Source organism: Nicotiana tomentosiformis, chromosome 12 (genome assembly GCF_000390325.3).
Source record: "Nicotiana tomentosiformis chromosome 12, ASM39032v3, whole genome shotgun sequence".
Taxonomy (NCBI): domain Eukaryota; kingdom Viridiplantae; phylum Streptophyta; class Magnoliopsida; order Solanales; family Solanaceae; genus Nicotiana; species Nicotiana tomentosiformis.
This window is the reverse complement of record NC_090823.1, coordinates 53,193,462-53,254,999: the sequence shown is the minus strand read 5'-3', so window position 1 is coordinate 53,254,999 and position 61,538 is coordinate 53,193,462. Positions and strand designations below refer to the sequence as shown.

General features: G+C 36.9%; 2 protein-coding genes and 1 long non-coding RNA gene across 3 annotated transcripts; 1 reads left to right on the top strand and 2 right to left on the bottom strand.

Moving 5' to 3' along the window:
• Nucleotides 1-1,723: 1,723 nt before the first annotated feature.
• On the top strand, nt 1,724-5,575 carry LOC138903593 (uncharacterized). The gene is made up of 3 exons (XR_011412896.1): nt 1,724-1,950; nt 3,429-3,522; nt 5,334-5,575. It is a non-coding gene; the product is annotated as an uncharacterized lncRNA (long non-coding RNA).
• An 18,206-nt stretch (nt 5,576-23,781) lies between these two features.
• On the bottom strand, nt 23,782-24,090 carry LOC138902648 (uncharacterized mitochondrial protein AtMg00860-like). The gene has a single exon (XM_070190533.1). The coding sequence runs from the start codon at nt 24,088-24,090 to the stop codon at nt 23,782-23,784; it is 309 nt and encodes a 102-aa protein (XP_070046634.1).
• Nucleotides 24,091-36,413: 12,323 nt separating this feature from the next.
• On the bottom strand, nt 36,414-37,115 carry LOC104089291 (glutaredoxin-C1-like). The gene has a single exon (XM_009594149.4). It carries the CDS (start codon nt 37,022-37,024, stop codon nt 36,626-36,628), a length of 399 nt encoding a protein of 132 aa, XP_009592444.1. The 5' UTR covers nt 37,025-37,115; the 3' UTR covers nt 36,414-36,625.
• Between the last annotated feature and the right edge of the window lie 24,423 nt (nt 37,116-61,538).

Below are 61,538 nucleotides of genomic sequence, written 5' to 3'. Positions count from 1 at the left end.
AAATACATATTAAGGAAGAACGGAGAGAAAGCTCTTGTGATTCTTTGCTTCCAAGTATTCCCGTAGCCTTCTTGCCTCTCCATTAATGTTTCCCTTTAAAAAATAGGTTTAGAACTCTTTTTATTGATGTTGAGGGCGTTTAGGATCGAAACTACCAAGTCCTAGCCGAAAAAGGAAATGTTTCCAGCTTCGGTGTTTTGAATCGCACCCGGCGCAAAGCTGGGCGCCCAACTCTATGTAGTGTTGTCTTTTGCATTTTGACCTATGCCTGACTCAAACCTGGATGCCAAAAAAATCATACTCCTTTAAATTCTTCTATTTTAGCTTTAATTTATGCACAATTCTTCCACATCACCTCTGATTGAGCCCTACACATAAAAACACCATGATTAAGCTTGAGTTACTAATATTCGCACTACATTTAACAAGGTCGAGGTATAATACAAGGCAATTTACATGAAAAAATACAGATTTTTAGCCAAACATCACCACCCTACACTTAAGCTCTTGCTCGTCCTCGAGCAACCTAGCACTTTGCTTCCCCAACAACACCACACAAGACATCATATAATGGAGGAACATTTAGCAATTAAAACGCTACACCTGATAGCATCGTAGGAAGCTCGAATCTATTCAAGGACAAGGATGAAGCTTTGGAATCTCAAAGAGGGCCTTTAACAAGATGTCAAGCTAAAGAGTTGCAAAACAAGGTCATTAGACTTCAAGTACAAATAAAGAAGTTGTTAATTGGGAGGAAGAGCTCAAGGATAAAGGATATGAATTGGCTAGGAATTACAATTGTTTTATGGCCCAAATTTATGTCCAAGAAGAGGAGGATTGGATCCCAAGAGACATCCTTTGAAGAAGGTCAGTCCACTTTTGGACCAATTTGGCACCTAAAATATGTCCAATCTTACAACCCATGAAGTCCTATATAAAGCCACATTTTTATAACATAAAAAGGACTTACTTAATGTCCAAAAATGGTATATAAGCGTGCTAGATGTTGAGTGCAAGTTGGTGCCATGTTGCTTCAAATTTCCTTCAAGATTTTCATGATTTCTAAGATTTTCAAGATTCTATCCAAGATTGGTTTGGGACTTATTTCCATATATTTTGGGACTATATTTATTGTTTTCCTAGTTAGTTAAGGTTATGTTTTTCTTTTCCTAAGATTATTGGAATTACTTTCCAAGAATGACTTGGTTTTTGCTTCCTAGTATTTTCATTTTCATAAGGTAGTTGGACTTGTTGTCCAAAGTTGTTTAAGACTTTATTTTCTTATTTTTTTTAGCCTTCCTTAATTTCGTGACCCCTCCTACCTATAAAGGGGGTTTCTTCTTTGTTTTTAGACTTAAATTATTATAAACTATTATCAATAAAAATTGTGAGATTTTTCTTGCACTCTTGTGTGTGGCTACTCTTGGATTCACTACTAGAAATTGGAGCTATGGCAACGCTTTTTATTGCTATGGATTAGTAACCGTTGCAATAGATGGTGTATTGTTACGATTTTAACCGTTACAAAAAATTATTGGAACTACCGGGACACTTAGCAACCGAACCGTTCCGATAGAGGTATCTATGGTAACGGTTATATCTATTGTTACGGTCATTAATTCCCTCCTTATTTTTCACCCAAATTTTCTATACCCGCTAAAATTAAAGGGGCCCACAATCTGATTTTCAATTTTTATTTTTTAGCTTTTATATCTAATAAAATACTAAACCCCTAATTTTAGTTTTTATATCGGAAATAACGAGGAGATACAAAGGCGATTTCGGACTCGATCTCCTCCAGGCAATTTCGGACTCGATCCAAGCTCATCCATCAACAGTTTCTCCAAATCTGAAAATCGTTAATTGGAAGGCTTAATTTCGGACTCCAGGCTCAACAACAGAGGCGGCGTGCTAATTAATCCTTTAGAGTTTCTTCAAATCTGAAAATCGGTAAACAACTCTCTCCTTTCGAGTTTTGATTTCTAATTTCTTGTTCTTTGTTGCAATTAAGTATGCATAATGGCCATCGCAAATCTAATTTGATATCTTAACTCGTGTGGGTGTTGAAGGCTTAATTTTTAGCAGTTTTTTTAATTTGTTTTTGTTTAAATTTCTGGGTTGTGTTTTTGTTTAAATTTTGGTGTTTCTGTAAGTTTCCTTCACATTATTTTGATAGTGAATGAAAAGGGCTTGTTGTTTAAATGGATGATATAAGCCGCGTGCAACTGAAAATGATTAGAACTTGTGTTCGTTGAAATCAAGCTGTCGAAGAGATGGAGTTGGTTACAGTGAGTTTATGCAAGCAGTGTCATCCATTTGTTAATTGGAAGTCATCCACATTCTTAAAGGCCTCTGAAAAATGGCACTTCTTTCTAAAGGGACTGAGAATAGTCATTCTCCCCGTGAGGTATTGCATTTCGTCAATAGAGACAGATAGTTTCATCTCGGGGAGAATTTGGATTGTTTATTCTCTTGATTAGCCTTACATCTCTCTGTAATTAGCTAATAACTCATTAAGATCCTTAAGCTGATCTCTTAGCTTTCCTTATTAACACCTGATCATTAAGCTATGGTCCCTTAGTAAATTGATCATCTTTCTCCTCCGACTTGGTTTCGCTGAGCTCTCCTGATATATGATCCTAAAATCCAAATAAAACTATATGAGTTGAGTTGCTGGTCAAATTGCTAGTCAATCCACATGATGGCAAGAAGAGAAATAGTGAGCAGTAACAAGTAAACAACTTTTTCTTAAAATGGTGAACAAGACAAGACAGAGAAGCTGATTCTTTCTCCAATTTCTTTAGTAGTAACAACTATACCTAATATAAGGGAAGCATAACTGAAAGGGATATGCCCATAGATTACACAAAGCAGACTTAGAAACATGTAGAAAAATAGGAAGTGGACTCATCAAGCTACTCTCTTAAGAAAAGAGAAAAAGTTTAAACTGGAAAATTACAGAGAACAACAGAAACATTTTAACAGTAGGCCGGCACTGCTTTGTTTCTTTCTTCATGGGTATCTCTCTATTTGTGGTCCTACTTTACATATGTATATAAAAAAAGTGAAAAGTTTCAGTTGCAATCTTGATATCTGTATCTCTAGTATTTTTTAGATGTAATAAATGCATATGGGTTTGTTCTATATGTGTGTTAATTACATGCTTTATACATGTATAATGCCATCAGTTTTCTCATACTATCATATTCTTGCGACTAAACTGCACAATGTAGCTAGTTGTAGGGAGGTGTGCTAGGATGAAATAGCTGTGTGCGACGTCTCTTATTGGTTACATTAGTTGATTATTTGTTCTGCTAGACATTTTAAACATCTTTTGAGGTGTAATATCTTATTCTAATAGAAGTTCCCTGAAAAGCAATTATATGTCATCAATTTTTTCCTAACACTTTGTATCGTGATTAATCCAGGCAGCTGTGACTTCAGCTGGGCTTTACTATTGGAGTGCTAAATTATCTGGAAATTACTTCGGCCCATTTGCTTCTTGGATTACTGGGACTAGGGGTGAGCAATGACTTGTTAGTCTCAAATTTTGGTCATATTCTTGGGTTCATTAACATTGTTTTTGGTTGTGCAAGAATCCTTGTTGATATTTGTTGATACCTGCAGCAATTCAGCCATTGTCTGATGACTCTGCTACTCTTCTTTTTGACTGATTCATTCATCTCTTTTTGTCATATCATTTCTGCCATCTTGGAAAATCCCATTTGGCATTTTGATTTAAAATATTATCATGTTGCTCTCACAAATAATATTGACATACCTTTCACTTACTATAAGCTTACTGCAGCCCATGTATTTTCATTAATTGCTTTGAACTCTTCTTCTCTGCCCTGTTTTCCTCTATATTCTTGGTCTTCTCCTTGTTTCACACTTACTGATTCACTCACTGAAAGTGACAATCAGTAGAGAGATGGAATAGGGGTATAAATAAAAGTGAGAACAGTTGTAAATGTAATGTGATTTATAAGCAGATCCCTGTGAATTCTTGAATCATTTGTCGAAAATTTATAGTGTCAGTTGTTAGAACAGTTGTTGGCGCCCGCCTCGATGCCTTGCTTCGTTTCTTTGGATTTTTTCCCACATTAGGCTGATGAACAATGCTTGATTTTATTGGTATTGAATTATAGTTTGGAACTTGAGTATTAGTACCCAAAATCGCATGATTAGTAGCACTTGTTGATGAGGAATTTAAGTTTCCAAAGTTGTTAAAATTGTTATCGGATCCCAATGATTTAGGCCAGAGAAGATCATTGTTGTAAAGAGAATTTGCTGAATCTTGGAAATTGGAGTTGAAATTTTGTGAGTCATGAGGAGGATCAAAGAGAGTGGGTTGGTGAGAAAGAAATTGTGGGAGTGGATTTGATGAGATTGAACCAAAATGAGCTGAAGAATTCAAGAAAGTTGAGATTGAGCCCCCATGTGAATCATACTCTTCATCACCACCACCACTTGAAGATTGCACACTGCCACTATTTCCAGAATCCATCACTCCTATTAGGAACAAAAAAAAAGGAAAGAGATAGTGATAGTTGAGAAGTTTGGAGAAAGAGGGATTCTGTCATTTTTCAATAAACTTGTGTTCTTGGAGGCGTTCTAAATATATATATGTGCTTAAACTGATTTTTGCTCATTTGGGTGTCATATAATTGTGTCTTTTTTCAATAAAGTTGTGATCTTGGAGGTGTTCCAAAAATATATATGTGTGCTTAAACTGATTATTGATTGTTCAGTTGGTGGTCATTTACGAAAATTACCACAACTTCCAAATGCTGAAAACGTGCAAATATGGTGAAATCATAAACTGTTGCATGCTCAATTGAGGTGTCCTGTGCTTCAAATTGCCCACGGATGTCACAGAAGTCTATCACTTGGAGTAGAAATCTTACTCTCATGATTTTACTTTCTAGGGTGGAGTTATATCAGTTTTGTGTGTGTATATTTGTGCTTAAACTGATTTTTGATTGTTTGGATGTCATATAATTGTGTATTTTTCAGTAAACCTGTAATCTTGGAGGTGTTGTAAATGTTTGGAAATATTACTCTGTTGATTTTAGCTTCTGGGATGGAGTTATATCAGAGGGGTGTGTGTGTATGTGCATTAACTGATCTTATGGTTATTTGGGCGTGGAAATATTGTGTCCTTTTCAATAAAGCTTGAAGGTGTTTGTAAATGTTTAGGAATCTTACTCTGTTGATTTCAGCTTCTGGGATGAAGTTATATTAGATTGTTTGTGTGTGTATATACAATATAAAGCTGTGATCTTTCTAATACTTTTCTCAGGGATAATGACTTTATTTATACTCTTTTGTAGGTGGAGTAGATGAAGAAATGGAAGACGGAGGCAGTGATGAAGATACTTAAGAGAATTTTGAATTGTTGATTGTTGTAGATGCATGTGGCGGTTTCTAGGAATGTTTGTTATCAAAACATTTTAAAACTTTTAACTCTTGAAATATCAAATGTATGTACTTGGTAATATTTTATCTATGGATTTATTATTAGCTTGTTGGACAATTTGGATTATGAATAGTTTTATTTTATTATTTATATAAATTTTAGTGTTTTATAGTTTATTGTATATATATGTAAATCTTTATTTACAACAGGGGGCAATATGTTCAATTCAATTAAACTGCTACAATAGCTGACATAACAGTTTCCATAGGACATGCAAATCGTTCCAAAATAATCTAAAAACCGTTGCAATAGGTAGTTCAACCGTTGCAATATCTTAAAGAAATCGTTGCCATTTCTATAATAGCCGTAACGGTTTAATAGATATAGTTACGATTAATGACCGTTGCATTTAACGTTATGATAACGGAAATTAACCGTTGCAGTAGATAAGAATAATCGTTCCAGCAGGAAGAGCGAAAACCGTTGCGATAGACTATACTATAGCAACGGTTATCTGAACCGTTCCAAAACCCGTTCCATAAGCTCTATAGGCACGCCAGCTTGTGGAACGGGCGCTGAACCGTTGCAATACATCTATGGCAACAGTTTACCTATCTGTTGCAACGGTTTTCCATGCGTAGCCATAGGTAAATTTTCCAGTAGTGATTTATTCTTCAACCTTCAAGACTCAACTTAAGGCGGTAAGATGAATTCTTAGAAATCATAGATCACTTCTAGGTATTCAAGAAAGGTGATAAGTTTAGGCTTATTGTTCTTGTTATTCTAAAGGGTCGGGTTTCACAATTTATCTCTTGTTTTTAATTCTCTATCAAAGGCGATTAGTTCTTCGTTAGCTAATTGTTGTTTTTAGGATTCAACTTCAAGAATAGACTTCTTAAATTCAAGAAACTCTATCTTGAATTCAATCTATCTTTAATTTCCTGTCTTCTTTTTTTTCTCTACTTTGTTTTAGCTTCCACACGTTTCTTGATTTTCTTTAGTAATATTTGAATCCCCTATCGTATTGTTATCAACACCTATGACCATGGTTGATACCGACAATTAAGCCATTGCAAATGCATTCAAGCAATTCCTAACTTTCACATTCCAAAATATAATTGAACAATTCAAAACACTCAAAAAATATGCCACCCAACATCAAAGACCGACTCGTTGTCAATAAGCACTTTCGACTTGCACACTCACCCAAATAAGAGAAGTTTAATAATGTTAGCTATCCGTCATGGAATCACGTACCCTCTCCAAAGAGCAAGAGAATATGTAGTCCACACATTCAAATATAAGTCAAAGATACATTCAAATGTAAGTCAAGGACATTATGAACAAAAATCAATCGCTCACTCTCACAAGAAAATCCATGTGCATCTGGAGGTCATACCATAGGCTTGTCCGTAGTGTATGTCTCTACTAATCTAAGCTTTCAAAGTCTGAGATCAATTAGGTCTTTATGGGTTATAATGTATGCTAAGGGGTAGGTATGATAAATTCTTGGGTATAGTGACTAACCCTCCTAAGCACTTCAATCACTACACTTAACTTTCAAATACACTCTTTATGGCTTAATTAAGCACTGCACGAAACAATATACAATTTGGCTATTCTTTATTAAGCATAACTATACATTCACTAGCCCGGATTAAGAGTAATAGGAGGTGTATTCTCTCTCTCTCTCTCTCTCTCTCTCTCTCTCTATATATATATATATATATATATATGTATATATATATATATCTTTTTGGCCTTTCTATAGTTCCACTCAAAAGCTACCCCACTCTCACCTTACTTTCTTAGCAACTTAAGTGTTTACGGAAGTAAAGGTTCAAAAAAATTTAATTAAGAACAAAATGGGAATCCACTTGTAATGTGGGTGCCAAAGAAAAGGCTTATAGGCTCAAATAGGTTATCTAAGGATAATTTTATTTATGGTGGCATACTAGCTCAATGGACAATCAAAGAAATGCCTACATCATCTCCTAGACTCACAAAGCTCACTTAATTTGCTTCAACTAACGCATAGGGCAAGTTCTAGACTAACACAGGATAGCACAGATTACAATCAAGACCTCACATCACACAATGCACATGACCCCAGTCGGGATGATTCTATTACAACTCTCGAGTTAAAGCCAGTAATCACATAGTTAAGAAATATTAAGCAATAAGCACTACATGAACAATGAGTTAAGAAACTGAGAGAAGGTGTTAAAGACAGGCTATTCAATCTTTTTACGGCATCAAATTTCATCAAAACATGCCGTGATGATAATTTGTATGATAAGGCATATCTATGCTAGCATCAAACAGGTCAAAAGGCATATAGGAGCACTCAAGTTTTCTTCTCTCGATTTCCTATAAATAAAAATATACGGTTCAAGTTACATACCTTGAAAAAGAACTGATGCCCAAAGAAAAACCAAGGGGGTTATTATCTACCTACGACTATCTAAAAATAAAGTATTTATTTGGATTTTTTCAGTGGATCTTAATCCCTCAAGAAATCTATCCACGAGATCCATTGTCGGAAAAAGTCTAATTTTTTTTTTATCCTTAAATATTTTTTCTTCAGTTAAACTAACACAAATAAAATATCAAAATTGCCCAGACAATCTCCTCCCCCTACACTTAAAATTGTGCATCGTCCTCAATGCACACCACAAATGATAAGAGGATAAAAAACTCGTTGGAAGGCCAAAGGCTGAAGCACTAGCAGTTCATGGGGTACTCAGACTTCTCCCAAACATAGTCCTTTATACAGGTACCTTACACTTAGTTCCATTCATCTAGCTTACTTTTATTTCCTTCCAATGGCTTAACGTCCCATGCTCCTAGAAAATAAAAAAATGGCACTAGCAAAAATAACACAAGAAGAAAAACTAATTTAGAAAAAAAAAAAAAAAGCAATAAAATTGGGTTGCCTGCCAATAAGCGCCTAATTTAACGTTGCGGCACGACGTGAACTACTTTTTGCCTCAACTTCGAACTTATAAATTTGGATCCTAAGTTTTGATTCTGCTCTATGATCATGCTCTTGGGGAGATACAGATGGTTGCGAGCCAAATATTAAATAATTCTTTATGCACTTTTTGGCTTTCAGCTGAGGAGTGTCACCTTGCCTAGATGTCTTCGAGAACTTCAGAATATAAGGCTTATCTACCTCTTCCCTTGACTCCTTTGTATGCTAATAAGGATCCATTCCCATTTCACCATCAGAACACAAGGTAGAAAAGTGTTTGAAATGAGGCATGACATGCTCAAATACATGAACAGCAAGACGTCCAACATCCTTGATGAGTGGTGATTTTACCATTTATTTTAGTCTCTTTTCTTTAGTTTTTGCATCCGTTAATTTTAATATGAGGTTGTTTATAGTGTGTATTGCTAGTTTTTCAGGTAAATGATGCCATGAAGAGAGTTGAATTCAATTGAAGTTGAATTGAGCAAAAAAGAGTAAAAAAAGTGCAAATTCCTTCGGTGATTCCTCATCTACGGAACACTGTGCGCTTATGTGAACTCGCATCTGCGAGTGGAAGGCCGCATCTGTGGAAATCTCAATCTCCAGCTGGGATCGTATCTGCGGTCGATAATCCGCATTTGCAGAATCGTTTCCGCAGCGACATGTTCCGCATCTGCGGAGAAGGAGACTCCCCACAGGTTTCGCAGCTGCGTATGAAAGTGTGCTTTTGTGGAGTTGCACCTGCGATGGCTTATTTCGCAGGTGCGGCCAATGGGCATCAAACATGGGCAACTTGGGCATTTCACATTATCTCCATTCCAAACCCACAAATACATGACCTAGATTATTGGAAACAGATCTTTGGCACATCTTTGGCCAGTATCTGCACATCTTTAACATCTCTTGAGAGAGAATACAAGTTTTGGAGCTAGGGTTCTTGAACACACACTTGGGTCTTGATGATTTGAAGCTTTTGGTTGAGAATTTCTTACCCATTTATGTTCCTTTCTCCATTTCCTTGCTTTATATTAAATATCTAAGTGTGCAGTATCTTTTTCAATACTTAAATCTTGTTTATGGGAATATTCATATTTAAAGAGTATATTAAATATCTTGTTGTGCTTATGTATTAAACGATTTTTATTTATTAAGAAGTGAATTGTTGTTTTTTTAATTATTCTTATTCTTTAATATTTTCAAAGGGATCAGCTAACCCTAGGACTCGCCCATTCACTTCGAATTAATTTTGGGAAAGATAATTTGAGATTGGGAAAGATTAATAAACAAGAACTTGAGGCATTAACCCTCACTTTATAGATTCTATCTAGGGATAGGATTGAACTACTTGTAGCCATATTCGGGTGTGCTTAATCTCTTAATTGTTTTGGGAATAATTGAATTAGGAAGTCTTGTTAGTCTTCGGAAGAAGCTAATGTAGAATTATTACCCGAGGCTAATTAACATAAACTCGCTCATATTTGTAAAATCGTAAAATACATTGGATCGTTACTTAAGTGTAACTCCCATTGCATCCATGCTTGTAGCCATTGATTATTTTACTTTCTTTCTAGGTTAGTTTATATTTTCGCATTTAGACATAAATATTTTCTCAAAACCCTTTTAAGTATTTGTTCAGCATAATAATTGATAATTCTCTTACACGCCTAATCGCCTATATATTATTCTCTGTGGGATTCGACCCCGACTCATAGTTCGGTATATTATATTGCATGCAATCGTGTCCATTTACTTTTCAGTAGTGGATTTGGACGTCATCAAAATTCTTTTTAAAAAAAACAAAAAGTATAAAGTAAAAATAAAAATAAAAATATATGAAATCTTGAGAAAATTAGAGAGGTACTTGAAGGTAGTTCTATGTTGGTAACTAGATGTCAATAAGGACTATGTGGTTTACAAAGAAGCAAAGTGCAAAAAGAAAAGATAAATGTGAGTAGCGTTCAAGGAGGGTGTAGTCACTTGTATCCCAAATGCTTATCCTACCCTTCCCTAAGCCTATATTACAAGCTTAAAAAGTCCTTATGGGATCTCCAATCGAATGTTCTTGAATAGGCGGCGAATTAAAATAAGGGCAAGCTTATGGCATGATATTTTGTAACACTTGAAATTCTTTGTTGAGAGTAAGTGTCTTTGTGCATTTGTCCCTTGTGTTGTTATTGTAAATATGGTAATTTTGGGACTTTCATTCTTGTGAGGGTACATGGATTATTATGGATTGGTGACATTGATAGATTCCGAATTGAGTAAATTAAGCATATGTAGTAGACTAGTGCTTTTGAGTCACTTCTTGAGGCTTGGTTGTTGTCACTTGAATATTTTGAAACACCATTGCATTCTTTAGATTGTTTTAAATTAGGGAGTTATTTGTTTGAGATTCACATACTTGACCCTAATTATTAGTACCAACCAAAGCCATAAGTGTTATGCTTAATTGGAAAATATGATTTGGAAATGATAGCGATACTAATTGTGCTTTAAATAGTAGAGCCTCATTGAATTTATGGTTTTGATTTGTTTGAGGACAAGCAAAAGCTTAAAGTTGGGGGTGTTGATGAGTGGTGATTTTACCATTTATTTTAGTCTCTTTTCTTTTGGTTTTGCCTTTGTTAATTATAATATGAGGTTGTTTATGGTATGTATTGTTTCAGGTAAATGATGCCACGAAGAGTGTTGAATTCAATTGAAGTGGAATTGTGCAAAAAAGAGTAAAAAAAGTGCAAATTCCTTCAGAGTTTCCGCATCTGCGGAACACTGTACGCTTATGCGACCTCGCATCTGCGAGTGGAAGGTCGCATCTGTGGAAATGTCAATCTCCAGCTGGGATTGCATCTGCGGTCGATAATCTACATTTGTAGAATCGCTTCTGCGGCGACATGTTCCGCATCTACGGAGAAGGAGACTCCCCACTGGTTTCGTAGCTGCGTATGAAAGTCCGCTTTTGTGGAGTTGCACTTGCAATGGTTTATTCCGCAGGTGCGGCTAACAGGCATCAGACCTGGGCAACTTGGGCATTTCACATTATCTCCATTCCAAACCCATAAATACACGACCGAGCTTATTGGAAAATGATCTCTGGCACATCTTTGGCCAGTATCTGCATATCTTTAACATCTCTTGAGAGAGAACACAAGTTTTGGATCTAGGGTTCTAGCACACACACTTGGGTCTTGATGATTTGAAGCTTTTGGTTGAGAATTTCTTATCCATTTATGTTCATTCCTTCATTTTCTTGCTTTGTATTGAATATCTAAGTGTGTAGTATTTTTTTCAACACTTAAATCTTGTTTATGGGAATATTCACATTTAAAGTTTGGATTAAATATCTTGTTATGGTTATGTATTAAACGATTTTTATTTATTATGAAGTGAATTATTGTTTCTTTAATTATTCTTGCTCTTTAATGTTTCCAAAGGGATCAACTAACCCTAAGACTCGCCCATTAACTTCGAATTAATTTTGGGAAAGATAATTTGGGGTTGAAAAAGATTAATTAATAAGAACTTGAGGCATTAACCCTCACTTTATAGATTCTACCTAGGGATAGGATTGAACTACTTGTAGCTATATTCGGGTGTACTTAATCTCTTAATTGTTTTAGGAATAATTCAATTAGGAAGTCTTCTTAGTCTTTGGAAGAAGCTAATATAGATTTATTACCCTAGGCTAATTAACATAAACTCGCTCATATTTGTAAAATCGTAAAATACATTGGATCGTTACTTGAGTATAATTCCCATTGCATCCATGCTTGTAGCCATTGATCATTTTACTTGGTTTCTAGGTTAGTTTATATTTTCGCTTTTAGACATAAATATTTTCTCAAAATCCTTTTATGTGTTTGGCTTAGCATAATAAGTGATAATTCTCTTACACGCCTAATCGCTTACATATTGTTCTTTGTGGGATTCGACCCCGACTCATAATTGGGTATATTATATTGCATGCAACCGTGTCCATTTACTTTTCAGTAGTGGATTTGGACGTCATCAAAATTTAAAAAAATAAGTAAAGAAAAAAAGAAAAGAAAAAATAAGTATAAAATAAAAATAAAAATATATGGAGTCTTGAGAAAATTAGAGAGGTACTTTAAGGTAGTTCTATGTTGGTAACTAGATGTCAATAAGGGCTATGTGGTTTAAAAAGAAGCAAAGTACAAACAAAAAAGATAAATGTGAGTAGTGTTCAAGGAGGGTGTAGTCACTTGTATCCCAAATGCTTATCCTACCCTTCCCTAAGCCTATATTACAAGCTTAAAAAGTCCTTATGGGATCTCCAACCGAATGCTCTTGAATAGGCGGCGAATTAAAATAAGGGCAAGCTTATGGCATGATATTTTGTAACACTTGAAATTCTTTGTTGAGAGTGAGTGTCTTTGTGCATTTGTCCCTTGTGTTGTTATTGTAAATATGGTGATTTTGGGACTTTCTTTCTTATGAGGGCACATGGATTATTATGGATTGGTGACATTGATAGATTCCGAATTGAATAAATGGAGCATATGTAGTAGACTAGTGCTTTTGAGTTACTTCTTGAGGCTTGGTTGTTGTCACTTGTTTATTTTGAAACACCATTGCATTCTTGAGATTATTTTAAACGAGGGAGTTATTTGGTTGAGATTCACATGCTTGACCCTAATTATTAGTACCAACCAAAGCCATAAGTGTTATGCTTAATTAGAAAATGTGATTTGGAAATGATAGCGATGCTAATTGTGTTTTAAATGGTAGAGCCTTATTGAATTTTCGGTTTTGATTTGCTTGAGGACAAGCAAAAGCTTTAAGTTGGGGGTGTTGATGAGTTGTGATTTTACCATTTATTTTAGTCTCTTCTCTTTAGTTTTTTCATCCGTTAATTATAATATGAGGTCGTTTATGGTGTGTATTGCTAGATTTTCAGGTAAATGATGCCATGAAGAGAGTTGAATGCAATTGAAGTGGAATTGAGAAAAAAAGTGCAAATTCCTTCAGTGATTCCGCATTTGCGGAACACTATGCGCTTATGCGACCTCTCATCTGCGAGTGGAAGGCCGCATCTGCGAAAATGTCAATCTCCAGTTGGGATCGCATCTGCGGTCGATAATCCGCATTTGCAGAATCGCTTTTGCGGCGACATGTTCCGTATCTGCGGAGAAGGAGACTCCCCACAGGATTCGCAACTGCGTAAGAAAGTCCGCTTTTGTGGAGTTGCACCTACGATGGTTTATTCCGCAGGTGCGGCCAACGGGCATTAGACCTGGGCAACTTGGGCATTTAACATTATCTCCATTGCAAACCCACAAATACATGACCTAACTTATTGGAAACAGATTTTTGGCACATCTTTGGCCAGTATCTGCACATCTTTAACATCTCTTGAGAGAGAACACAAGTTTTGGAGCTGGGTTCTTGCACACACACTTGAGTCTTGATGATTTGAAGCTTTTGGTTGATAATTTCTTACCCATTTATGTTTATTTCTTTATTTCCTTGCTTTGTATTGAATATCTAAATGTGTAGTATTATTTTCAACATTTAAATCTTGTTTATGGGAATATTCATATTTAAAGAGTGGATTAAATATCTTGTTGTGCTTATGTATTAAACGATTTTTATTTATTATGAAGTGAATTATTGTTTCTTTAATTATTCTTGTTCTTTAATGTTTCCAAAGGGATCAGCTAACCCTAGGACTCGCCCATTCACTTCGAATTAATTTTGGGAAAGATAATTTGGGGTTAGAAAAAATTAATTAACAAGAACTTGAGGCATTAACCCTCACTTTATAGATTCTACCTAGGGATATGATTGAACTACTTGTAGTGATATTCGGGTATGCTTAATCTCTTAATTGTTTTAGGAATAATTCAATTAGGAAGTCTTGTTAGTCTTCAGAAGAAGCTAATATAGAATTATTACCCGAGACTAATTAACATAAACTCACTCATATTTGTAAAATCGTGTAATACATTAGATCGTTACTTGAGTGCAATTCCCATTGCATCCATGCTTGTAGCCATTGATTATTCTTTCTAGGTTAGTTTATATTTTTGCATTTAGACATTAATATTTTCTCAAAATCCTTTTAAGTGTTTGGCTTAGCATAATAAGTGATAATTCTCTTACACGCCTAATCGCCTATATATTGTTCTCTATGGGATTTAACCCCGACTCATAGTTGGATATATTATATTGCATGCAACCGTGTCCATTTACTTTTCAGTAGTGGATTTGGACGTCATCAAAATTTAAAAAAATAAGTAAAGAAAAAGAAAAGAAAAAAGAAGTATAAAATAAAAATAAAAATATATGGAATCTTGAGAAAATTAGAGAGGTACTTGAAGGTAGTTCTATGTTGGTAACTATATGTCAATAAGGGCTATGTGGTTTAAAAAGAAGCAAAGTGCAAAAAGAAAAGACAAATGTGAGTAGCGTTCAAGGAGGGTGTAGTCACTTGTATCCCAAATACTTATCCTACCCTTCCCTAAGCCTATATTACAAGCTTAAAAAGTCCTTATGGGATCTCCAACCGAATGTTCTTGAATACGCGGCGAATTAAAATAAGGGCAAGCTTATGGCATGATATTTTGTAACACTTGAAATTCTTTGTTGAGAGTGAGTGTCTTTGTGCATTTGTCCCTTGTGTTGTTATTGTAAATATGGTAACTTTGGCACTTTCTTTCTTGTGAGGGCACATGGATTATTATGGATTGGTGACATTGATAGATTCCGAATTGAGTAAATGGAGCATATATAGTAGACTAGTGCTTTTGAGTTACTTCTTGAGGCTTGGTTGTTGTCACTTGTTTATTTTGAAACACCATTGCATTCTTGAGATTATTTTAAACGAGGGAGTTATTTGGTTGAGATTCATATGCTTGACTCTAATTATTAGTACCAACCAAAGCCATAAGTGTTATGCTTAATTGGAAACTGTGATTTGGAAATGATAGCGATGCTAATTGTGTTTTAAATGGTAGAGCCTTATTGAATTTTCGGTTTTGATTTGCTTGAGGACAAGCAAAAGCTTTAAGTTTGGGGTGTTGATGAGTTATAATTTTACCATTTATTTTAGTCTCTTCTCTTTAGTTTTTACATCCGTTAATTATAATATGAGGTTGTTTATGGTGTGTATTGCTAGATTTTCAGGTAAATGATGCCATGAAGAGAGTTGAATTCAATTGAAGTGGAATTGAGAAAAAAAGAGTAAAAAAGGTGAAAATTCCTTTAGTGATTCCGCATCTGCGGAACACTGTGCGCTTATGCGACCTCGCATCTGCGAGTGGAAGGCCGCATCTGGGGAAATGTCAATCTCCAGATGGGATCGCATCTGCGGTCGATAATCCGCATTTGCGAAATCACTTCTGCGGCGACATGTTCCGCATCTGCGGAGAAAGAGACTCCCCACAGGTTTCGTAGCTGCGTATGAAAGTCCGCTTTTGAGGAGTCGCACCCGCGATGGTTTATTCCGCAGGTGCGGCCAACAGGCATTAGACCTGGGCAACTTGGGCATTTCACATTTTCTTCATTCCAAACCCACAAATACACGACCTAGTTTATTGGAGACAGATCTTTGGCCAGTCTCTGCACATCTTTAACATCTCTTGAGAGAGAACACAAGTTTTGAAGTTGGGGTTCTTGCACACACATTTGGGTCTTGAAGATTTCAAGCTTTTGGTTAAGAATTTCTTACACATTTATGTTCATTTCTTCATTTTCTTGCTTTGTATTGATTATCTAAGTGTGTAGTATTTTTTCCAACACTTAAATCTTATTTATGGGAATATTCATATTTAAAGTGTGGATTAAATATCTTGCTGTGCTTATGTATTAAACGATTTTTATTTATTATGAAGTGAATTATTGTTTCTTTAATTATTCTTGTTCTTTAATATTTTCAAAGGGATTAGCTAACCCTAGAACTCGCCCATTCATTTCGAATTAATTTTGGAAAAGATAATTTAGGATTGGGAAAGATTAATTTACAAGAACTTGAGGCGTTAACCCTCACTTTATAGATTCTACCTAGGGATAGGATTAAACTACTTGTAGCCATATTAGGGTGTGCTTAATCTCTTAATTATTTTAGGGATAATTGAATTAGGAAGTCTTGTTAGTCTTCGGAAGAAGCTAATATAGAATTATTACCCGAGGCTAGTTAACATAAACTCGCTCATATTTGTAAAATCGTGAAATACATTGGATCGTTACTTGAGTGTAATTCCCATTGCATCCATGCTTGTAGCCATTGATCATTTTACTTGCTTTCTAGGTTAGTTTATATTTTCGCATTTAGACATAAATATTTTCTCAAAACCCTTTTAAGTATTTGTTCAGCATAATAAGTGATAATTCTCTTACACGCCTAATCGCCTATATATTATTCTCTGTGGGATTCGACCCCGACTCATAGTTCGGTATATTATATTGCATGCAACCGTGTCCATTTACTTTTTAGTAGTGGATTTGGACATCATCAATCCTCTGTACCAATGACACTAGAGTCAACTAAATATGTATATTCAATGTCCTTGGTTGACTCTAGTATCACTTCTACAACATCGACATCATCAAATTCTAGTTGGTTAGGTTGTTGTTGTTCTACTCTAAACTCCTCCATTAGCACATCAATTTCCGCCTCTTATTCATGCTTTTTTTGGCTACTATCCACAATATTAGCTTGTTGAGCATTTAAAGCCTCAACCAATTGACTCACTTGAGCCTCCAAGTGCGAATAACCTCCTCTTGCCTTTGGATAATAGCCTCCTGCCTTTGTATTTGTAAATGTTTCTCATTATTTTGTTCTAGGAGGCACATTAACATGTCCTTGATTTCCTTTAGGCCAGCATCCTCAGGTTCTTTGTTCCTATTAATTTCACAACAAAAAGTAGAACCATCATAATAAGGGGTTGGGGGGAGGATAAGAAGTATAAGCACAACAATAAAAGTGACCATCTTGATCACCACACACATCACACATATTTCACACATAGGATTGAGTTGGTGCACATAAATCGCTCCCGAAAAATTTTGATAATTTTGGCACGGGTGTCCACAATAAGCTTTAGGAAGATCAAAAGTAGAACCACCAACATCCAAACTCCCATAATTCCAAGATGCCATGTTTCTCATTTTACAAATAAAATAAAATAAATAAAATAAAATAAAATTAATGTCCAATCTTAAACCCTAGCAATATTTACACCTACAACTACACCGTTAGTTCTCCGGCAATAGCATCAAAATTGGATCGCATCCAACTCTATTCCTAAAAAGGATAAGCAGTCGCTAAAATATAATCTGGTCTTAGAGTCTGGAGTCAAATCTCAGAGGGACCTAAGGCTTGGCTACAACAATTAAATATCGCTAAGAAATACAAGTTCAAATAATATTTTAGTTATAAATATTGTGAATTTTTTTCTAACTAATTAACTTACAAATATTAAAGTAGTAAAACTATCAAATCTTCACCACGACTGCTTGATGCAACCCTTCTTCTCTTGTAAAATCATTAATCTCCTCCATGATAATGTAAGGCCCCGTTGAACAATGCACGGGAATGAAAAGGAAACTTTTTGGCGGAAAATTATAATTTTGCGGTCCATTATGCGACCGCAGAATCGCTCTGCGGGTCGCATAATGGCCGCAAAAGTGAGCAGTAGAAAGGCCAGTCTGGGAAAAATTATGCGGTCGACTGTGCGACCGCATAACTGTTATGCGGTGCATTATATCGCATAACAGTTATGCGGACCGCATAGTGACCGCATACATAGACAATTGTTTTTGGTCATTTGGTCTGTATTTATGCGACCATTTTGCGGTCCGCATACCCGTTATGCGGTCGCATATGCGACCGCAGAACCATTCCAGAAACATGGAAGGGCTACTCTAGGGAGATGGATCCATATCCACACGCTGCGCGAAAAAAATCTCATGCCATATCAATATCGATATTACAATAACTGCACGATAGAAACCTCATACCATCATAATATCAATCCGCTCATAATGTCCTAATGTGCCATAGCCATATCAACCCAAATTAAGATCTCCACTTGAAGAATATATGTATATACTCACGAAATAATCAATAAGATGTACAATGACATAATAAATAAAGATACATCTCCGTTGCCTGCCTTAAAGGCTTATTATTGGTAGCTCTTAGGTATGTTCATGATATAAAGTATGACTATGGCTAAACCAAGTACATCAACATCTCAAGAATAGACTATCATGCAAAATAAAGATATGATAAGGCTAAACATGAACTCTAGCATGAATAAATAGGTTCACATAGTGATATAATCAATTAAAGCATAAGTAAAAAAGAACACACAACCAAACAAAGCGTAAAGAAGTCTAAAGTCTAGCCCAAGCACGAATAAACCAAGACAGCCACGTATAAGCTCCTAATTAGGAAGAAAGATTAAGGGAATTAATTAATGAATCAAGTTATCAATATATTTTCAAATCATGGCCTAAGGATAAGTCACAGAATAATGGCATATACCAATAGTAAATATTAGTATGAGCTAAGGTAGGATAAATTACACATACTGGCATGAACAAAGGATCCTTAAAAGTTCACATAGAAGTTAAGCTCTCGAAGCTCAATTTCCACACAACAAACATTCAGGAACTTGAAATTTTATGTGAAGACTCTATTATCCCTTTGCTTCACAACCTTCATGCCTAACTCTTTAATAGTTGCATATTGGGCACCCATAATCTATTAATTCCTTATTACATATTTATTATGTTTGGTGCTTCAACCTTCTAATATTGATTTCTAAGAATGTTATCCAATTCCAGGTTGCCACTTCTCCACTCTCTTCTTCCAACCTAAAATTACCAATATATATACATTCAACATAATCAGAGGATTCCACATACTTTCATTTTTTTTTTCATACCAATTTTTTTTAGTACCATTATATTTCTGTACTATAAATGCCTTCAGTAAATCCAAATATCAATTAGTCAATAATTCCCTACAGGAGAAACTTAAACAAAACGAATACAGGGGAGAAAACTTACCACAAGTCCATAAGAAATACAACAAATTCCATAAAGGAAATGGAGTAAAAGAGAGCATTATTTTTAATGAGGTAGTAGAGAAATATTGAGAAAAACTCATACTAGATGGCCAGAAACAAAGAGCAACATATAGAGTTGAGTAAGAAGATAATAATACTAGCAACTTTAAAGTTGGATTAGGAGGGTGTTTGGGCTAAGCTTATAAGTTGGTCAAACTAGCTTATAAGCATTTTTACTTATCTATGCATTTGGTAAAATTAAGAGCCCATTTGGATTAGCTGATTATAAATAGCTAATAAGTTTGAAGTGCTGAAAAGCATTTTAAGTGTTGAAACTGATTTTTAAAATAAGCATTTACGTGTTTGGATAGACGTGCTGAAAATGATAATAAGCAGTTGATATGTTTGGTAAAAAAAGTGCTGATAAGCTTTTCTCTTGTTAAAATGACTAAATTACCCTTAAAATTTTTACAAAAATTATGAATTAAAAAGTTTCTTTGTAGAGAAAATGATAAACAACGAATATGGAATGAAGAGAAAATTAAAAAAATTATTTTTGGAAAAATATATTGTAAATTAAAAAATATTATTAAGGATAAACTAGTAAAAGTCTTGGTCAAACTAAAAGTGCTTATAAGCTGAAAAGTCATAAGTTGGGGGTGATCAGCTCATGGCTTATGGTTGATTTTAACTTATAAGCACTTGGCTTATAAACACTTTGGATGTTTACCAAACACATAAAAAAGTCAAAACGTGCTTATAAGCCAATTTAACCAGCTTATAAGATTAGTCAAACACCCTCTAAAAGTGCTCATAAGAAGTGTTTATAAGCTAAAATAAGACAAAAGTCATAAGTTGGTCATCCCCAACTTATGATTTTTCAGCTTATGCGCACTTTTAGTTTGACCAAATTTTTTATTTTTCTATCCCTAATATTGTTCTATAGTCCTCGAAATACCCTTACTAGAATAAACCTCTAACCCACTCCATGACTTTACCCCCTCTCCTCTTCACGACTTCTTTTGAAACTCCAATATTGTGCCACCATCAAGAGCAATCAGGAATCTCTTCCGCTATGAAAAGTATTTCTCTGTTGTAAATCGCTCTTCATTTCCTTTACTTGCTAAAATTCGTATTTGTAAGAATGAACGTGAGTTTTGTATATACTGATCGATTGTGGTCTCTCCCTCTGGGGGTAATACCTGTGATCATTTAAATTCACTAATCACTAAAGAAAGGCCACTGCAATGATTTAAAAAGAAAGGTTTGTCTGGGTATTATCATCACTAATTGGAATCCTTCAAAGAGACTTTTTGCCTTTATCTTCGATATGTTACTGGCAGGTTGGGGTTGTGTACTACTAGGTACAATATGTTCTTTCACTAAAAGCGTTGGTCAAATTATTACTCTCTTCGTTTCAATTTATGTGAAAATATTTACTTTTTAATCCGTGCCAAAAAGAATTGCTTCTTTCCTTATTTGAAAACAATTTACCTTTATGCAATGATTTATAACCACAAATAATATATATGCCTCATTTTACACCACAAGTTCAAAAGTCTTCTCGCTTTTCTTAAGCCCCTTGCCCAGTCAAATGGGCTCAAATAAATTGAAACAGATAGAGTAATATTTATCTTAGCTTATAATCAAAATTTTAGTTATTATTACCATAAAGCTTATCATAAAATAAATTATATTTATAAAAAATGACCTTATCTAATTATTTTGCATTAAAAATAAAATGAGACACTTTTTTGTATTTGAATCAATTTGGAATTTAGAATCCGATAAAATAATTTCCTTATTAGTATAAGTAATATTAAGGACATTTAAGTCATTCTAACAGAAAAATTGCTTATCGACATTTTTTTACCAAATATTTAAATTGTTTACTATAAATTTCAGTACTTTTGTCCAAACACGTAACTGTTTAATTTTTAAATAAGTTTCAGCACTCTTTTCAATACTTAATACTTATCGGCTACTTTAAATCAGCTAAGCCAAACGGGCTCTAGGTTTTTTCTAATACATCTCCGACCTCATTTTCTCCTTATACAAACAAAATCAACTTTCTAAATCTCAAATATGAGACAAATGCACAATAAAGATACATTAGGAAACGATCAAAGAGACTTACAACAATACAGATCTGGAGAATTAAGAGTTATTCCTTGCTGCTTTCTCCATCAAGCTAAGGTGATATTTTGTGGCAACTAGTAAACCCAACTCCTCAATATGACAGTAACCAACTCAATTACTGATCTAGGTAGCAAACTCAATACTCAATAATGGAATTACAATGGGAATTACTGAGACAAATTAGTATCTAAAGATATAGACCATAAGGGAGATGAGAAGAACAGATACAGAAGGGGGATGAGAGGAAATCAGAGATCACTCATGATTTAAGTCTATCTTATTTCAACTACTACTTTCTTATTTATAGTTGTTGCTCTTCTAGAATTTGCTCCTGCTCACGCGTTCTCTAACCTAGCTGCCAAACAAAATCAGTTAGAACTTTTAGCGTTTTGCGAATTCTCGTGTTGCGCCTCATGTTTCCAGTTCTTGAGGATCCATGACGTGGCTGCTGACTAGGATAGCTGATTGGGCGTCGGAAGTGTTCATAACATTACCTCCATCCCCGAAAAGAACCTTGTCCTCAAGGTTCGGATTATCCTGTGATGGGGTAGTATCGCGTAAATGCTGTGACGTGACCTGTTGATCTGGGGATCCCACACATCTCTTAAGCACTGAAATAGGAAACACAGGATGAATCTGTGCAGCTGCCGGCAATTCCAACTTGTACGCAACAGGTCCAATTTGTTTCAAAACCTTAAAGGGCCCAAAGTATTTGCGTTCCAGCTTGTGCGACTTCTGAAGATGCAGTGAATGCTGACGGTATGGCTGAAGCTTAACATAACCCCAATCCCCGACTTGCAATGTGACCTCAGTCCTCTTGCGATCAGCAAACTTTTTCATACGATGTTGGGCCTGTAACAAATTCCCCTTAAGCTTCTCCAGAACCTCATCTCTGTGAAGGAAGTATGCCTCAACAAGCTCATGAGAACTGCTATGTTGAGTATAGTGAGCGAGAGTTGGAGATTCACGACCATATAGCACTTGAAAAGGTGACATCCCCACTGAAGTTTGGATTGAAGTGTTATACCAGTATTCTGCCCAATGTAGCGTGCCTACGCAATCCTTTGGAGAATCAGCCACATAACATCGAAGGTATTGTTCTACACATTTATTGAGAGCCTCAGACTGCCCATCCGTTTGAGGATGATAGGTTGTACTCATAGCCAAAGTAGTACCCTGAAGACGATGGCGCTCTTGCCAGAAAGAGTGCAAGAAACGAGGATCACGATCTGTGACGATGGATATAGGAGGGCCATGTAACTTAAGAATATTAGCAACAAATGCTTCTGCTACAGTGATGGCAGAAAACATGGCTGGTAAGGGAATGAAGTGGGCGTACTTGGAGAGTCTATCAACCACAGTCATGATAGTGGTCTTGCCTCGTGATGGAGAAAGACAAGTGATAAAATCCATTGTGATCTCTTCGAATACCTGCTCCAGAATAGATAATGGTTGAAGCAACCCGGCGGGATGATGGTGAACATCCTTCATCTGCTGGCAGGTGGGGGAAGAAGATATGAAGGTCTTGACATCATGACGCATATTTTTCCAGAAGAAGTTCGAGGACAGCCAGTGGAAGGTGCGCGCAATGCCGGAATGCCCTCCTCCCCCCCTCCTCCCCCCCCCAAGGGTGAGGAATGGAACTCCTGAAGCAAATGGAGTCGCAACAGAGAATCTGAAGGGAGCACAATGCGACCCTTAAAAAAAAGCATCTCATCTCGGAGCTGATAGTCAGGAAATGTATTAGGATCATTTTGCAACCCTTGGTGGATAGCAAGTAATTCAGGATGGATCTTGTTCAACTCCTTCAGTTGCTCAAACAAACGAAATGACTGACTAGATAAGCCCATGAATGAGGCAGTAGGTAATCGAGATAGAGCATCAGCTGCGAGATTATGTTTTCCTGGCCTATACACGATATCAAAATCGAAACCCACTAATTTTCCCAACCATTTCTATTGCTCCGGAGTTTGTATAACCTGGTTAGTAAGATTCTTTAACGCTTGCTGATCAGTGATGATTGTAAAACGACGTCCGAGTAGGTATTGACGCCACTTCCCAATTTCTTGGGTGATAGCAAACATTTCACAAGCATAAGTAGACACCTGCTGCATCCTAGGGCATAGCTTTTGGCTGTAGTAGGAAACTGGATGACCCTTCTGCGACAATACCGCTCCGATGCCGGTCCCAGAAGCATCTGTTTCAACTTGGAAGGGTTAAGCGAAATCAGGAAGTGCCAACACTAGTGTGGAGCTAAGAAATTGCTTCAAATTCTCGAAGGCCTTCCAAGAATATGAGTCATGCCGAAGAAGATCAGTCAAAGGACTGGCAATCATGGCGATGTGACGAATGAACCGCCGATAATATCCAGTGAGCCCAAGAAAACTGCGTACTTCCCTCACGTTCCACGGTGCTGGCCATTGTTGTACAATAGCAACTTTAGCAGGGTCCACCGATAGGCCTTGCTGTGACAGAACATGGCCCAAATAATCCACTCTTTCCTGGCCAAACGTACATTTGGACATTTTGGCAACCAACTGATGTTATCGTAACAAATTGAGCACCTTAGTCAGATGCTCCATGTGCAGGTCCCAGGTTGGGATATAAACTAAGATGTCATCAAAGAAGAAAAGCACAAAGAGGCGCAAGTAAGGTCGAAAGACCGAGTTCATAGTAGCCTGGAATATTGAGGGAGCATTGGATAGCCCAAAGGGCATCACCAAGAGCTCGTAGTGTCCCTCATGAGTGCGAAAAGCAGTCTTCTCAATGTCTTCAGGCCTAACTCTGATATGATGATAGCCGGATAATAAATCGAGCTTCGAGAAGTACTTTGCCCCATGTAGTTCATCAAACAACTCATCAATCGTTGGAATGGGAAAACGATATCTTATCGTTATAGCATTGAGTGCTCGGTAGTCCACACAAAAATGGCACTAGCCATCTTTCTTTTGAACAAGAAGGACAGGGGGTGAAAAAGGGCTGGTGCTAGGTCGTATAATGCCTTCAGCAAGCATCTCATTGACCAATTTCTCCATGACTTGCTTCTAAAAATAAGGGTATCTGTAAGGCTTTACATTGACAGGGCCCGCTGCAGGTGCTAAATATATGGCGTGGTCCTGTGATCGAGCTGGAGGAAGGCCATGCGGTTTGGTAAAAAAATCTGTATAAGAGTCCAATAACTCGGACAAAGCTGGTGGTGTGTCAAAAGGGGTTGGGGGATAATCACCAAGCATTTCCAAGAGATAATAAGTGGCAACAGCATCAGTAGCACATATGCTCTCGGAGAAATCATTTGCAAAATATTTATCTAGACCTCCTACTTGAGATTGTATAAATTTTCAAGTCTTTTCTACTCTTTTGTATTTTTTATTTTTGAGTAACCCTATACCTATTTTTTAGTTGATTTTTTAAAAACAATTCTAACAAATAAGAACAAGTCAAAGTATCAACATAAATTAAATGAAAAATAACTAAAAGTTAGAATAATAGAACCTGAATGTAGATGTTGATAATTTACTGCTTCAAAATCCTAGAATGAACGAAAATAAATATGCTTTTACTTTTTTTCAATGGCACTTCCTGCCTTGGTCTTTGACAGAATTATAGTTTTATTGGAAGAATGAAAAAAAGAAGTAAAACATTACGATTCTTGTGAGGAAAAAAAGCATGCGCATAATTTGGGTATCATGCCACCAATATATGTCAAAACAAAATAACCCAAAAAAAGATCTACATTCATAAGTAAGCTAAGGTTCTTAAATTCTTACCTTTTTTCCTTCATAAGCCACGTTAGTTATAAACCCAAAAATTTTCTTCCTTTTTTTTAATCAAAATTTTGTACTTCCTATATTAGTTCCCTACTATAGTAACTGTAAAAAACTTAGTAGATAATATTGACCAAGGACAAGAAGGAAAGAAGAACAACTTATCGAAAAGCCTCGGCCCGACTGGATGCAAATCATTAAGACCGGTCATTTCCTAAGGTTCCACAGTACCTCCAAACACGTGCACTCATGGCTGGAAGTTTGGAATTTGCAGAAAATAATTGCCCAGAAAGAAGAGAATATGAAGGTATTTTCTGTGTTTGAAAACTTCACAAAACAGCTCCTAATATATCTCTAGAGTCGTTACAAGAAGGAGAATTAAATTGGGGGTTATGAAAATAAAAGAGCTATTATAAAATTCAAGTAGGGGTTACAAGAATTCAAGTAGCAGTTACAATAATTTAAAGCATAGTTATTACAAGTAATAAATCAGACGTTACATAATTGAATTCAAAGAGAATGAATTTAGACATATTCTGGTAAGCATGTATTTGTACACTTTTCTGCTAACCTCAAAAAAAGAAAAAATAATTTTTTAGCAAAACCAAATTTGAATTAGGCCTCACGAATATCTCGCCCGGGGGAGGGGGGGGAGGGGGGAAGGGGCAAATCGATCTGTTTTGCCTTCAGGACCAATTTCTCATGTGCACAAGGCCACTCCCTTTTACTAGTTATTTACAAGTCCAACAAAGAGCAATTCAATATAAAGAGAAGAAAGAGACTTTCTACTACAGATGAGGGATATTTTGTCTTTCACAAAAGACAAAAAAGTAAAGAAGGAAAAGAGACCACAAGAAAATCTTTGACTTTGCATTCCCAAGTATAAATAATACCAACAATCCCTCACTAATGCAAAGACAAAATTAGAATAAGAATAATTTTGGGCAAAAGAAGGAACATATACTTAAGTGTAAATATCTTTCAATTTGAATTGACACGTAGTGAAATGAGACAACAACTAACATCAACAAAGTGAAGTACTCTTGAACTGAATGGACATGAGTTGAGACCCCCACAACACATACTATATCCTTAATTTTATGCGAACTCCGTGATACTAACAAAATACTTTTATGGTCATGCACATACCTTGGGTCTCATGAGTGCTCTAGAAAGACATCCCAAGTCTTTCATAAAAGGAGACCGCACCTTTACACTCATGTAGGTGATTCCATCAAGTCTATCTACACATAGACTATCTTAAGGCTATGGAATCATTAAGAGCAAAATAAACTCAACCTTATAAAGCACTACCACACGCCATAGGGATAGGAAATGTAGTGCATATTGAGGTCTCATATGGCTTCGTTTGACTACAAACGGGTATCATCATACTTCTTCAATCCATGGGTTTTAGCCCCATCCCCTTCGACGTTTCAAGGATAACTCTCTTTGCCAAATTCTTGGATAAAGGATTCGCCAAATTTCTTTCGGATCTTACATATTCCGAGAAAATAACATCATATTTTAACAATTATTTTACCGCACCATATTTAATACGAATATGTCTTCTTTTTCTATTGTACACACTATTTTTGACAATTCCAATTGCCACCTGTGAGTCACAATATAGAGAAACTGGTGAAGCTTGTCTTTCCCACAAAGGCACGTCTGTCAATAAGATTCTCAATCACTCGGCTTCTTGCCCTGCCAACTCAAGAACAATGAATTCGGACTCCATAGTAGATCGTGCTATACAAGTTTGTTTTGAAAACTTCTATGAAATAGCACCTGCACCCAAAATAAACACATAGTCACTAGTGGAGCTAACTTCATCATTGTCAGTAACCCAGTTTGCATTCCAAAATCCTTTTAAAACAGTAAAAAAATTATTAAAATACAAACACCAATCTATAGTACTTCTCAAATACCTTAGCAAACGATGAAGAGCATTCCAGTGTTCACTACTTGGGTTGTGAGTATAGCTACTCAATCTACTAATAGCATAAGCAATATCAGGTCGTATATAATTCATGAGAAACACTACACTACCAATTATCTTAGCATATTCAGTTTGAGAAATACTAGGTTCATTATTCTTTCTCAAGTGAATGCACGATCATAAGGAGTTCTCATAGGTTCTACATCAAAACAATTAAACATTTTCAATATTTTTTCAATATAATGAGACTGAGATAATGAAAAACCATTAGAAGTTATCTTGGTTTTAATCTCTAAAATCATATCTGCTTCTCCAAGATCTTTCATTTCAAATTTAGAAGACAAAAAATTCTTAGTCTCATCAACAACAATCACATTAGGGCCAAATATTAATATTTCATCCACATACAGACATATAATCACACAATCTGATCCTATCATCTTGGAATAAACACAAGTATCAGATGCATTAACAATAAAATCATTATCAACTAATGTGCTATTAAACTTTTCATACTATTGCTTAGGTGTCTGCTTTAGACCATACATAGGCTTTCTCAATTTGCATACTTTATTCTCCTATCCTTTGATCACAAACCCCTCAAGTTGAGTGGTCTAAATCACCATTTAGGAAAGTAGTTTTAATATCCATTTGATGTATCACTAAATGATGAATAGCGGCTAAAGCAACAAGAGTTCTAATCGCCGCTATCTTAGTTATAGAAGAATAAGTGTCAAAGTAATCATGGCCTTTCTTTTTGGTTAAAACCCCGAATAATAAGTCTAGCCTTATATTTTTCAATTGTACCATCAGGTCACAATTTCTTCTTAAATACCCACTTGCTACTTATGGCTTTACAACCATTAGGCAAATCAGACAAGTCCCAATTATGATTAGACATTATAGAGTCTAATTCACATATAATGGCCTCTTTCCAAAAATTAACATATATTGACCTCATTGCTTCATTATAAGTCTCAGGGTCTTCTTCTATTAAATAGATTGATACTAATTCATCATTCAAAATATCAAGATCAATATTTTCAGTCAAGAAAGTGGTGATAAAGTCAGGACTAAAGTTAACTTCAATTCTACGTCTCTTACTCTTTCTAAGATCATTTTCATGCTCATTAGTAGTAACACTAGAAGAAGGCACAATATGAGAATTAACAAACATAGATGTAGAAGCATTATTAGGTAAATCACTTGGCACATTATTTATTAATGGAAAAACATGCTAAAAAAATTCAGCATCTCTAGATTCACAAATAGAACTATCATTCAAAGACATCAATCTATACGCAACACTATTTTGAGCATAACTAATAAAAATAGCATCAAAAGTCTTGGGTCCAACAGTTACTTGTTTAAAATTAGGTAGACCAACCTTAGCAAAACACCCTCACACTTGCAGAATTTTCAAGTTAGGGGCAAACCCTTTCCATAACTCATACGGAGTTTTATCTAACTTCTTATGTGAGATATTATTAAGAACATATCATGCAGATAAAACAGCTTTTCCCCACATATTATTAGATAAACCTGAACTCAAAAGCATAGAATTCATCATTTTCTTAAGGATTCTATTTTTTCCTCTGGCTACATCATTTTGTTGGGGAGTATATGGAGCACTAACCTCATGTATAATACCATTTTTCTCACAAAAGGCTTCTAGAGTATTAGTACTATATTCACCACCCCTATCAGACCTAAGTCTCTTGATTTTTCTGTCTAATTAATTTTCTACTTCTACCTTGTATTTCAAAAACATGCTTTCAGCCTCATCTCTTTGACTTAAGAAGATATACCTTAGTGTACCTAGAAAATTCATCTGATGTAGTATTTCTTTCCATCCTTACTAATAGTATTCGTAAAATCTGCTAAGTCCGAATATACTAGTTCAAGCAATTTCGTCTTTCTACTAGTTACATTCTGAAAAGTCTTTTTGGTATGTTTTGCCTCTACACAAACAGGACACTTAGAAAAATTATCAACTTTAACTGCAGGAATTAACTCTATTTTCCTAAGTCTTTTAATAGAAGCAATATTAACATGACCTAGTTTATCATACCACAAATCAATGGACTCAGCAATATAAGCAGAATTGAAAGTACTTGCATTATTAGTAATCTCTTAAGCGATGTTCAGTACAAATAAACCCCCACTAAGGTAACTCTTCCCAACAAAGTCTCCCCCGCTAGAAATAACAACTTTATCAGCTTCAAAAGCAAGTTGAAGACCTGCTTTGTTGAGAAGCGCACCAGAAACTAAGTTTCTACGAAAGGAGGATACGTACAGAACATTATTCAAGGCTAAGGTTTTTTCAGAAGTTAACTTAACCAGAATATTTCCTTTGCCCATAACTACAGCTGTAGTGGAGTTACCCATGTAGATACACTCGCCATCAGCAGATTCCTCAAAGTCGTAAAATAGCTCCTTGTTGGCGCAAAGGTGCCTTGAAGCGTTTGTGTCCAGTATCTAGTCAGTCTTGTTAGCCACCATGTTTGCCTCAATGACCACAGCAGTAATGACATCACCACCCTCAGTAAGGTTAGCTTGGACTGGAGCTTTTCCTCCATGCTTTGAGCTTTGTCCTTGTCTCTGGTTGCACTAGAAAGCCTTGTGACCAATTTTGCCGCAGACATAGCAAGGTCCTTTCGACTTTTGAATATGGCCCTCCGGCTTATTGAAGTAATTCTGCTTCTTCACATGTCCTTTCTTTTGGCCTTTCTTCTATTTTTCTTTAAATCTATATTTCACAAAAGTACTAGAAGATTCCACAAGGGTAGTTTTAGAAGAATTAAGAGAGAGAAATTTCATCTTATCCTTAAGACGTTCAACTTCCTCATCTTTGAGACGGTTTGCTTCCTCAGTCCTCATGTGGCCGATTAGTTCTTAAAGAGTTAAATTTTTACTTCTTGTGTTTCAGTTGATTCTTGTAATCACTCCAGGAAGGTGAAAAATTTTCAAGCAGAGCATTAGCCTGAAGAATCTCACACATCTCCATGCCTTCATTCAAAACATCACCAGTCAAGTTCTCATACTCGTGAACTTGATCCATGATCAGCTTATCATCAACGATTTGAAATTTGATTCACTTTCCAACCACATACTTTTTTTCCCGCGTCATCTGCACCATATTTCTTCTCCAAACTGTCCCATATGATTTTTGCAGATTTATAATTTATAAACAAATCAAAGAGAGGGTTAGTCATATGGTTAAGCAGATGCCCTCGAACAATTTTATTATCCTTTTCAAATTTCAAGTTTCCATCTAAAGGTTCAAGCTTTGACAGATTAGGAAGTATTTTGTTCAAAAAGATAGTCATTAAAGCGGTTTAGGTCTGACTTGGTACAAATCGTTAAGATCGGTCGCTCCCCAAGATTCCACATCACCTCCAAACACGTGCACTCGTGGCTGAAAGTTTGGAATTTGCAGAAAATAATTGCCCAGAAAGAAGAGAAGATGAAGGTATTTTTCTGTGTTTGAAAACTTCACAAAACAGCTCCTAATATAGATAGATAAGATGCTAGAGTTGTTACAAGAAGGAGATAAAATTGGGGATCATGAAAATAAATGAGATATTACAGAATTCAAGTAGGGGTTACAACAATTTAAAGCATAGCTGTTACAAAGAGAATGAATTTAGTATTTGGACACTTTTCTGGTAAGTTCAAAAAATGAAGAAATAATTTTTTAGCAAAACCATATTTGGATTAGGCCTCACGTATATCTCGCGCGCAGGGGGGTTGGGGGACAAATCGACCTGTTTTGCCTTCACGACCAATTTCTCATGTGCGCGTCCCTTTACTGGCTCTTTACAAGCCCAACAAAGAGCAATTCAATATAAAGAGAAGAAAGAGACTTTCCACTACCGATGAGGGATATTGTCTTTCACAAAAGACAAAGAAGTAAAAGAAGAAAAAGAGACTACAAGAAAATTTTTAATTTTGCATTATCAAGTATAAATAAGTGCAATCTACGCTAAATGCCCATAAAACCTAAATTTATTACCATTCTTTACCCATTTTTAAAATAATTACAAAACATACCCACCTCACTCAAATTTATTACCCGGTCGTCTACCATAACTCTAGTCCTTCAGTCACAAGAGACTCCTAAAACCAAACTGACAAATTTTCCTAGTTATTCTTTGGTTAATCAACCAAAAATAAAGTAACTTTTTTTAAATTCTAATTTTTTTGCAAGATTGTTGATTATGGAAATAGCTAATTTTTTTCTTTATTTCTCTCCCTCTTTCTTTCGGTTTCAGTTTTAAATTTATTATTGAATTAGCTACTAATTTATTTAGTATTTGGATTAGCTAAGCACATAATTCAATTATGGCAAAATTTCAAACTAAAAAAAAAAGAATGTAAACTCCATCTGCATAAGTTTAAAATTTCAGGTATGAATTTTCATGTGGGTTTTGAACTGTTTATTGCTGGAATTTAGTGGGTATTATTTTATGATGTGTAGATTATGGTGTTAATGATGATTTTTGAAGAATTAATTGTGACAAATATTAATCTGCCATTGGAGGACCTTGATGCTTGAAACTTATAAATTGGGTTTGTTGAGTTTGTGGTTATTTTGATCCGATTCTGACAGGGTATGTTCAAAATATTAATTGGAGGATGTGGCTATATTCAGAGTCAATTTGATGGAGATTTTAGAGTAGATTTTTAAATTTTGGGTTGAAATTGAGTTGAACTAGCAAAGAAGACAGATTTGTGCTGTATAACAAAATGGTATATTATATACTATATTGGTATACAATAATTAATTCAAGAGTATATAATTAACTACAATAGTATACTACTAATTTTTTTTAAGGAATGAACCAATACTCTATATAACAAAATAACATATTATATACCATTTTAGTTAATTCAATAGTGTATAATTTATTGCGTTGAACTGGCAAAGAAGAATTTGTATTGTATACCAAAATGATATACTATATACCATTTTGGTATAAAGATCATTCCAATGATATACTATTATAGTATACTATATAATGTAACGGTATACTCTTACAATTAGGTCCTTTTAGAATTTTTTGAAATTTTTATTGACAACTGATATTATTTCAGTTTAATAATTGAATTAAAAAAATCTTTTTTAAACTCTTTGCGTATAATTGTATACCTTGTTGGTATAGCTATATACTATACTGGTATCATATGTTAATTGAAATATTTTTTGGTTGTATTAGCTACATTTAATTGGTACACTATTTGATTTTTCGTTAGTAATAGTAGAATAGTACAAGATCTTAAATTTTTTAAATTATCCTTTATGCATGTGTATTATGTAATCATTTTAATTTTTTCTTTATGCGTTTGTTTTATATAATAGTATTATAGTTTAATATCTTGAAAGACATTATTATATTAATATGGGTACACTATTTTTTGATTTTTCTCTTTATGCATGTGTATTATGTAATAGTATTATAGTCATATATAGTTGCCTGAAATTAATTAGCAGAACTGTATACCCTATTGGTATAATTATATGTCATATTGGTATCATATGGTAGTTGGAATATTTTTTGGTTATTTTAGCTGTATTTTTAAGTGAATTCTATTTTGAAATAATTTATATGATCATGTTTTGCTATGTTGGATTTTTTTGTACCTGTGGACAGATTTTGTGTATTATATAATAGTTTTTATATTTATATGCAGTTGTTGGAACAACTCCGTACAACTATATACCCTATTAGTATAGCTATATACAATATTGGTATCATATGCTTGTTGAATCATTTTTTTGTTGTATTAACTGTATTTAATTGGTACACTATTTGATTTTTTTTTAATAATAGTAATGTAGTATAATATCTTAAAATACTTTATTATATTAATATATGGTACACTATTTTTTTATTTTCTCTTTATGCATGTGTGTTATGTAATAGTAGTATAGTCATATAGTTGCCGCAAATTAACCAGTAAAATTGTATACTATGTTGGTACAGCTATATGCCATACTGGTATCATATGGTAGTTTGAACATTTTTTTGGTTGTTTTAGCTGTATTTTTAATTGAATTCTATTATGAAATTATTTATATGAACATGATTTGCAGTGCTGAAAATTTTTGTGCCGATGGACATAGATTATGTGTATTATGTAATAGTTTTATAACTATATACTCTGTTAGTATACGGAATGAGCAAGTTATTTTGTGAATATTTAGCTTGCAATGCGAGCATATAATTTTCTCATACTTTTATTGAATCCTTTAATGTTTTGGTACAGTAGTATAGTCGCGGATAGTTGTAGTAATATTCTACAGTAATCATATACTCTGTTGGTATATATGTATACCATATTGGTATCATATGGTACTAGAAGTCTTTTTTGCTACTTATATTTTTATTGTATTTTCCAATATTTTTATTATCATTTCTATTCTAACTAGTATATATGGAGAATTGTGAGGAAGAGTGTAAAGCACGAAGGATGATGCCGTGCATAATTTAATTATATTGTGAGGAAGAGTGTAAAGCAGGAAGGGTGATGCCGTGCATAATTTATTTATATTGTGAGAAAGAGTGTAAAGCACGAACGGTGATACCGTGCATGAATTATTTATATTGTGAGGAAGAGAGTAAAAGCACAAAATTTATTTATATTGTGATGAAGAGTGTAAAGCATGAAGGGCCATTAAAACGTGTCCTACACTGAAGGACAAAATTTAGATTTTGATTGACACCAAAGTAATACAATTTTAAGAACCTGCTCAAGATGTTTACAATACCCCGCTTCCCAACCATAGGAGTGACAGAGTGAATATGATCGAGACGGATGAAGAATGGGAGCAAGAAGGGTCCATTGGTTTCATCCAAGATGGGGTTACCATGGTGGTCCTGTAGTGCCTCCACGGGTTGTGGTGCAAGCTAGTGCACCATTTTAAGTTGAGATGGCCACCCTAGACCGCCATTCACTGTCATGATGGCTCCTCCACCTGCTTATAATCTTAAGGTCCTACCGTGGGATTATGAATTCGAGGCCAGAAGGAAAGGGAAGGCCCAAGTAGAATAGTTTGGTGGTGCCGAAGGAATTACCAGAACCGGTAGAGTGTACACACCAAAAATGGCCCAAGGAGGGCCGAGTAGAGAGATTGCACCAAAACCGCCCGGGGTGGAAACATGTATGACGATCTTTGGATAAAGGTGCAGGCAAAGCAAGTTTCTATCGTTGAGCATTTGAATAAAACATGTGCCCAGATCTCCATCTTATCATTGTTGCAAAATTCAGAGTCACACAAGAATGCTTTGATGAAGGTGCTGACTGAAGCTTATGTACAGGTTGTGTCACAACCCAAAACCCCACCAATGTCATGATGGCACCTAACCCGCCCACTAAGTAAGCCAAACAATATAAGTTACAAAGGAAACAACTCTGAAACACCTCCAGGTCCCACGGGACCTCGTCCAACCATACCAACCTATCCCAAAACATAACTCGGACCTACTCGCAGCCTCAAATCACACAAAATAACATCAAAACCACGACTTGCACACCAATTCAATCTTAATGAACTAATCCAAATTTTCAAATTCCAAACTTATGCCGCACATGACTAAACAACTCGGAATGACCCCAAATTTGACACACAAGTCATAAATTACCACATAAACCTATTTCAAGGCTTGGAATCCCAAACGGAAATCGATAACCACAAAGTCAACTATAGGTCAAACCTATGAACTTCTAAACCTTCATACTTCCAACCTTCACCAATTAGAGCTAAGTCAACGTAGGAACCTCTGAATCCAAATCCGGACATACGCCTAAATCCAGAATAATCATCTGGGCCTAATGGAACTATCAAAACATCGATTCGAGGTCAAATATACAAAATTCAAACTTGGTCAACACTTCCAACTTAAGCTTCCAAACCAGAAACTATGTGTTCCAATTCAATCTAAAACCTCCCGAAAACAATACCAACCATCCCTGCAAGTCATAAAACAACAAGTACACATACGGGGAGCATCAAATAGGAGAACGAGGCTCAAATACACAAAGCGACAGGCCGGATCATTATATTTTCCCCCTCTTAAATAAATGTTCGTCCTCGAACGAGTATAGATACATACCTGAAGTGCTGGTGCCCATAGATTATGTTTTCTTGCTCCATAATTGGTTGTGTTACTGCTAATGATAGAGTGTGTACTGATATTTGTAGGGAAGGAGATCAAGGTTTGCATGGCAATCACGTGGAATTAGAAAAAGAACAAGAAATAAAGAAAAAAATAAAAAAGTCAAATTTGAGTGTGAAATAAGTTATGGTAAAAATAACGATTATATGATTTGGGCAAAAATAAATGAATAAAAGAGAAAAAAGAAAAAAATAAGAAGAAAACGAGAAAAAAGAAAAGGAGAAAAGAAAGGAAAAAAGGAAAAAAGAAAAGAAGCATAGAAATAAAAAAGAATTGGAGAAAAAAGAAAAAATTTCCCACAAAAACTACTATAGATAGGAAATATAATTAGTTTGATGGGTAAAAAAAAAATAGGTAGACAAAGATAAATAGTTTTATTTTTGTGGGTAACTATGTCATTCACCCTATAAATAATACCAACAGTAACTATTGGGAAATGGGCCTAAAGTAGATAAATAGTTTTATTTTTGTGCATTAAGCCGGCCCTTAGGAGGAAGACTGGATAAGTTTGAAGAATATATATGGAGAACGCGCGAATCACTCATAAGAAGGAATTCCATTGTATTTACCTAAATGTATTCAATAAAAATTGAAGAGATGATTGAAATATAGTCGTTAAAATGGATCTTCCAAAAAGGCATAATACTTCTACAGTACGTATATATGTTGTGTACAAATATAGGAGCATGCTAGCACTTATTATGCTGCTTCTCCTATTAAATGCATATTGTTCTTTGACAGGGCACCACATTATTTATTATGACTACCCCAATATTCATTGATCATTATCCTAATTCCGGTGTTATTGTCCCTTAGCTTCCCGAATGTTTTATAATCATCCACTCATGTTATCACACTCGTAAACAAAAGGCAAAGAGAGGGAGAGAAAAAGAGAAGCAATAAAGTATTGGTACTAATACAAATTAAAGGATTAACATTAGAGGTGGTTTCTTGATTATATCTACAACAAGAGATAGCTAATCATGAAATACATGCATCAGCGCATCAACTACAAGGTTGCCATGAAATTAAACAGTTACTAGCTAAATTGACGCATTATATCAACTATAACATACTTAGCTACAAAACTTGCACATTAACTAAGAAAACAAAAAATAAAAAATGGAGGAATAATCCATCCATCAACCTAATCCTGCTATTGTTTTTGGTCAAATCAAAGCCAGAGAGCGCCGGCTTCCTTGAGAAGTGGGACAAGAGTGCCATTAATATGAGAAGCCATAACTCTATCCATTGCTCCAATTAGTTTTCCACCAATGAAGACAACAGGGACTGCAGGAGCGTTGCCTAAAAGCCTAGAGAGTGCTCTCTCCATTTCTTTGCCTTTGGGGTCTTGGTCCAATTCGTATACCGTAGGGTGCACTCCCATTCCACAAAACAGCCTCTTCACTGCATGACACATGCAACATGTGCTCACGCTGAATATCACCACCGCGCTTCCTGACGCCAGCCTCACAACCCTCTCCAACGGGTCTGACGACGATGACGATCCACGCCTTGTTGCTATGTTGTTGTGGTAATTTCCAGCCCAAGATGACTCTGCTGCTTGATACATCGTAGCTAATATTGAAGAATAAGATGAATGAAAATAATAAAAAGAGAGCAAGAAACCGAGATGAAAAAGAAGTGAGAGTGTCCGAGGAATGTTTGGTGTTGGAATGATGAAAAGAAGATAAAAGTGTGAGGGGTATATATATAGGTGTGGAGGGAGGGTGCTTTCATGAATAAGGGGGTATTTGTCGGTTATTGTCGCCAACGCGTGCGTGGGAAATATTGGAACTTGGGTAATACTATTGAATTAAATGTTTCTTTAAATAAAGGACTGCGAACATTATAGTTGAGAGATGTAAGCACTTGTAATAATATAATGCTCTTAAAGAAAAAGACAAGTATGAGAAATTAAGGTAAGAGGCAAAGGTGTCAGCAGATGGAGGCGGCTATGGTATTTATATAAAAAATCCAGAGAGTACGTTGCAATAGGCCCAAAAAAAATGGAAAGTCTTTACTCTCAAGTAGTTAAGTGTGGGTTATACTACATTACTCATGGAGACAAAGAGGACAGGCTTTTTAGGGAAATCCAAGTAGAATTGAATATTTACTATTTTTTATTTTGATACAAAATAAGTGTTCATTTATATAATAAAAAAAAATTTAATTTATTTTTTAAAAATTATTTTTATGTTCGTATTCCTAAAAAATCTTTTACTCCTCACATTAACTATATTGCAACATTTAATTAAGGGTAGTTTAGTCACACTAACTATTTTTGTCTAAAATTTTATATTTTTTTAATAGGTCCAAAGTAAATTGGTCACTTATTGTGGACCGGAGGGAGTAGGATAATAGTAAACGGCTGCTTGCGTCCTTGTTGTCGGGCAAGACATTAAATTTTACTGGAGCAAAGTGGAGATAGAAGAGTTAATTTAATTTTGATGCATGCGCATGTTGCTACTTGTTGTAATTGCTAATTAATTTATTACGTCGACCCGTTTTGATTCTATACTCTTTAGTGCAAGTTCCGACATTTATCGCAGGTTGGTTGATCAACGGTCTTTAGATTTTGTTAGTTACTGTTGACACAACCACCGAAAGTATTTTCCTTTGCTCGCTTCACGATGCATTGCCATGCAATTCCATGATCATAAGTATGTTCTTGGTCGGAATTCCACTCTAAGACCAATTTCCAATGGGACTGATTTTTTAGTCTGAAAAAGGAAGAAAAAAGTTTGAATACCCCTTCGGAAGATGAAAACAATTAGAACCAGTACATGTTATAGAGTTTGGAAGTTGAATAAAGTTACATATTGTAGAGAGATTAAATGAAAACATTACAAAGAATTTAGAAAAGAAAAAATAATGGAAAAGCGCTATATTACTTTAGACTTTATGGGGAAAGGTAAAATGAAAACTAAAGCTCTACATTAGAGAAAACGAGAAAGGAGGTTTACATCATCAATGTTAAGTACGTACATGATGCAGGTCGGGTGTCAACTTTGACCTGGAAACTAATGTGTAATCCTTATAACCGTTTAAATGTGTAAAACAATGGATAAATGTGTAATACAATTCAAACCAGCCAGAAGGTTATAAACTTGGTTTTACTATACTTGCTAGCTCAAATTAACTCATATGAGACTTTTGTCAAAAGAAAGAGAAAAGTAAAAGAAAAGGTTTTATGAAAAGGACAACAAATAAGTGTGGATATAGGATATAATTCTAGTTGATATACAATTTTTAGCAATTCAATGGTGAACATAAATATTAAATAAAGAATATAAGAAAGATAATGAATGAGAAAAGAGATTTTGATTTGGGCAGATTTTGCTAGAATGAAGTCTTCAACTCATCTTGACCAATAATTTCGGAGAACCATTTACCGGTAATTCGTCCAAATACAGTCAACCCTCTCTATAACAAAATCGTTTGTTTCGATATTTTTTGGCTTTTATAGTTAATGGTTGTTATATACCTGCATACGGTCGAAATCGGGCATACCCGATTTTGTTGGCAGGGGAGTTGCCTCGAGGGTAACCTCATAATAGATCGGACTCGAGCTCGAAGATAGAACATCACGCCTGGATATCGAAGTGTTCACTGAGATTGAGGCCGGCAACAATCGAGATCAAACATGACTGACTTCGAGTAAGGCAATAACGGAATGGCGAGATATCAGTAACCGGTCGAAGATCCCGGCGGGAATCCCGGAACAGATCAAATCAAAATGGTTATTAGTGTCAATCATGGGATCTACTTCCATTATTAGAGTTATACCTTATTTAGGATTCCTCTATTATATAAAGAGGATCCCATTCACTTGTAAAGGGGACAATGATTATTCACTGATAAGAATATACATATATGCTCCTTTCTTTGTTTTACTTACTGTTCATCGTTGTTTGTTCCATCCTTCACTGTTCTTATTAACTAACCTCGAGACTATCTCGAATCGAGGTCGAGTTATTGTTTGCGGACCGGTTTGATTTATTTTATTATCCAATTTATTTATTTAATTCGTTGTTTATCAATTGGTGTTGGTTTAAATCACATATTCTTAAAATCACAATATAAGTTTAATTGTTACTTAATTTTTAGGGTAAACAGTTTGGCGCCCACCGTGGGGCTAAGGATAATAGTGATTGTTCAGTACTGATTCTGGTAAAACACACTTTTTTACGCTTGTTCTTGTCAAGTATCTTTACTTTCAGGTTAAAACATATCAAACTCACAAAACGCATCCACACACGGTGACAATGGCCTCGGATTCCACGGTGAAAACGAAAATGTGATTGCTCCAGGAGTCGAGGTGCCACAGGCTAATCTCGGGGAGCACCGGTTGCCAACCCAGTCGATGTCAGTTCGCACGTTGCTCTAAATATGGACCTATGCACAAATATCGATGGGAGTGTACGCAGAGAAGGTCGATCTAGTGGCCAAGGAACACAGGGCAGAGGAGATGAAGGAGTCAGTCTCCAAGTGATATTCGAGATGCTTTAGGCTAAGCAAGCCGCTATTGCTCAGTTACAAAATCAACATAGAGCTCCGAATACGGTCGAGCCGGAAACTACTCGCCGTACCGAGCCAGTACCGGAAAGGTCGAATGGTAACGAATCAGGGATTGATCCTACGGTAATGAAAATGCTCGAGGAGCTCACCAAAAAAATTGAATCAGGGGAGAAGAGAATCGAAGCCAACGATAAAAAAATAGAGACATACAACTCTCGAGTTGATCAGATACTGGGGGCACCACCAATCTTGAAAGGGATGGATTCGAAGAAGTTTGTACGAAAGTCGTTTCCTCCAAGTGCGGCTCTGAAGCCTATTCCAAAGAAGTTTCGTATGCCAGATATACCCAAATATAATGGGATCACCGATCCTAACGAGTATGTTACTTCATATACATGCGCCATCAAGGGTAACGATTTAGAAGATGATGAAATCGAATCTGTGCTGTTGAAAAAATTCGGAGAGACCCTTTCGAAGGGAGCAATGATTTGGTATCACAACCTGCCACCAAATTCCATCGGCTCATTTGCCATGTTAGCAGATTCTTTCATAAAGGAACACGCCGGGGCCATAAAGGTCACAATGAAGAAATCAAACCTTTTCAAAGTAAGACAAAGGGATAATGAAATGCCGAGGGAGTTCGTGTCCCGATTTCAAATGGAACGCATAGAGTTGCTACCGGTCATAGATGATTGGGCCGTTCAAGCTTTCACCCAAGGGTTGAAAGAGCGGAGTTCAATAGTATCAGGTCAGTTGAAATAAAATTTGATCGAGTATCCAGATGTAACTTGGGCAGATATGCATAATCGATATCAATCGAAGATCAGGGTCGAGGACGACCAATTAGGATCCCCTTCCAGTTCAGTACATCCAAACAGGTCGGCACTTAAAAACCAGAGGGACGTCGACAGGGAGCCAAGGTCGAACAGAGACCAATATCAACCATATACCGCAGATCGAAAGAACAAGGGTTCAGGACGCAATTCCGCCCGGAATGATTGAAGAAGTGATCGAGGACAGAATTCTTGAGGACTTATGAGCAAAAGTGGTTTTGACAAGTATGCTGATCCCATAGAGGCACCTCAGTTATCGGAATATAACTTTAGCGTCAATGCATCGGGCATTGTATCGGCAATCGAAAGGATCAGAGATACTAGGTGGCCCGGACTCATATAAACCGATCCTTCCCAAAGAAACCCAAATTTAATGTGCAAGTATCATAACACGCATGGTCACAAGACCAAGGATTGCAGGCAATTAAGGGAGGAGGTAGCCCGTCTATTCAATGAGGGCCACCTTCGAGAGTTCCTCAGCAATCGAGCCAAGAATCATTTCAGAGAAAGGGACACCAACAGGAAAAATGAATAGGAGGAACCCTAACATGTCATTCATATGATCGTCGGTGGGGTCGATATTCCACAAGGACCCATATTCAAACGCACTAAGGTATCAATCACTAGGGAAAAATGAATCAGAGATTATGTGCCCGAAGGCACTTTATCATTCAACAACGAAGAAATAGAAGGCATTTCTCAGCCCCACAACGACGCTCTGATTATTTCTATCTTATTGAATAAAGTTCAAGTTAAGCGTGTTTTAGTGGATCCAGGTAGCTCGGCGAATATCATCCGATCAAGGGTCGTGGAGCAGCTCGGCCTACAAAATTGAATCGTACCCGCAGTTCGGGTCTTAAACGGCTTCAATATGGCCAGTGAAACAACTAAATGGGAGATTATTCTACCTGTGAACGTGACTGAAACCATTCAAGATACCAAGTTCCACATAATCGAGGGCGACATGAGGTACAATGCCCTGCTCGGAAGGCCTTGAATACACAATATCAGTGCAGTCCCTTCGGCTCTCCACCAAATAATGAAATTCTCGACGTCGGACGGTGTAAAAATACTATATGGGGAGCAGCATGCTGCAAAGGAAATATTTGCGATCGATGAGGTAATACCGATATCGACACTATCAACCTCAGAAAGGTCGAGCATCAAAGGTAAACAGGAAGTCAAATAGCAATCACAACCACAAGCCTCGACCGAATCGGGGAAGCAGGAGATAGAAGAAGAAGAGGAGGATTTTTTGACCCCTCGGACTTTTATTGTTCCCGAAGATTCTGATGCCACCAAATCAACGGTCGAAGAGCTGGAATAGGTTATATTGATCAAGTACCTGCCCGAGCGAAAGGTATACCTGGGAACAGGATTAACCCCCGAACTCAGGAAAAAGCTTATTCAATTTCTTATTGATAACATAGATTATTTGGCTTGGTCCCATTTAGACATGACAGGGATCCCACCGGAAATAACGACGCATCGGCCAAGCCTGGACCCTAGGTTTAAATTGGTGAAGCAAAAGAGATGACCCCAGTCCGAGGTAAAGCATGCATTCATAAAGGATGAGGTAACTAAACTTCTCAAAATAGGGTCCATTAGGGAGGTGAAATATCCCGAATGGTTAGCCAATGTAGTTGTAGTCCCTAAAAAAGGGAACAAACTTAGAAAGTGTGTAGATTATAAGGATTTAAACAAGGTGTGCCCGAAAGATTCTTTTCCACTGCCTAACATCGATCGCATGATCAATGCCACGGTCGGCCACGGGATCCTTACTTTTCTTGATGCCTATACTCGGGTACAATCAAATCCAAATGAACCCGGAGGACCGAGAAAAGACTTTATTTATCACCAAGTACAGAACATATTGTTATAATGTAATGCCCTTCGAGCTAAGAAATGCAGGAGCTACTTACCAACGCCTAGTAAATAAAATATTTGAAGAATAAATAGATAAATCAATAAAAGTTTATATTGATGACATGCTAGTTAAGTCCCTGCGCGCAGAGGACCATTTGGCTCATTTGCAGGAAACGTTCGAGATTTTAAGGAAATACAACATGAAACTCAACCTCGAGAAATGTGCTTTTGGGGTCAGTTCGGGCAAGTTCCTTAGCTTCATGGTGTCGAATCGGGGGATCGAGATCAACCCCGATAAAATCAAGGCCATCGAAGACATCACCGTTGTGGACAGTGTAAAAGCTGTGCAGAGGCTAACTGGATGGATAACTGCCTTAGGCTGATTCATTTCGAGGTCGTCGGATCGAAGCCACAGATTTTTCTCTCTATTCAAAAAGAAGAACGATTTCGCCTGGACCCCAGAATGCCAACAGGCATTAGAGGAATTGAAGCGATATATATCGAGCCCACCACTGCTTCATACTCTAAAGGCAAATGAGAAACTTTACTTGTACTTGGCGGTATCAGAAATCGTGGTAAGTGATGTCCTAGTTCGAGAAGAGTAAGGTACGCAATTTTTCGTTTATTATGTAAGTCGAACCTTTGGAGAAGCAGAAACTAGATTTCCACACTTGGAGAAATTGGCACTTGCACTGATAAGCGCCTCTAGAAAGTTAAGACCATACTTTCAATGTCACCCCATATGTATATTAACCATTTACCCACTTCGTAATATTTTGCACAAGCCCGAACTATCGGGCCGATTGGCCAAATGGGCCGTCGAACTCAGTGGGTACGATATCGAATATCAACCCCGGATGGCCATTAAGTCTCAAATTTTAGCGGACTTCGTGGCCGATTTCACGCCAACCCTCGTACCCGAAGTTGAAAAGGAACCCTTGTTAAAATCGGGTATATCATCGGGGGTATGGACCCTCTTCATAGACGGTGCTTCGAATGTGAAGGGGTCCGGGCTAGGCATCGTTTTGAAGCCGCCCACGGGTAGCACTATTAGGCAATCTATCAAAACTTCTAGATTGACTAACAATGAGGCCGAGTACGAGGCCATGATTTCAGGTCTCGAACTAGCTAAAATCTTGGGAGCAGAAGTCATTGAAGCCAAGTGTGACTCTTTACTGGTGGTGAACCAAGTAAATAAAACCTTCAAAGTTCGAGAGGATAGAATGCAAAGGTATTTGGACAAACTGCAGGTAACTTTGCACCATTTCAAGGAATGGACTTTACAGCATGTACCTCGAGAACAAAACAGTGAGGCCGATGCACTTGCAAATTTGGGGTCATCGGTCGAGGAAAATGAGATCATCTTGGGGACTGTCGTTCAACTCTCGAGATCCGTGATCGAGGAAGGTCATGGCGAGATAAAATCTACAAGCTTAACCTGGGATTGGAGGAATAAATATATTGAATACTTAAAGAACGGAAAGCTCCCATCGGACCCTAAAGAGTCGAGGGCCCTACGAACTAAAGCTGCTCGATTCACATTGGCTAAAGATGGAACATTATACAGAAGGACATTCGATGAACCATTGGCAGTATGCTTAGGACCAGGAGACACTGATTATGTTTTACGAGAGGTTCATGAAGGCACTTGTGGGAACCACTCCTGCGCCGAATCACTAATTCACAAAATTATTAGAGCAAGATACTACTGGGATAGCATGGAAAAAGACACTAAGGAATTTGTTCGAAAATGTGATAAATGTCAAAGGTTTGCACCGATGATCCATCATCCCGGAGAACAACTTCATTCAGTCCTATCCCCATGGCCATTTATGAAATGGGGGATGTATATCGCCGGCCCTCTGCCATCGGCCCCAGGTAAAACTAAGTTCATTTTATTTATGATTGACTATTTCTCTAAATGGGTTGAAGCACATGCGTTCGAGAAAGCGAGAGAGAAAGAGGTTATAGACTTCATCTGGGATCACATCGTATGTTGATTTGGGATACCCGCCGAAATAGTGTGTGATAATAGAAAACAATTTATCGGCAGCAAAGTGACGAAATTCCTCGAAGACCACAAAATAAAAAGGATATTATCAACACCGTATCACCCTAGTGGGAACGGACAGGCCGAATCGACGAACAAGACTATCATTCAAAACCTAAAGAAAAGGTTGAAAGACGCTAAGGGGAAATGGAGAGAAATTCTACCCGAAGTCCTTTGGGCATATCGAACAACATCAAAGTCCAGTACGGGGGCAACCCCGTTCTCCTTAGTATATGGCTCCGAAGCCTTGATTCTAATCGAAGTCGAGGAACCCAGTGTCAGGTTTTGACATACAACAGAAGAGTCAAATCACGAGGCTATGAATACTAGCCTCGAATTATTGGATGAAAAATGAGAATCCGCACTCGTTCGAATGGCTGCACAAAAGCAACGAATCGAAAGATACTACAATAGGAGAATCAACCTTCGCTACTTCAGAGTAGGGGACTTAGTCTTGAGGAAAGTCACCATCAACACTCGAGATCCTAATGAAGGGAAGCTTGGCCCAAATTGGGAGGGACCCTACCAAGTCCTCGACATCGTCAGAAAGGGATCTTATAAGATCGGCACGAAGGACGACGAACAACTACCAAATAATTGGAACATATCGCTTCTCAAATGGTATTATTGCTAAGGTATGACTTTATCCCCTTTTTTCATTTATATATTCGATACTAACTTACTGCAAGTGTTCGATCGAAGATATCGAGACCTCAGGTTTTAAAGCACGCGTTGCACTCTTTTTCCCTTAGATCGATTTTTATCCCAAGTAGGTTTTTCCGATGAGGTTTTTAACGAGGCAACAATTATGTGCTACCTGAGGATAATTCAACAGCATCCAAGGCTTATTTACAATTAACTTCGAATACTGGGGGGAATCACCCTCAGATGTTACACTTTCGAGGAAAATACTTCGTGGCAAAGGGTCTCGATAGAGAAACTTTGTAATGGGCTAAACGGTCGAATGAACCGTGCCCGTATAGATTAGTCGAGCCCCAATGCAAAAACATGTACGCATGTATAAATTATACAAAGAAGCATTCTTTCTATATCAAACATCTTGTGTCTCAAAGAAAATTTTCTACTATATAAGCTCCATACTTATGATTTTATGAGAAATGGCTCAAGGGCCAAGTGCAAATATACCTCGTATAATCGGGGACTGCGACGATCGACATATTCGAGTAATCTAAACTCAAATTCATAAGACCTCAAAGAGGCACCCCTCGATCTATAGGCCAAGAACATCACTCTCGGGGACTAACACTTCGAACAAGTTCGAAGTATTATTGGGAAATAAGCCCAAGAGGCATACCCAAAGGCTACAGCCAAATTAAGGTGGCTCGGAGACGTCCGAATCCCGCAATAAAAATAGACCTTCGAATTCTTTGAAAAATCAGTTAAAAAAGGCTACCCTCGGAAAGTAATCAAAAGGGCTTTGATGAAATCAGCCCTAGAAAAACCTTAAGAGGTATCAAATTTTCTTAACATAAACGTGCTAAGGCACAAAAAATAAAATAGGTTTCAATCGACATCAAACCCTCAGAAAACCCAATGGGTAAAGAATACGTGTTAAGGCATAAAGAAATTTTTTACTAAGTCTTCTAAGCCAAAAAGGGAAAATATAGCCATCTTTTAGAGGCCATATCGGCCCAATCTAAAGAGCCTAAGGGCCGATACACTTCAAGTTCGAGATTTTGTTCTCACTCAATTCGGACCTAAGGGTTCCGCCATTTCGAGCTCAAATAAAACTGACTTGAATTTAGCTCGAGGATTCATCATTATTTGATATAAAACCTTAAGGGATCTGTAACTGTGAGTTCAAAACTTACTCGAACTCGGCTATAAAAATAGTATAATTACGGCTTCGATCAAGTCATCCTAAATCAAAATCCCAAACATATTGTTGTGCTCGGGGTCTCTCCCTCACTTGACTTAAAAACCTAAGGGTTTGTTCTACTCTGAGTTCGAGCTATTGCTCACTCGATTATAGAGGCTACAACAACCCGATTGCAATAAAGTTTTCATAAGGCAAAGGCAAAACAAAATTGATCATAAATCAGAAATCGGAGACGAAACGGAAAGAAAAGGAGTCTTTCATATATGCAAAGTATTTACAAAGACCACATAGGGTCTTACACAAATTATTTCCTAAGTGAATAGTCTGCCTCGGGAGCCGCATCTTCGGGAGCTTCATCTTCATCTCCTCCGTTCTCATATCCATTTGCATAGTCTTCATCATTGGAAAGCAAATCTCTAGCCTCGTCCTCCAAAACCTTCGTACTCTCGATATCGGCCGTGAGGTCAAAGCCACGAGCATGTACCTCCTCAAGAGTCTTCTCCGAGACTGACGCCTAGCATGCTCAGAAACACGGGACAATCTAACCTCAGCAGCGTCAGAAATTTCCTTTGCCCCGAGTGTTAGAGGCTTCAGCGTCGGCTCGGTAGGAGGCCACGAGCGCCTCTGCCTCGGATGTGGCCCTTACAAGCTCAGCAGCTAACCGAGTCTCAAGCTTTTCAACCTTCTGGGCTTGGGCCAAGTTCTCCTCCTTCACACTTTGGAGTTGACGCTCAACCGAAGACAGTTGGACCCGAACCGTATCTTTCTCCGAGGCGAGACTGTCCATGTTCTGCTTCCACCCCAAAGTCTCTGCCTCTTTCATCTTGGCCTCCTCACGAAGCTGCTCAACTAATTTGGCCTTCTGCTGAACCTGCAGAATCAAAGTGTTAGTCCCCAATATCAAGTTAATACATAACAAGCTCCCAAAAATTTACATTACATGTTCAATGAGCTCGGTCTGATCTTGATGAGCTCTTGTCATCTCGGCTCGAATACTCATGATCTCCTCTTCTTTTTGCACATAGAGGAGTTTGAGGGTGTCTCTCTCCTCCATAAGCTTTTTGAGATTAGCCTCACATTGGGCCAACTCAACCCGGTATTTGGAGGACGCTTCTCGATGGAGCGCCGTAGCCTGTGCAGAAAAAAAGAAAATCAGACTTAGAGAAATAATAACAAACGCAAGCATGGTAACATCATCGACCGCAAGTAAAACTCACTTGGAAACCAGTGGGAAGCTGCACCATAAAGAAGAAAATAGATGAAAAAAGGTAAAGGAAACATAACAAGTAATCAAACATTATCAGTGAAGTTCTACTTACGCTTCATGTTCCATTCTTGGGAACTTATGGCTTTCAATCACCATACCATAAGTTCCAATACTTAATTCATACTCATATTCTCATAATATATCCATACATATAAGTTAAGGGTGTAGGATTACCTTTTGGAATAAATCTTACAAAACCCTCCATTGAGTTCTTGAAGAAATTTCTTGAAGATCTATGTATTTTATGGAGGATTGAGTTAGTTTTAGGGTGGAATTGATGGAATGAATCACAAAATCAGTAGGGATTACTCACCTTGAAGATGGGGGGAGTTGGAGGTCTTGAGAGAGTGGAGGAAAATCCCAAAGTTCGGTCAAGAGAAATGGGGTAAAATGAACCCCGGAATGAGTATATAGCATTTCGGGCACCACAAGTGGCGCTGGTTCCAGTAGCTGAAAGAAATCTCAGTGCCAGGGACAGCGTCCCGCGCTACCCTGGCGCTGGCGACGGGAAATGATTTTTTATGACACAGAAATAGGTATAACTCTCTCATACGATATTCGAATTCGACGATTCTTTTTTGCTATGGCTCCGTAATTTCAATATGGATCTAATGCTTCAATCAAAACTGAATTTGGAGCTCGTCTGCTTAATGTGGTACCATATATACTCAAAGAAACGACGTCGTTGAAACACTTTTGATGTCAAAATAATGCGGTTCCACCCCATACGTCTCCTTTGATACTCTAATACGTTATTCTCGAATACCGTTGTCGTACTTTAAAATATTAAATCATTAGAAAATTTTAACGGGGCCTTACACAATACGCCAAAAAGAGGGGTAGACCTGGCCTAGGGTTACCCGATATTGGCGGCAGAAGTCGATTATGATAGGATCGACGGAACCCAGTGTGAAAGGGTAAGTATACACACTTAAGAACCCTTTCACATGAGTGATGATGTCCTCTTCGAGGGTAGGAATCACCACCTCTTTATTTTACCAGTGGCAGTCCTTTTTCACCTGCTCGAGATCTCCTTCGAATATCAAACAAATGTATCTAGACATGGGCTCGCATCGGCCAGGAACCGAAGAGGGTTTTTTGACTTTAAAGTCGGAAGTAAGTTCACATGGCCCGGGGATGCACTCTTCGATACGTGGTTCCACCGGTGTTTTGTCACCGGCCGGCCGCGATGAGGAGGCTTTTTCTTCTTGAGGAACGTTCTTTGATATTTTTTCCATTGCTATATGAGATTTAAGGAAGGAAAAAGAGGAATTTGCGTTTTAATAAGAGATTGGCAAAAGGAAACCGACAAAATTGATGAATTTGAAGAGAATAGAAGAGCTTTTGAAGATTAGAAGAAGTTTGAAAGTAAAGTTTGAAAAGATTATGGAGGTGGTCTATTTATAATAGCCACTTTGACGGTTTGAAAGCACTGGTGGCCGACCATCAACTGGTGTTAATTATTGACCTTGGGAACTGTGTAGACGCGATACTTCAATCGCTTCTGTCGCTTACGTCATGATGTTGACGTCATAATTGATCGAGGTATTAAATCGAAGTCTCAAATTCGTTTCTTCTCGTTACACTCCAAAAAATGAGGGGACTATCTGTATACGGTCGAAATCGGGCATACCCGATTTCGTTGGCAGGGGAGTTGCCTCGAGTAGATCGGACTCGAGTTCGAAGAAAGAACATCATGCCTGGAGATCGAAGTGTTCACTGAGATCGAGGCCGAAAATAATCGAGATCAAACATGACTGACTTCGAGTAAGGCAATAACGGAATGGCGAGATATCAGTAACCGGTCGAAGATCCCATTGGGAATCCCAGAACAAATCAAATCAAAGCGGTTATTAGTGCCAATCATGGTATCTACTTCCATTATTAGAGTTGTGCCTTATTTGGGATTCCTCTATTATATAAAGAGGGATCCCATTCACTTGTAAAAGGGACAATGATTATTCACTGATAAGAATATACATATACGTAGCTTTCTTTATTTTACTTACTGTTCATCGCTGTTTGTTCCATCATCCACTGTTCTTACTAACTAACCTCGAGACTATTTCGAATCGAGGTCGAGGTATTATTTGCGGATCGATTTGATTTGTTTTATTATCCAATTTATTTATTTAATTCATTGTTTATCAATTGGTGCTAGTTTAAACCACATATCCTTTAAATTACAATATAAGTTTAATTGTTACTCAATTTTTAGGGCAAACAATACCTATAACAACATTTGACGTTTAAATATTTTTTGGCGGTTATAGATAAAAATTATCCAAAAATCAATTATTTTTCTTTTTTAATATTACATATAAAAGATAAGAAAACTATTCAAATTTAAATCTCAAAAGATATGCATATTTCACTAGTTAAATATTGAAAAAAGCTAATATATTATTAATAAATTCATAACTAAACCTATACATATTTAAACTCTAAGGCAGATATTTTAAAGCTACCTAAAAAAATAAATTCTTTCAAGATTGATGGAAGAACTTTGTAATTGTAGCTTGTTTCGTAGATTTTATTCTCTCACTAATATAACGCTTCAATTGGCGAAGGTTCGTGTCCAAATTTTCAGCAAAAAGGTATGCAATACATTTTTCTTGAAGACAATTTAAGAACTTAACAATTAAATTTTCTATCTAAATATTTTTTAGAATTTGTCCCATGGAAAAGATATCATATGTAAATCTTCAAATCTTACATATTATGGAAGATAAAAATTTTGTTTAACGGAAAAATTGTGTGCATATTTTTAGAACTATTAGTAGTAATCTTAAAGATTCTATATGGCTGTTATAGAGGGGTTATTAATTTTATAAAGAGCGTTCTGCTATAAATATGGTTGTTGCTGTTATAGGTAAAAATGTATTATAGAGATATAAAATATAACTTAAAAAATCGGTTGTGAAAAAAACTTAACTTTTATAGTGAATGACTTTTATATATGGATGATGTTATAGAGATGACTGACCGTATAATTAAATTTACTCGATTGACACCCTAGAGCTTTGTTATTGGTTTCCACAAGATCATTTTTATCAAGCTAGATAAAGAGTCAGATTTTATACTTTAATTGTGTAATTAGTTATTTTGCGTTACCAGATTATTAAAAGTAACTAGAAATAACTTTATATAATAAGCCGTAACTTGGATAAAATATATTTAAAAACTATTTAACCTACTATAGTATTATCCTATAAATATTTTGCAGTGTCTGGTATTAAAGTTAACTTCTTTAGATATAGCTACTAAATCAAGAGTAGAGCACGTGGGCCAATTACTGAAAAGACATGTACTTGTGTCACCACTACGCTGTACATACCAAGGCAAACTCACTCACCAGCCTGCAATGGAATATAGGAGAAATTAATACTAGAGAAACAAGTAAAGTGGCAAAATATAAGAAAGCATCCGTAAATAGGATGTAAAAAATTAATGGGATTGTCCACCTAAAGTAAAGACATGGTGTGGCAGTTCCCATGAGCAAAAAAGGAATAAGAAGTGGAAAAAAGCAGATTGCGCGTGCACTGAATTAAGCAGCATTTCTTTGGAGGCTTTGATTTGAGGCCGGGCGGCGAAGAATTTACGGATGCGGCGATATCCGGCGTAATATTGGAGGCTGAGGCTGCATTCTTTTGTCTCCTCTCCCACCCACCACTATTACTACTACTCTACTAGTACTACTATTTTTCACTTGGTTTAATTACTCTCACTCTACCACCATTACTGCATATGAATATGCATGTCCCTCTCTTAACAGAATGTTCGGTTCACTCATTAAATAGACATCAAACGCTCAATAATACTAGTAGTTCTTCTATTTTTTTAAAAAAAATTAATTCTTTGCATTTGATAGTATAAGGAATTTTAAACGACTATTATAAGTTGATCTTGCTATTTGTGGCTTTAATGATTTCCTCATATTTTTAGGAAATTCATAATTCCTATAGGTTTGAAAAAATTCATTATTCTAATAGATTTGAAAAATGAAAACTAATTGCCTTTGTCGGATTGTGAAACCTTTCTCTTATAGGTTTAAAACTATTTGGGATTTATATATAGGAGTTGTAGTTGGGGATTCTATAAATTGTATTGTGCTTTTCTTCTCATTCTTAGTGGAAAACTCTCTATGCTTCTGCCCCGAGGGTTAGGCTTACCCGAACCTCGTGAAATCCTTGTATTATTTTTTCTTCTCTATTTGCTTTGTATGTAATTGTATGCTAGTTAACCCACGATTTTCTGCAATAATTGGTATCGGAGAAAGGTTCGAATTTTTACATATAATCTAGGGTTAATTTATTTTCATGATCTTCAATAAAGTATGAAGTAAAGAAATTCGATGGGAGTTCTAGTTTCAGTTTATGGAAGATTAGGATGAAATCGTCCCTGGTGTTACAAGGATTATGAAAGGCAATTAATGAGAATTTTTCGGAAGAGATAAAAGAGGCAGAGAAGGCAAGCCTGAAGGAGAAGGCTTTGAGTGCGATCTTCATGAGCGTTACAGATAGCGTTAAGTCTTCAGGAAATTGTTGAAGAAGCTTCTGCAGCAACGGCATGCAAGAAGCTGGAAGATCTGTATTCTAAGAAATCGTTGACAAACTGTCTCTACCTGAAAAAGTGGTTATACAATCTCCGTATGAACAAAGGTACACCTGTTAAAACTCACTTTGATGAGTTTAATTTAATTATAATGGACTTGAAGAATGTGGATATCAAAATTGAGAGTGCGGATCAGGCCTTGACTATGTTATGTTCTTTATCGCCGTTTTATGATACTTTTGCCGATACACTACCATATGGAAAAGAGAGTATTTCACTGAAAGATGTTTGTAACACACTAAAATATAAAGAGTTGAAAAAGAGTTTTTCAAACAGCAGACCTGAGGGCGAGGATCTTGTATAGGAAGAACACAACAAAAGAACTTTAATAGGAAAAAGTCAATCGCCAGATCGAAGTCTAGAGCATGGAAGCAGAACTTTTATGAGTGCGGGGAGCAAGGTCACTACAAGAGAGATTGTCCTGAACTGAAAGAGAAAAGAGGGAAGCAGAAAGTAGATAATTCTGCAAATATTGTTAACACTTGCGATAATTCTGATGATAGTGACTATGTAGGGGAAGTTTGTGCCATTAGTTTTAGTCATGGGCAGAATTTCTGGGTTCTTAATTCTGGTGCTACTTTCTACATGTGTCCACATAAAAATTAGTTTGAAACGTACAAGCAAATAAGTAGGACCGTTTACATGGGAAATGATAATCCATTACCAATAGAGGAGATTGGTAACATCAGATTGAGAATGTTCGATAAAATTATCATAAATATTAAGTGTTGGCATGTTTCTCAGATAAAGAGAAATTTGATTTTCCTTTTGACTTTGGATGATCAAGGGTATAAGTTCCACTCTGAGTATGGAATACTGAAAGTGTGTAAAGGCTCTATGGTACTCATGAAGGGTAAAATGCATTCTAAATTGTATCATCTTCAGGCCAGTATATGTAACGACCTGATCGATTATTTTATGTATTTGAGTCTCGTTTTTCCTTTTGAGGCTTCTCCTATGTGTGTTTGTGGTTTTATAACTTGAGGGCATGGTTGGTTCATTTCGAAAAAGTTTTGGAATGACTTGGATCCTTTATTCTTGGTTTAGAAGATTAAGTTGAAAATATTGACTGTGGTTTGAATTTGTGAAAACGATCTCGGAATGACATTTTGATACCTCCAATAGATTTGTATAGTGATTTTAGATTCAAGCGTATGCCCGAATTTGAATTTGGAGGTTCTTAGGTTGACTTGGCTTATTTTGCTAAAAATTAGCAATTTGAAGGTTTAGAAATTTCTTACGTTTGACCGTAGGCTGACTTTATAGCTATCGGGTTCGGATTTTGGTTTAGGAACTTGGAATAGGTCCGTTTTATTATTTGGTACTTTTTTGCAAAATTTGGTGTCATTCCGAGTAGGTTTAGGAATCGGACGATTGGTTATTATTCTAGCGATTCTTGAGTTCATTGTGAAATTTCTTGTATTTTGATGTTCGATATTCTGGATGTTATTTTTCTATTTTGATCACGCGATCGAGTTCGTATAATATTCTTAGACTTGTGTGGATATTTGGTGTGGAGCCCAGAGGGCTCAGGTGAGTTTCAAACATGTTTCAGATTGGTTTTGGGCTAGTTCTCAGCAATTGGTGTGCTGGTGCTGCAATTATCGCAAATGCGAGCACTAGTTCGCATTTGTGATCATTACATTCGCAAAATTTGCATCACATTTGTGAAGGGGGCAGTGGGTGACAGGCTTCGCATTTGCAAAGCCAGCCTGGCAAATGCAAAGGGGATTGCGTTGGGAGCTAATCGCTTTTGCGACCAAACGACCACTTTTTGCGAGGGGGACTGCCTCCGCAAATGCGAAGTCAGGGTCGCATTTGCGACATTCTCTGGGTCTTTCAGGCAGCGCATTTGCGATGTATTTGTCGCATTTGTGAACCCCAGGTCGCATTTGCTAGACCTGCAGCTGAATAATGGGATTTAGGGACTTAGCTTCATTCATCACATTTTAGAACCCTAGACTCGGTAGGAGCTAATTATGAGGAGAGATTTTAACATACAACTATTGGGTAAGTGATTTTGATCCAATTTCAATTATATTACATGATTATTTATGAGATCTAACCTCTAATCCATGAAATTTAAAGAGAATTTTTGACTATATTTTGGAAAAATAAAAATTTGAGATTTGAGAGTCAAATTGGACTCGGATTTGAAAATAAAATACATATATGGATGGGATTATGGGTAGCCGAGATCTACCCTTGGAATCGGGTTTTGACCGGGCGGGCCTGGGTTGACTTTTATTGACTATTGAGAAATTGTGTAAAGTTGTTAACTTTAATTATCAGAATTGGTTTATCTTGCATTGTTTGATAATTTTAAGTCCCTTTTGGTTAGATTTGAGCTGTGGGGAGGTGAATTTTAAAGGAAAAGCTATTTATAAGTGTTGATTTGGCCTAATTGAGGTAAGTATCTTGCCTAACATTGTGTGGAAAACTTTCACGCATGATTTGATCTAATTGCATTATTTTAATTATGTGAAAGACGGGCACATGAGGTGACAAGTGTGTGTACATGCTTATATGTGATATTTGACCGGTTTAGACTCTTAGGTTATTTATATGCATTTAATTAAAGTTTTTATTACACAGAATATCTTTCATTATTGAGTTTATTCTTTTTGTTTCGTTGAGTTATTGTTGAAATTATTGTACACATTATTATTGATCTGCGGGCTATGTATTTTTTTTGATATTGGTATTGTTGTATTGGCAATGTTGTGGCATATGGGTACGTGTAGTGAAGGTTGATTATTGTGTTGTGATGGGATACGCATGCGGCGGCATAAAGGTGGTGATATTGATTTTCATGCGGCGAGATAAAGGAGTTTTATGCGCGTGTTGCTACTAAGGGGAATTACTTCATTTTGAAGCACACATAACAAAATAAGGGGGCTAAAGCACGTAAAGCTATTTCGAAAAAAATATTTTTAAAATTAATATAAGACTCACGCGACGTTATAAGGAACATTTGTGATTTGTGACTTGTGATTATGAGGTATGGTACCTCGGGGTAATTCTTATTGTAAACTGTGTGTTAGAACGACTTGGTTATTTGGACAACCATTTGCTTTCCTTAATTGATTTTACTTGTATTTTAACTTTGTTTTGATTATTTTGCTGCTTTAACACATGTTTACTCCTTGTTGCCATTTATTGCTTTTACCTTCCATTATTAGCTTTACAATAATATTCTTTCAATTGTTAGCTTTATACTAATATTCCTTCCATTTTTAGCTTTATATTGATATTCTTTTCACTGTTAGCTTTATATTAATACTTTGTACAAGTTTTGTGTCTAGTGAGTGTCTTTGCTTGTACCTCTTTACTACTCCACTGAGGTTAGTCTTGATACTTACTGGGTACCGTTATGGCATACTCATATTATACTTTTGCATATATTTGTGTAGATCCAGGTACCTCGGAGCGTGCCGGACGTTAGATAGCTGTTTAAGTTGCTGAGGAGACTTCAAGGTATACATGCCATTCTGCCCGTAGGCCTCGGAGTCACCTTCTGTAATCCTTCATTAATACTGTCATTTGAATTCAAGAACAATGTTATATTTAGAGATTTGTAGTATATTTTAAGTAGAGCTTATGACTCTGTACTACCAGTTTTGGGGTTGTATAACTATTGACTAGTTTCAGTCTTATTATGCCATTTATCAGTTTAATTTAATATCTAATTGTTTATTTCTGTTAAATCTCATCTTGTGTTAGGCTTACCTAGTCTTAGAGACAAGGTGCCATCACGATCCTAAAGGTGGAATTTTGGGATCGTGACAAGTTGGTATTAGAGCTATAGGTTCATAGGTGTTACGAGTCATAAGCAAATTTAGTAGAGTCTTGCAGATCGGTACGGAGACGTCTGTACTTATCTTTGAGAGGCTACAAAACTGCTAGTAAACTCTACTTCTTTTATTCCTCAACATGCGAATTTGTTGATTTTGGAATCTGAGCCTTTATCTCTCAATTCTCTCAAAGATGGTGAGGACACGCACTACCGGATCATCTGAGCAGACACCTGCGCCCCCTGCTAAAGCCGCGAGAGGCCGAGGCTGAGATAAAGGTCGAGGAGGGGCATGTGCTACAGCTAGAGCACCTGCCAGAGCAATGACCAAGGAGCCACCAGTAGCTCCAGTTGGGGGGCAGGCACCCCAGGCGCCTGTTACTACCCTAAAACTCCAAGAAACTTTGATGCAATTCCTGAGCATGTTCGGTACTTTGGCTCAAGCGGGATTGATCCTAATTGCACCAGCCACTTCTCAGGCTGTGGGAGGAGTAAGACTCTCGCCGCCCATACTCCAAAGCATCGGGTCCATGTTGATCAGGTTCCGGGTGCTTTGCCAGTACACTCCGTTGTCGCGATTTAGCCTGAGGTCATGCCAGTGGCATCAGAGGAGGAGTAGAGGAGGCTTGAGGGGTTCAAGAAGTATGATCCTCCTAAGTTCAGTGGCGCAGTTTCTGAGGATTCATAGGGTTTTCTGGACCAGTGTCACCGTATTCTCCACACCATGGGCATCGTGGAGGTGAGCGGGGTCGCCTTTACTACATTTCAGTTGACGGGATCAGCATATAGATGGTGGCAGGTTTATGAGGAGGGTAGGCCAGTTGATGCAGCACCACTCACTTGGGCTCAGTTTTCTGATATATTTTTAAGGGAGTTCATCACATAGACCCTCCGGGATGTGTGGCGCACAGAGTTCGAGCAGTTGCATCGGGGACTATGACGATTTCAGAGTATTCCATGAGGTTTAGTGAGTTATCCCGCCATGCACCTGCTTTGGTTTCTACAGTCAGAGAGCAAGTCCGCAGATTTATTGAGGGGCTCAATTATGATCTTAAATTTAGTATGGCACGAGAGTTGGAGACTGATACTCCATTCCAGCAGGTTGTGGACATCATTCGGAGGTTAGAGGTATGCATGGCCAGGAGAGAGAGAATAGGGAGGCCAAGCGGCCTCGAGATTGTGGAGGATTTAGTGGTTCCCATGCTGCAGTTTCAGCTCGTCATGGCAGAGGGTATGCCAGTCGACCAGTTTATTTGGCACTTCAGGCTACTCGCAATGCACCAGCTATTTAATGACCTTATAGCACCCATTTTGCTCAACCACTTTCCAATGTACCTCCTGTACGGGGTGCCTTCAGCGGTCATTCTATCCGATCGGTTCAGACACAGTTCCAGCAGCCACGCCCTCAGAGAGGTTGTTTCAAATGTGGTGATTCCAAGCATATGGTGAGGGACTGTCCTAGACTTATGAGGGGTGTAGCTCCACAGGGTTCACATGCTATGGCTGCTGCTCTAGTTGCTACTCTATCTTCACAGTCATGTAGGGATAGAGGTCAGGCAGGTAGGGGTCATCCTAGAGGGGGAGGTGTCACGCCCCGAACTCGGGGAGCACGACCGGCACTCAACCGAGTGAACCCGGCCGAGAAAGCCTATTAGATTTCCTTCTACCCAAACTCATTCATGAATAAAGAGGAAATGCACTCCATTAATCAAACACTCAAAAGATCTCATTAACAACTCCCATTTTATTCCATTACCAGCTTCGCTCCAAAATATTACAAGTTTATAGATATAATGAAAAATATGTTTGCCAATTACCAACATTTCTAGTTCAATTTCCCACATCAAACACCACCCATAACCTGTCTACGGAGCTTCTAAGTACAATATAAGAGTAGTATGGAAGTGCTGGCAACAAGGCGCCGGTTATACCTCAAAAGACAAAGTACAACATCATACGATATCAGGCCCGGAATAGAGTAGGGCTCACCAAAACCTGCCGAATAGGGAGTAACTGCTAAAGTTGCCAGCTAATGAACCACCTGCATCTATGGAAGATGTAGCGCCCTCGACAATAGGGACGTTAGTACATATGGAATAGTACTAGTATGTAATGATAACTGTCCTATTTCAAAATAGAATACCTATATAAGAAAGGGAAAACCATAGAAGCAACAAGTCACAATCAACAATATCCAAATGCCCAGTTAAAACATAACAATTTTCAAAATACGAAAATAATATATATTTTTGGTTGGGAGATCATTAGCACCGATATACCACCGTGTTTTTAGCACGGAGTCCGATCACGTACGATCAGCTAGGCCATCTCCCCACGAACAATGTGGTTTGACATGTGATGTGAAAAAGGGTGTTACCAAGAGTAGTACCACCATGTGCGTAATATGGCGTCCGATTTTCACTCGATCAGCTAGGCCACCTTCCCACATATGCCGTGTGGGTTGACTTTTCCAATTCACAACCATTATTAGTTTTATCCCAATTAATGGAAATAATATCAACTCATCAATCACATCCCAAATAAGGGGAATAATCACACTCCACTCCTACACCGACACGTGTAGTTTCGGGTATGGGCCTTATGACCCACCCTTCCTCGGTTTACTAATGATACTCACAAAATATTTTTGATTTGCACACAAGGGAAACAAAAGCAAAAATATATTTACCTTATCATCTTTCACATTTTATAAACCTCCATTATTATTTGCAACCAATCACAACAACAATACTTCCTTGGCTCTTTGGCCATCAACAAGATTCTTTATTCAAGGCACGGTGGCCGTATTTCATATTCCACGCTTTCATATCTTTCCTTTCATAGATCATCATCACAAATATCAACAATTATAATATTCCGAAAATCACAACTTTAAGTTCATTAGAAATGAAGGCTTTAAACACAATAGATTTCTTTCCAAGAAATGGAGAAAAATGATTAGCAATCGAAGCGCAAGTTAAAATCATAACCAAGTAGCACACCATTTATTCTTGAAATACTTTTCCCCAAGAAGGGCAATACACAATTTCCACTCACGAATATGTAAGGACGCAAAACACATTGAAAAATACTTATAGAGCATAACATCTGTTAAAACAGCCAGATATGGGCACGACTTGAGTACATAAGCTTTTAGGCAATTCTATTTTCGAAGTCGTTTTAAAACAGTTAAATCAAAGCTCATTTCATAATCTTTCTCACATCATCTTCCTTCATTACCACCACTAGCCATAAGTATAACTTTCAATCTTGGCACGTTGGCCATACTCTATATCCCCAATTCACTTATTTCATTTTCAAGCATCTTTATAGATTATCAACAACAAGACATTTTCAATCATGACCTTAGGTACACATATGACCAATTAAGAGTCTTAAGCATATCGAGTTTTTCTCACACAATTTGGCATACTAGCATTCATTTGAAACACGACTTAAAGCCATAATATTTTAATATGCAATCAACACTTTGAACATATATATTTCGTCATAAGGCTCATTCGGAATAGTCAAGTTTATAAGGAATAACCCGGAACATAGGAATTAGGAACTTGAGCCAACAATACTTGAAACTTACAGGAACATTATGGATTTCGATCCTAAGAGAGTAGTTTAGACAATATACCTTGCTTGAGCTTTTCTTAAGTTACTACAACATTCCAAAAATCCTAGCAATCCCAATCTATTTTGAGACATAACAAAATTGAACACAAATTAGGAAGATATCCATGGTCTCATCTCATTTGAACATTTTATCAAACATTAGGTGTGCAAATTTAAATACAAGGTTTTTCTACAAGATTTTCTTCGCTCCTCAGCCCAATCTTTACCCATTTGAGCTCAACAATCTTCCCACAAACCTTATTGGTACATGCATGTATAAATAATACTCTCATACCCAAGAATCATACTCTTAATCAACCATTTTCTACCCAAATTTGAAATTGAAAACTAGGGTATGGAACCTTACCTCTTAGATGAAGAACTTGTGAGATTTCCTTGTTGGATTTTAAAGCTTGGACAAGATCTTGATGAACAAAGAACTTGAGCTTCTTCCTCTCTCTAGAAAACTCTCACTTCTCTCTAAAATATCAGATAATAGCCCCAAAATAAGCCCCAAATTCTATTTATCAAAATGAGGTCGGGTTATAAAAATAGGAAAATGGACCCTCCGAACTCAGGTCTGCGGTCGCACAATGGACCGCACAATAGGTATGCGGTCTGCACAATGGACCGCAAAACTGATGCCCAGAACTGGGCTACACTGGTCAGGTCTGCGACCATTTTGCGGTGTGCAGACCACTTTTGCGGTTCGCATAATGATTCTGCAGTCGCATAATTGACCGCAGAATCACATTCTTCCAACTTTTGGTAATTAGGTCATAACTTCTTGTAGGAGTGTCCAAATGACGAACGGTTTGAAGAGTTAGAAACTAGACTCAAAGATATTTCATTTGATAGGTTTTTCATCATATAACTCCTTATATATATGTAGATATACTCCTCCAAATTTTGGTATTGTGCGTACTTATTTGGAACTTTAGTCTATCATGTAATTTCCAACTTGACTTAGACTTGGGGCTCTCCTTAGACCCCACACCACTTATAATATGCCTCGTACACTTATTATCATATCCAATTGATATTTATCATATTAATAGTCCTCGTTAGCACACAAAATAATATAATTAGCGCACATCAACTTTCTTAATAGCGTTTAAGTACTTCGAAATTTTCTGGGGTGTTACAGGAGGCCATGCCTGTTTCTATGCTTTTTCTGGTAGGACTGAGGCTGTCGCATCAGATGCTATCATCATAGCTATTGTTCTGATCTGTCATAGGGATGCATTAGTTTTATTTGATACGGATTCCACTTATTCTTATGTGTTATCCTATTTTGCTTCATATTTGGATACGACTCGTGATTCTTTGAGTTCCCCTATTTATGTGTCTATGCCCGTTGGGGATTCTATTATGGTAGACCGTGTCTATCAATCGTGTTTGGTCACTATCGAAAGTTATGAGACTAGGATGGACCTTTTGTTACTCAATATGGTGGACTTTGATATGATTTTGGGCATGGACTGGTTGTTACCATATAACGCTATCCTGGATTATCACGCTAATATCGTGACATTATCTATGTCAGGTTTGCTGCGGCTGGAGTGGAGAGGTACATTAGATTATGTTCCTATCAGGGTGGTGTCCTTTTTGAATGCACAATAGATGGTTGAAAAGGGGTGCTTAGCATATCTAGCCTTTGTGAGGGATGTCAGTGCTGA

Bases quoted from the DNA above. Each gene is read 5' to 3' on its own strand.
- LOC138902648 (XM_070190533.1), bottom strand. From the start codon at position 24,090: ATGTCCAAATGTACGTTTGGCCAGGAAAGAGTGGATTATTTGGGCCAT.
- LOC104089291 (XM_009594149.4), bottom strand. From the start codon at position 37,024: ATGTATCAAGCAGCAGAGTCATCTTGGGCTGGAAATTACCACAACAAC.